This window comes from Oreochromis aureus, linkage group 11, assembly GCF_013358895.1.
Source record: "Oreochromis aureus strain Israel breed Guangdong linkage group 11, ZZ_aureus, whole genome shotgun sequence".
NCBI classification, from domain to species: domain Eukaryota; kingdom Metazoa; phylum Chordata; class Actinopteri; order Cichliformes; family Cichlidae; genus Oreochromis; species Oreochromis aureus.
This window is the reverse complement of record NC_052952.1, coordinates 1,653,605-1,725,255: the sequence shown is the minus strand read 5'-3', so window position 1 is coordinate 1,725,255 and position 71,651 is coordinate 1,653,605. Positions and strand designations below refer to the sequence as shown.

At 41.8% G+C, this 71,651-nt stretch overlaps 3 protein-coding genes across 5 annotated transcripts in view; 1 reads left to right on the top strand and 2 right to left on the bottom strand.

Moving 5' to 3' along the window:
* cnot10 (CCR4-NOT transcription complex, subunit 10) overlaps positions 1–17,928 on the top strand; it is a 19,421-nt gene extending 1,493 nt beyond the window's left edge. Inside the window, exons 2-19 of one of the 3 annotated variants that reach the window (XM_031737454.2) lie at positions 4,622–4,713; positions 5,316–5,477; positions 5,558–5,708; positions 8,060–8,199; positions 8,967–9,035; positions 9,134–9,217; positions 9,408–9,525; positions 9,688–9,837; positions 12,491–12,693; positions 13,466–13,587; positions 13,952–14,131; positions 15,947–16,027; positions 16,126–16,239; positions 16,418–16,548; positions 16,629–16,661; positions 16,795–16,922; positions 17,331–17,406; positions 17,603–17,928. In XM_031737454.2, coding sequence (XP_031593314.2) covers positions 4,622–4,713; positions 5,316–5,477; positions 5,558–5,708; positions 8,060–8,199; positions 8,967–9,035; positions 9,134–9,217; positions 9,408–9,525; positions 9,688–9,837; positions 12,491–12,693; positions 13,466–13,587; positions 13,952–14,131; positions 15,947–16,027; positions 16,126–16,239; positions 16,418–16,548; positions 16,629–16,661; positions 16,795–16,922; positions 17,331–17,406; positions 17,603–17,745 — 2,177 coding nt within the window. In that variant the 3' untranslated portion in view covers positions 17,746–17,928. The remainder of the gene's footprint in view (positions 1–4,621; positions 4,714–5,315; positions 5,478–5,557; positions 5,709–8,059; positions 8,200–8,966; positions 9,036–9,133; positions 9,218–9,407; positions 9,526–9,687; positions 9,838–12,490; positions 12,694–13,465; positions 13,588–13,951; positions 14,132–15,946; positions 16,028–16,125; positions 16,240–16,417; positions 16,549–16,628; positions 16,662–16,794; positions 16,923–17,330; positions 17,407–17,602) is intronic. The other 2 variants (XM_031737455.2, XM_039619278.1) reach the window with 2 other exon arrangements.
* A 9,443-nt stretch (positions 17,929–27,371) lies between these two features.
* On the bottom strand, positions 27,372–39,126 carry bves (blood vessel epicardial substance). The gene is made up of 8 exons (XM_031759786.2): positions 39,004–39,126; positions 35,065–35,316; positions 33,879–34,003; positions 32,613–32,800; positions 32,353–32,461; positions 31,115–31,282; positions 30,839–30,980; positions 27,372–28,786 (listed from the first exon to the last, which is right to left on the bottom strand). The coding sequence occupies exons 2-8, from the start codon at positions 35,291–35,293 to the stop codon at positions 28,662–28,664; spliced, it is 1,086 nt and encodes a 361-aa protein (XP_031615646.1). The 5' UTR covers positions 35,294–35,316; positions 39,004–39,126; the 3' UTR covers positions 27,372–28,661.
* Positions 39,127–39,321: 195 nt separating this feature from the next.
* popdc3 (popeye domain containing 3) lies at positions 39,322–49,139 on the bottom strand. Its single transcript, XM_031759785.2, has 3 exons — positions 48,424–49,139; positions 44,335–44,443; positions 39,322–40,828 (listed from the first exon to the last, which is right to left on the bottom strand). The coding sequence occupies exons 1-3, from the start codon at positions 48,927–48,929 to the stop codon at positions 40,550–40,552; spliced, it is 894 nt and encodes a 297-aa protein (XP_031615645.1). The 5' UTR covers positions 48,930–49,139; the 3' UTR covers positions 39,322–40,549.
* Positions 49,140–71,651: the final 22,512 nt, after the last annotated feature.

The following is a 71,651-nucleotide window of genomic DNA, read 5'->3' as shown; positions in this document are numbered from 1 at the left end:
GACACTCACCTTGTTTGGTGAATGCTCTGAACAGGTTGGTTTTATATAGGGCTGTTCGATATAACGATATATATCGGATGACGATAGAAAAACGTCTATCGTTTCATTTTACGCTATCGCTTGTTTCGTGGTGTCGCAAAATAAACTGTTTACGGCAATATTTTTTCATTATTTTGATGGTCACTGTAGTGGCTATATTAATTTCTAAAGTTCTCTCTTTCTCTTATATTTAATATAACCACACTACAGACGGACAAGCGCTTATTTTTAAGCATTGTCGCCAACGGTAAAACCACCTCGTGTCCGCTTGTTTATTTTCCACATAAACCTTTCACAATAAAGCTCAAGATCCTGTTGAGACTCTTCAAAATAAACTGAATCACGTGAAAGATGCAGAGTATTTACGGATGAGAAGCAAAAAGAGCCGTCAGGTGCTAAAAAATAAACCTTAGACTCAAACGTTAGAACAGGCTTTTCCCGCAGCACGCCGTGTAATAAATACTCGCAAAGAAAACGGCGGCCGTTACAACCTATGTCTAAAATGTATCGTTTCATGCATCAGTTAAAACACTCGACTCCAGGTACGCGACGCCCAGCTGGAAACACTTCACACAAGTCGAGCTGCCCGACAATCACAGAATTTACAGAAAATGTTACATTTTTGTGATTTATATCGTTATCGGACGATAGATGTCTTAATATCGGGATATGAGATTTTGGTCATATCGCACAGCCCTAGTTTTATATGGATAAATCACACCCACAATGAAAGAGGTGCACGGTGGTTAGCACTGTTGCCGCACAGCAAGAAGGTCCTGAGTTCAATTCCACCATCAGGCCGGGGTCTTTCTGTGTGGAGTTTGCATGTTCTCCCCGTGTTTGCGTGGGTTCCCTCCGGGCACTCCGGCTTCCTCCCACCGTCCAAAGACATGCAGTTTGAGGGGATAGGTTAATTGGATAAACCAAATTGTCACTAGGTGTGAATGTGTGAGTGAATGTGAGCGTGAATGGTTGTCTGTCCCTGTGTGTTGGCCCTGTGACAGACTGGCGACCTGTCCAGGGTGTACCCCGCCTCTCGCCCTATGACAGCTGGGATAGGCTCCAGCGCCCCCCCCGCGACCCTGGAAAGGATAAGCGGATGGATGGATGGATGGTTTGTTTGTATATTTTTATGCTTATTATACTCAGTGGCACTTTATTAGGTACACCCCCTTAATGGAAGTTCAGCAAATATTTTCTTCACATCAGCTGTGACATCTCTGTGAGTCCACTTTGCTTCATTTTAATTTTGGCTGCAAAGCAGTTTCTAAAAAAAAATACTCACAAATTTCAGGGCTCGCAAAATCGCTAGCCCGACGTCCCGGGGCTAGCGATATTTCCAGTCGGGCTACCAAAATCAGCCCTGCCCGTCGGGCTATCATAGGAAGGGAAAATATATGTCAATGCCTTTGCTTTCTTTCGCAAATGTAGCTGAGTAATTATGTCATTGGCATCGATGAGCCTCTGTCAATATGTGCTGTATTGAAATCGCGTTTGAATTTGCGCTTGTTTTTTACCTTCAGTTTCACTTTGCGATCGCGCAAACTGTGTATAGAGAGTGGCAGTATTGATTGGTGAGTGACGATTAATTGCGCACCAATTCCTCGGCAATCCTGTTATCATTTGTAGCAGCGACAGGTAATAAACCAGTCCTCATCAAAGAACAGTGCTCTTTAATGAATGCAGCACATAACTTTACATCGTAGAGGTAACGGAGACGCATCGAGTTATCAGTTAGAATATAGTTAAGACGGCTAACTCTACAGTCTCCCGACTGCACTTTCCTCTTATTTCACGACACCACCCTCTAGTGGTGCAATATGGTATAGTCAGACAGGACACAACATCACTTACTAGCTTACTCTTCAAACGTGGCAAGTGAAATCTCCCGCAGCAAGCTTAAACGTGCTAGAGGTTGATTGCGCAGAGAATAAAAAAAAAAAAAATTGCTGGCATGTGTAAAGACAGATGGATTTACGCAGGTATTTTAGTTCTGCTGAGCCAAAAAAGACAGGTCAGGATGAAGAAGGGACAGGCAAAGAAAGGCCGACCACAAAGCGGAAAAGTTACGACAAATCAGACTACGAGGCAAAAAGAAAGTGCAGTTTTTTGGTTTCATGGACAAAAGAATTTCTGTGGCTGGAATATGACGAGCTAAATAACATCATGTTCTGCCGGGTGTGTCGGGAGTTTCCCTCGATTTCTGAGTCGACAAGCGCCTTTGTTACTGGGACCAGTAATTTTAGGAAAGACCCCATCAGAACTCATGAGAAATCTCTGCATCACAAGAAATGCATTGGTGCTCAGTCTGCAGCATCTGTCCCAGAACAAACACCAATTGCAAAAACCATACTAAAAATAAACCAAGCACAACAAGAAGTCCTGAAAAAGCTGTTTAGAGCAACGTGACTATGTTGCAAAAGAGTGAACTACCACTGGCAAAATTTAGCAGTCTTTGCAAACTTCAGAAAGCAAATGGCCTCGATCTTGGTTCCACTTACCTCAATGACCATGCTTGCAGAGAGTTTATTGGAGCAATAGCACAAACTTCAAGAGACCAGATTGAAAAGGAAATTCAAGAAAGCAGGTTTTTATCCATTCTTGCAGATGGCAGTACAGACACTGGTATAATAGAACAGGAGTTGGTTCACGTCAGGTATGTGAGGGATAATGGTGACATATCCACATACATGATCAAATGTCAGCCAGTCAAGAGTGCAAATGCTGCAGGTATTTTAGAGGCTATTGATGAAGCAGTGAACACCATGGGTATCAGAGAAGACACATGGAAAAGAAAGTAGTGTGTGCAAATTTTGATGGTGCTGCAGTGATGATGGGTGAGAAAAAGGAGTAGCTGGGAGACTGAAACAGAGGATACCTCACATCATAACAATCCACTGTGTGGCACACAAACTAGAGCTAGCCGTGCTGGATAGCGTGAAAGGCTGTGAGTACCTGGTGAAATTTGAAGATACACTGAAAACCATCTTTAAGATGTACTACTATTCCCCAAAGAAGCGAAGAGAGCTGACAGAAATAAGTGAACTGCTAAATGAGAAGATGGCACATTTCAGTGGCCTGAAGAGCACACGGTGGCTTCCAAGCCGGCTGAGATGTCTAAAGGCTGTGGAAAAAATTACACTCCCACTGTTGTTCATATGGAGAACATGGCAGAAGGAAGTGATGTCAAAGCCGAGGATGCAGCCAAGGCTAAGGGGTGGTGCAGGAGATGAAGACTGAGAAATTTGTTCGCTTCCTGCATTTCATGTTGGACTACAGTACCATCTTATCCAAGTGCTGTACTGATTTTCAGCATGATAACCTAAACATCACACGAACAAATCAGTTAGTTGAGAGCACAACATCACGCTTTTACTCAGCCTAAAAACAAAACCAGGAGAATATCAGAAAACCTTGGACACAAAGTTCACAGCGAACCAGGATGGTAGCATTTGCTACTGTGGAACTCAGCTAACAAAAGTCAGCGACCTGCTAGAAGAGGTGAGGGAACAGACAAAGACACCTTTGGTGCAGAGATCCAGAAGATTATTGACAACACAGTCAAGTACAAGTACAACAGATTTAAAAATCTCCATGAAAAGCCTCTCTCTTGTTTCAAGGTTTTTGACCCTTGCACTCTTCCCTACCCCAGAGAAGAACTAGCAAATTATGGGGATGAAGAGGTGGATTATCTTGTCACACATTTTGCCTGTTTGCTAGATGCAGACGAGAAGAGAAAATTCCACAAGAATGGATGGATCTAAAAGTGTGGCTTGCAGAACGCCGGGGTTGCAAAGTAGATTGCTTGTACAGAGATCTCCTCTCTGAGAATCCAGAACACCTCTCTCATATCTTGTTGCTGGTGAAATTAATGCTGAGACAGTCCATCAACAGCCATCTGTGAGAGAGGATTTTCTTGCATGAACCGAGTGAAGACAACACATCGTACCTCTCTACACCCTGAAACACTGAATGACTGCATGCAACTCTCCATAAATGGGGAAACAGTTGAATCTTTTGCCCTGACAAGTCGATTCGTTTCTGGATGTTTTCTGGAAAAGGTTCAAGACACCTGGATCATAAAACCCCGACAAGAACAAAGAGCAGTGAAATGGAGGGCAATGCACAGGAAGAGAAAGCTGATAAAGGAGATGCTATGCCCTCAACGTCGAGTGGCATTTTCTCATCCGAGACTTCAGTGGAAATTTCAGATTCAGGATCTGACACAGACTAATTCATGTTCTACACAGTTCTAACAAGTTCACAGAAATTTCTGTTTAATTAGAACCAGATATTTGAGTTGATTGTAATGTTTATACAGTTGTTGTAATTTGTGTTTGAACAATTTTTTGATTGATGTTTTGTTTCCTTTATTTTTATTGTATAATATTGTAATCTTTTTTTATTCGGGCTACTTAAATTTATTTTGGGCTACCAAAAACTAAAGAGTGCCTGCCCGAAGGGCTACCAGGGATGTTGAAATTTTGTTTGTAACCAACAAATAAAAATATATATTATTTATGGGTATTCACAAATTTGTGTTTCAGCTTATACTTAATATTATTATTTATTTTTAAATCAGAGCAAAATGAGGCAAAGCATGACGGCTCACCGTCCCCGGCGATGACAGACCAGGAGAAGGAGATGGCAGCCAGCGCATATGAAGCATTTACGGTAAATAATCAAACATTTCAACTTAACCCACAATGTTTTCTGACAATGAATGTGTGTATATATAAAAAAAAAAAAAAAAATACCGCAAGTGGTTCTCATTTCTTCTTCCTTTGAGAAGTAAGAGAGGTGTGAATATGAACACGTTCAGTACAGAGTACTTGGAGCAGAGCAACTGTCACTTTTATGTTGTTTCGCTGTGTTTGGTGGTTGTAGAAATGGTTTATATGAGCTTTTAGCTGAGATCTAGAGGTTTCTGTGGATACCACACATGCTGGGACTTATGTTACAGCTGATCTGCCCCGTTTTGCCCCCAGTACAGGGGTGCTGGGGCTCAAGAGGTTAACTGGATCGAGTGGAGGCAGTGTCAGAGTATATTATGTTAACCGTTGCACTGCATGTGGAGGGGTCTTCTAGGTATTTTAGATTGTCTTTTTGAGTGCATCATTATGACGAGTGAGTTACACTAACCAAAGTCCAAACGAGCAAACTCCTCGTTCCAAAAAGCTGCCGTGATCAGCTGTTCTTTTTCTTGTTATTTGTTGTCAGTTTCACTAATTGTGAGAAGAAATCCAAACATTGTGAAACATTGTTTTTTCTTCTAGGCTGGGAGATGTGACGAGGCACTCAGACACCTTGAAGCCCTGCAAGAGCTCAACAAAGAGGACTACAAGATTGCAATGAATAAAGCTGTTGTTGAGTTCTACAAAAGCGGTCAGACCACCACAGGGCTGCTGAAGCAGACCCTGATGTCAATGAAGAACCAGGTAATTAAACTGAGTTCTTTTCATGGTTTTAATCCTCGTTTGCAGTAAACTCAGAGCCTCGCTTACTTTTTGTGTTTCAGGTTCACACGTCAGCAGAGGATGTTGATGGTTTGGATGATGTTGAAAATAGTTTGCTTTACTACAATCAAGCTATCATCCACTATTACATGCGGCAGTTCTCTGAGGCAATCTGCATCGGAGAAAAGCTCTACCAGTTTCTGGAACCGTTCGGTATGTTGTGCTAACTTCCATGGATTTAATTGGCAGGATTGTTGCAAAGCATCAGCTCCAGGATGTGATGTTGTCGGCTGCCATTTTTCTTCTTCGTAAGGCTAACCAGTTTCACACTGTTGACAGAGCAAAACGAACGGCTCAGTTGTGCGCTCTTTCTGAAATATCTTACCTACTTTGAATGGAGAGCCGGTCCCCTCTTATGTATGTTTAAGGTGATAAGTTCAAGTGCAGCACGCAACAGTTTTTATAATGACTTCTATTTATTTATTTTTGTCTGTATTGTGTATTACACTGATGGTGACGATACTTTGAATACATGAAATGACAAAAATAATCAGGTAGTGCAGAGTAGGGTTTGTCTGAGACCTTACCAGTAGTTGTATCAGCAGCAGCAGTAATACTGTCACAGTTTTGCTCACACAACAATTTGACCAATAAGCTGTACAAGAAGATGGAGCTTTAAATGGCTGCAGAGCGAGTGACTTTGAAACAAGTTGGGCTCTTTCCCCGTTTCAAAGAATACATTTTCTTTTCTTCCATCCTGTCAAACAAATACTTCACTATAGAAACTGTGGTTGAATCAACAATAAGGCATTTAAGCATCAGAGTAAAGATAACCTTAAGAAGTAAAGAATTCATGATTTTCTTCACTAATAAAATTTAAATAATTAGAGAAAAATTACTCACAACCATCTCATAGAGATTAATAGTTTAGTAGTACTGATATGTATATAGAGACTCTGATTGATCTGAGTTAACTTTGGTAATCAAAACCATCAACATGTCTGTGAGATCCCATTCCTTCAAGACTGCTCAGAGAAGTCCTTCATTAATTAATGCTTCATGATCGATATCTATCAATGAGCTGCGTACCACAGGCCTTTAAAGTGGCAGTAACATTACTTAAAAGTCATCACCTGAACCAGCTATCTGTGCTAATTATAGGACAATCTGCAACCTTCATGAAATCTCCGAGAAATTCTTGAATTAGTGGTTGTAGAACAGCTAACTGGTTGTCTGCAGAGGAATGCTTTATTTGAAGAGTTTTAGTCAGACTTCAGAATTCAACAAAGTACAGAAACTGTGTTAGTGAAGGTTACAAATGATCAAATCTAAACAACCTTTAACAGATATGTCTGTGAAGGTTCTCAGTCATCCATGTCATCGTAGTCTAAGTCCTAGAACTGAAGAAGCTTCTCGGATGAGAGGTGAAACGTCTTCAAGCAACTTAAAGAAGTGCAGACGCTTTTCTTTCCAAGCTCCTTGGACAACCTTTAACAGACAACCGACTGTTGTTATTTATTGTTATATTAAAAAAATAAATAATTGACAGTGGACTCATCTCTGTTTGCCCGGCCAAACCTCAGTGCAGTGTTTCATACTGTTGACCTGATTTTCTTATTTTATTACAGTGATTAGAGCATACTATTGGAATTAAAAGTACAACACTGCAGTGCTGCAGAGTCCTCTTAACACACAGGTTAATTATGGAGTTCCACAGGTTTCAGTCTAAGGGCCACTTCTGTTTCCATTATACATCCTTCCCTTAGGCAGCATCATTTGAAGGCTTACCACAGAGTTTCACTGCTATGCAGATGATTCCCTGCTGCATCGTCAGTGAAGCCAGATGACACACACGATAACCTCAGGTTTATCTAAATTTAAAAGCAGGAAATTTGAGGTAATCTTGTGTCTTTAACACATTCCTACAGTTTAACTAAGGTGAATGAGTGATCCTATCTGGCTTCATGGAATAATAATAATAATGATGATAATAATAATAATAAAGCAGTGAAAATGTATGCTGTGTCTTTTAATGTTACTGCCCAAGGGAAGCATGTGTAATGTTAATAGCACTGGTCCTATCATTGGAACCCTGTGGATTTACATGGAAAAATTGGAGTGCATTGAACAGATGAATCAGCAGTAAACGGTTTCATACCTACGTGCGCTCTAATCTGTAATTAATATTATGGACAACTGTAACGCTGCACTGATAGCAGGACAAGAGATGAGTCCAGTGTCAGAGGCCGTATAAAGGCTATTGGTAACCTTCCCAGTACTTTTTCTGTACTGTGGTGACGTGTGAAACCTGATTGAAACTCTTCAATCAAACCACTCTTCTGCAGATGACTAGTTGAGTCGATGATGTTCAAAGACTTTGAAAAGCTGGGAGAGCCAACTCAAGACCAGGTTAAAAACAAAGTCTGGCCCCTCTGGACCAAAGTACGAAGGAGTTTGGCTCAGGACTTTTGCACAGTTTTGTACTGCTAATAATAATAATAATAATAGTTATTGTTTTTGTGTTTGTTGTTGTTGTTGTTGATATTTTGTGTTATTTCCCCTAGAAGAAAAGTTTGCACAGTCTGTGTGCTTCCTGTTGGTGGATCTCTACCTGCTCACCTTCCAGCCAGAGAAGGCCCTCCACCTGCTGACTGTGCTGGACAAACTCTCTGTGCAAGGAAGCAACAAGAACGGCAAAGGAGAGGTAGACAAAGATATGATATGTGTTGCCATCATAAAAACGGGACTCTGCCCACAACAAAATCAAACCCATTAGTGTGCACATTCAAGATAGTCTCCTCGGGCAGCACTGCAAAACATCTGGTGCTGCTACTTATAGAATACTGACAGACTTCCACATCATCGTATGTTGTAGCCAGAGATTTTATTCCAGTTTTCTTTAAATCTCTGGCTGTGCCCACAAATCTTTTTCCAACATCCATGGTGTTATGCATCAACAATGTGTCTTCACAGCTCAGACTGTCCATCAGGAGTTTTTCATGTGAAATGGCCTGAATTGTTGGAAGCACAATGCAGTGAAAAAAGTCACTTTTTGAGCTACACAGTCATCGCTCACCACCTTCCCAATTTATTTAAGTTAAGGCATCTAAAAACATAATAGTACTGAGAGCTTTGCAGCTGCAGCTTAAAAGGTAACTTTGAAGAGTCACAGTTGTGATATTTCTTACTGCAGTGAGCTGAATTCAGTTTGCAGTGGTCAGTGTTTAAAGAAGAACAGTGTACTCTCTTACAGAAAGTGTTTCTATCGAAACAAATGTTGCAAATGAATCTTTCAACCACAAATAGAACTAACATCAAAGAGTCAATGAATAGCTGAGCTTTGCCTCTTTAAATGATTAAACTTCAAGGATTTTAGTCATGAAGCTGTTTCTTAGGTCACCGACTTCACAAGTTTAAGTCTGTGAAATGAAGCAGATTTGGAGGCTGACTAAGTTCTGTGCTTTATTTCAGAAAGATGGAGGAAACCAGAAGGCCGAGTTAGCAGCTATGATTGAAGCAGCCAAATCAAAAATTCACCAGGTGAGAGCTCAGTTCACCCATGTTTACGTTCACTCTTTAACTGCTTCTGTGCTTCAGCCTTGGTCTGCATGTTCTAACTGATGTTGTCCTTTCTGCAGTACAAAGTGAGAGCGTACATTCAGATGAAATCCTCCAAGGCCTGTAAAAGGGAGATCAAGTCAGTGATGAACACAGCAGGGAATGTAAGTCTGCTTGTTAGTGCTAATGTAAAGGGGAGAGGGTACAGTGTTCTGCTCAGGTCACGATGCCTTATGCGATTGGCTTATAATGTCATTTAAAATTTGTCTCATAAATATTTCTTTGCGTGCTGCAGTTCATTGGAAATTGACTTTGCTTCCACGCTCTCTCTTGTTCCCTGTCCTCCATCATCAGTCTGCACCTTCACTATTCCTCAAGAGTAATTTTGAGTATTTGAGAGGAAACTACCGGAAAGCAGTGAAGCTGTTGAACAGCTCCAATATTGCAGAACATGCTGGACCCATCAAGACGGGTAACGGCTGCTCGCACGATCATTTGGCTTTCTGTTATAATCCTGCTGTTTACTTTGTCTTCCTCAGATTTTGTTGGATAATTGCATTTCCAGATGTTGACGTCACTAGTGGGTAACTGGCTTTCATGATTTGCTAATTGCACGTGTGTTGTTTTCATTTAGGTGAATGTGTTCGATGTATGTTCTGGAACAACCTGGGCTGCATTCATTTTGCAATGGGGAAACACAACCTTGGCATTTTCTATTTCAAGAAGGCTCTGCAAGAGAATGACCACACCTGTGCACAGCTGGGAGATGGTAGCAATGGCCAGTGTAAGTTAAGTCAGTTTATGTATCTATTCCCTCCACTTGTCAGGATCCCAGGGGGCCTGGAGCCTATCACAGCTACAAATAGGGCAAGAGGCGGGGTGGACAAGTGGACAAGTCACCAATCTGACACATTCACACCACGAACAATTTAGAATAATCAGTTGACCTAACCCCATGAAATGCGAAGGCTGAGTACCCCGAGAGTAACCACACAAACAGAAAATGCAAACTTCATAAAGAAGCCAGAAGGTGGAGTCAAACTCAGGACCAACAGTGCTAACCACTCCACCAGTATGCTGCCCCAGTTTACTTATATTCTATTCAATTTTATTTATATAACACAAATTCAGAACCACAGGTGCCTCAAGGCACTTTATAATGTAAAGAACCGGCAAAAATGCAGAGAAAACCATAGCAATCAAACGACTTCCTCTGAGTGAGCACTTGGTGACAGTGGGGAGGGAAAAGCTGCCTCTTAGCAGGGACAAACCTCCGGCAGAGCCAGGCTCAGGAAGGGGCAGCTTGGGTAACCAAGTTAAAGATATACACATTACTGTTTCCCACAGTTGTGCCCATACTCAAAATAAAAAGTATTTGGGTTTGAAGAGAATTTGAAGATTTTCCCATTGTCTTCTCTTTCTCAGCATTCACATTTATAAGCAACAAAGCTTTGGATACCAGTAATAACACAGACTTTAGCTAGCATAACAGGGATTGTTTGCTTTGCTTTTCCCATCAGCTACCGAGTGCTAGTAGTTTGTATTTAGTATTACTGTGACTATCCTGTTAGTGCTGTTTGTATCCTTTCACGTATACATCAGTTCCTCTGCTGTTAAAAACTTTAAGATATGTGCACATAGTTGGTATTATGAAGTCAGTGAGACAGTTGTGAAAGCCAGCATTAAATGTGGCCCGTGGTTTTGATTTGGTTTTTTATTTTAGGAAGGGTGGAAAAAAAAAAAACTTTCCAGTAGCAAAACAAGTTTCACTGCTGCGTACTGTAAGCAAAAAGATGAACCTGGATCTGGCCAACCTTGTTTGTTGTTGGGTTATTTTTTATTTATTTAATTTTTTGGCTTTTGTTTTAACCTTGGTGAACAGTGTGTTAAATAAATAACATATTTAGTCTGTAATACTTTAAAGTCTGAGAATGTCACTTTTCACCTGGTAGGAAAAGAAACGATCACAAAGAACACAGCATACCTCGTTCACCAGTTATTATGGAAAAACTGGTTCAGATCTGAGAAAGCCAGTGAAGCTTGGAAAGAAAGCGACTGGACTTCCTTAAGTTTTTTTTCCCGTTCTCTATTTTTGTGAACCTCTGCAAATGACAACCTCACCAGAATACTGTACTGGGACATTTTAGACACCCTGATTGTCATTTACACACATTAATAACCACGTTAACTTCCCAACCAGAAAATACATTTCATAGTTTCTTCTTTCCACTTTTCTTTGTCTTTGATCTCTTCTGACATAAACCATGTAGCAGAATCAAATAAGACAAACAAATTATTATACCCTAAAAATTACTGTTAGCCAACAGTCTGTCGCACTAAACCGAGGGCTTCATAGAACCAGATACTATTACTCTACCAAATCTGATCTCAGTGCTGAAACAAAATCCACCCAGTTTTTCCAGAAAAACGTAAATTTGCCCAGCTCTAGTCTGCCAGTCAAGGTCAACATTTCCATCATAAACATATATTATGCATCACTTCAGTCCAGACTTCCTTCTTAGGGGCCTCTGTCTTCAGCCAATTCCTAGTAATGGATATTTTACTAGTCACTAACATGATCCTAAACATATTAACTTTGTACACGTTTGTTCCCATGTAAAGGAAGTCGAATGAAAATGGAACTACACTTTTAAAACCTTTTCTATACAATTCTTCAACTCCTGCCAGTATGGAACAATTTAGAGACATTCCTGAAAGATGTGATAATGATTGGCTCCACCTCCCAAACCTGAATCGATAACCTCCCTCCAGCCTCTTTTTCTCATTTGTGTGCTTCACTGCTCGCTTTCAAATTTTCCAGTGCTATGTACAATTTTAAATATTTTGGGGGGCTTTTTCAGCTTTATTTGATAGATTCAGTGAAGAAACGACAGGAAAGCGGGGGCAGAGAGACAAGTGGGGAAGACAATACGGGCCGTGGGTCGGACTCGAACCCGGGCCAGCCGCTCTCAGCCATATGGCATGTGGGCGCCCAACGTGCTGAGCTAAACTGGCACTGTGCTATATACTCCCAAGTATGTCAGTTTGAATCTGTGTATTTCCACCCTGAGCCTTGTGAGTGGTTTATATAGTTATCATTTTTTCACTTTAAAACATCCAGTGTCTGTCACCCTGCTGATCTTTGTTTTTACCCCTCAGCCGTAAAAGGCTGATGGGTTATTGCCTTCGCCCTAGAAGTTGAGTGGGGGGCGTGGACACCCGTGTTCGTGAGGGCGATAACTCAAGAACGAGATGATGTAGGATTTAAAATTCACAAAAGTAATTTGGTTTTTTTTGGGTTTTTTATCCCCTTTTGGTTGTTCTTGTCTTGTGTAGGACTTGATCAGCTGTGACACAGTATAAATGTTTTATATTGGTATATATTTTGTAAGTTATGTGTTCCTCAGTAACAAAAAGTCCTTTTCTTCTGTTTTCAGCTAAAAAATTCACAGGTATCCCGATGTGTGCTTTACTAGCCAACAAACGTTACGAGCTGTTGTATAACTGCGGTATTCAGCTTCTGCATATTGGCAGACCTCTGGCAGCATTTGAATGTCTGATGGAGGCGGTGCAGGTTTACCACTTCAACCCTCGGCTGTGGCTGCGGCTTGCAGAGTGCTGCATCTCTACTAACAAAGGGGTATGTATGTATGTATGATGTGCATGTTTTCGAGCATTTCGATTTTACCTGTTTGTTCTTTGTCATTTTTACCCCTCAGCCGTAAAAGGCTAATGGGATATTGTTGTCACCCTGCTAGGCCGGCAGTGATGGCACCCAAGTTTGTGAATGCAAAAAGTCTTGGACAAGGTTAAATCTCTGACCTTGACTTCAAGGTCAAAGGTCAAGTTTTCTCAAAATCTTATGAATATGATAACCCAAGAAGAAAGACTTTGAAATTCATGCCATAGGTGCATCCATTGAAAACCTTGGACGAGTTCATATCTTGAGAACAAAGTGACGTCAAATTTTCAAATCGATACCGTATGTGTAGCTAGTAGATAGCTGAGGGTACCACTGGCTACAACCAGTATTGTTTAATAATACTTCCTTACGTCTCAGTGGAGTTACTGGTCCGCAGCAAAGCCCCCCCACCCCACACCAACCCAACCAATGTTGTCATCAAGTATGCTGATGACACCGTGGTTGGGTTTAATCGTTGATGGAGATCAGATCAAATTGTTTTCACATATGTACATATTTTCTCGTTTATTATTTTTGATGCCCATTTGGTGGCTCACGGATGCGTAAGGACGTCCTCCTGTAATGCTTTTCCTTTCCTACTTGTATTCTACCATGGACAAAGCCACACTACTTCACTACTTCAGTCTAATTTCTTTGCATCTTTGAATGGATATATGAATGTATGGGGGTAAAATCTAAAATTATTTCATCTTTATTTTCTCATTTCAAGGGTTCAGAGCAGGAAAGCAAAGGTTTGCCTTGTAAAAAAGGTATCGTTCAGTCTGTTGTTGGCCAGGGCTACCATCGCAAGATCATCCTGGCGTCCCAGTCCATGCAGAACACCATGTACAGGTCAGTGCTCACTACTCCCCAGAAATCCACACGGGAGCCAATAAATTACACACAAAGCTCCTCGATAAAAGAGTTCTGCCAGTTTGGTTTAAACTATCGGGGTCCACAGTATTAAACAGGAAGTGGTTAGCAAAAGCTGTTTTATTAGCATCTCAGCCCACATGCAATGATTACATAAGTTAATATTTGTTGTGCTACATCACTGACATTCTGGTTATTATGTTTGCATTATCATGTCATGAAATTATCACATTTTACAGGTTGTCCATACATTTCATGTATACATTTTAACATCCAATTTATATTTAATCTTACTGCAGTTTAATGTGAGGTAGACTGACCTCATAGTGTTGTCTTTGCATAGTGAGGGCCAGTCAGCAGCTATTCCAGTGGCCAGCATGGAGTTTGCAGCTATCTGCCTGAGGAATGCGCTGCTGCTGCTGCCTGAACACCAGCAGCAAGAACTCAAGACAGAGAACAGCTCCAAGAACTCGAGTCAGTCAGGAAGCACTGAGAGTGGCAGCGAGAACAGTGACGCCTGCAGGTCAGACACATCTGTCCACTCCACTTACCTGTTACAGACAGACAGTAATGCCTTCTTAACTCGCTGGTTCCAAACTATATTTCTGTTTTTCCATAAAGTGTTCCTGTTTGTTCTGTATTCCCAACACATCTCTCCGGTAATTATGTTCAGAAACTGTACAAAGGAAAGCTCACATAATCACATAATATCTAAATTTGTATTTACTGCTGAATTTAAAATGCACGCTCTTCTGCTGCATACTGAATACGACTCTATCAGTCATAATGAAATATACACTCATTGGTACCCTGTAAGTCTGTAACTTTCAGTGCATTATATAACTAGAATGGAAAAACAAAGAATAGATCTTAGTAACATTGTACATAATCTTTAAAATGCATTTTCTGGATTTTTTTTGTATGCATAAAGTAATGTAGTATCCGATATTGAGGATCATCAGGCTAGATTCCCAATCCTACCCAATGCAAAATGATATATAGAGATGGGCGATGTTTACATAAACTGAGGCTCTAAAACTACTACATTCAGGCTACGTCCACACGAGCCCGGATAGATTTGAAAACGGCGTTTTGGTCTGAAAGCGCTCCGCGTCCACACTAGCGTTTTCAGTCGTTTTCTCAGAGTTGTGCGTCCACATTGAAACGGCCCAAAACGCTTACGTTCCAGTCCTGTCCATGCGCAAAAGCGAGTGAGAATTAAAGAGTTTGAAGAAAAGCCATCTGGAGCACGTACAAACTGATATTAATCGTTTTTAGGGCTGTCAAAAATGAGAAACTGCTGTATAATGCCCTCCGCTATCTTTGTTTAATTGGTCACATGCATCACATGACTGAAATGCGTCATCGTTTTAGAAAGTCTGTGTTTTCGAGCGTCCACACTGCGACGGGACAGCTCTGTTTTGAAATGTATGCGTTTTCGAGAGCGGTTCCAAATCGCTGCGTTTTTTCCTTGAGGAAAACGCCATCTCAGTGTGGACGGGAGGCCAAAACGGAGCGAAAACAATGCGTTTTCGATTGAAAACGCATTAGTGTGGACGTAGCCTAAGGTTCATATCTGGCTATATCTCTCTGGCAACAAGATACACAGAAAAAGATTGCCTATTCTCCCAAGATCCATTCAGGCTGTACTTGCAGCTTCAATGAAATGATGCCACAAAGACAAACCCAACCAGAGCCTCAGTTAACAGCACACTATGGATGCCTGGTTACACCAGTTAGTGGGCTGCTAAAAACAGGTCGTCACCCAGACTGGCCTAACAGCAACAACATGAAGCATCCTTACAGTGATGCCTTCAGCTGTTGGCAGATTACCTCTACATGACAAGTTGGATCCACTCAATCATCATAGAAGTCATGAATACAAACTGCAAACAAAGCTCGTCATTCTGAACGTCGAAATAGGGTCAAAATATAAGCTGCTGGTCAAGAAGCGTACACACCAGACAGAGCAGCCTGACCACTGCCTGGGTCCACTACAAGAAAGCCTGTAACTCAGTGCCACACTGATGGATACTGTGTATCCAGCCAGCTCACCACAAAGAGCAGACACAGCTGTAGATCCATGAGTGAAGCTAAACACCAGGAGTAAGCGAAACTAAACAACTGATCCAACTCACCAGGATCTACAGTGAAAAGATCTGGAATGTCATTCCAGATCCATTACAGGGGGAGATGATCTGGACTGAAGGGTGGAGTTGCAAGGAGAACTTTATCTCAGAATCTTTTCTGATGCAGGACTGAGAAACAGTGATGGCTGAATTGTAGTGGCCTCAGAGTTGATATGTGCTCTGATGGAGGGTCTGGTGTTTCTTTGCAGTGGAAAAGGTCAGGATGCTGATAAATTTTTGTCTGCTGCTCCCTCTTCTCCTCTTAGAAAACAGGAGGTAGAAAACCTCAGGTAATGATGCGTTTCGTATTCTCTGCTCATTCACACTTTCTGACGGTTCATGTCATTCGGACCAAAATGCCACTCGTTGATTCTCGCTGTGTGAGTAGGTGCTCCATCCTGGCCTGCAGCAGTTATGTAGCATTGGCGCTGGGAGACAACCTGATAGCCCTAAACCACGCTGAGAAGCTGCTCCATCAAACCAAGCTGTCCGGATCGCTCAAGTAAGTGGTTACACGAGGCGGGGAGAAGCTTACAGAATCCTTCTGAAATTATTTTAAAAATCAAAAAGTCTGTGAAAAGGATATAAAGTCTGAGAAAGAAGGACACAGAAAAGAATCCTTTTATTATACGATCTGCAGGGTCTTCCTGTACTTGAGTCAGTTACTGTTCTCTGTTCAGGTTCCTCGGTCACCTCTATGCTGCTGAAGCCCTCATCTCATTGGACAGGATTTCCGATGCTATCGCTCACCTTAATCCAGAGAATGTCAGTGATGTGTCAGTGGGCATGTTGATGAACGAACAAGACCAGGGTGTGTGGGCTGAAATCATTCCTCAGCTAAACATTTGCTGCAGTCTTGTTTTCACTGAATAATTTCCTCTCTGTCAGCAGGGTCGGACAAAGGAGATGAGCCTGTTGAATCTTGTGGGTTTGTTTTTAAGCAACGTGTATGCTTTTCATTCCAAAATCTTATATACAGCATAACAATGAAAATAACAATGCTACTGTGTGTGTGTGTGTGTGTGTGTGTGTGTGTGTGTGTGTGTGTGTGTTGCAGCAGGGAAGCAGACTCCACTGTGTTATCCCAGCAGTGTGACATCAGCTCGAGCTATGATGCTCTTTAACCTGGGCAGTGCCTATTGTTTAAGGAGTGAGTACGACAAGGCCCGCAAGTGCCTGACTCAGGTAACCATGGCTACTTCATGCAACTCATGTTCACAACCGGCCAATCAAAATCTAGTTACTCTCGAATAAGACATGTTACATTATTGTTGCAGTGGTTCGAAGAAATGTTTTTATGGGGAGAAAAGTGAAACTAATAAACGTTTAAGAATCTGGAACAATCACTTTTCAGTGAAGATGTTTAGTTGATTCAACTGGTTGCTGATTATTTTTGCTGCATTTTATGGTAGAAAAATGTATTAAAACCTCTTTAAAATTCATTTTAAACTGTTCAAAAGCATCTGACTAGCCCCGTTTCTTTCTTTAATGCTGTAATTATGTGTGTAACCCACTAACATTTTCATCAGGAGGCTTACAGCAGTAAGGATCCTGACAGTTCAGTAATAATTTAATTTGTGTTGTCACCATCAGGCTGCATCGATGATGAACAGCAAGGAGATCCCGCCTGAAGCCATCCTGCTGGGAGTGTACCTGGAGCTGCAGAATGGTCAGTGAGCTACTCTGTTGTAACATGTTTTTCAGATTTTTTGAGACGCCCTGGTTTGGTGTTATTGTCACACTCGTACTCCACATCTCAAAGCGTCTTATTGGCTTTGCAAACAGTGGAAACAGGCTGAGCTGTTGTGTTTGTGAGGGCATTTTAAACTTGAACCTGATCCTTGAATGTTATGTTTGGTCCTCAGGAAACACTCAGCTGGCTCTGCAGATCATCAAACGCAACCAGCTGCTGCCTACCACACAACAGAGGGTCTCCCCGGACTTCCGCAAGAAACCCATCCAGCCGCTCCAGTTGCCCTCCTCTTTTACACAGATCCAGAGGAAATGAGCCACCTCACCAGACCACGCATCCTGGCTGAACCTTGATATTTATGAAGCTGTATGAACTGAGGAGACTTTTGACACCATCTGCGTTGGTGTCAAATGACCGAGAAGAGCGGCCTTTTTTATTTTCACTGTATGAGGAATTTGTGTGTGAAGAATGAAAATAAATTTTATTTACTGAATCACACGTGGCTCGGTTTATGTTTGCCTGGAAGGATGTGGAAGAGGACAGCGAGAAGAATCATGGTGTCTATTCAGTGACTTCTGTCAGCTCTTTACTGCAGTCTGCAACAAAACATACTGTGTGTGTGTGTAAAACAACGTTTGTAAATGACTGTGGAGGTGTAGCTGGTCTTCAATGGTTAGCCCGTCCATCTGTAGTCTTTAAGGTGTAATTAATTATAATAATGATAATACATTTTGTTTATAGGTCACCTCACATTAGTACAACAAAATAAAAACATGAGGTAAATGAAAAATAAAAAACAATATTAAAGTATAAAAGCTAAACAAGGTAAAAATAGACTTAGAATCATAATGAAGTGTAAGCAATTCTGAATAGATGAGTTTTGAGACGTGATTTAAATGTGGAGAGACCGTTTGTAGTCCGGAGATCTGGTGGAAGTGCGTCCAAAGTCTCGGGCAGAACGACTAAAGGCCCCGAGTCTGAGTGAGGCGAGCAGGTGGAGAAGATCAGATCAATATGGAGGAGCGAGGTTATGAAGCGCTTTGAAATTGACACAGAGGTGAACTGGAAGCCAATGGAGCTGTTTAAGAACAAGTGTTATATGTTTGGTGGATCTAATTCTGGAAATAATACGAGCAGCTTGAACTAACTGCAGTTTATGGGGAGATTTATGAGGCAGACCATAGAGAAGAGAATTACAGCAATCTAAACGAGATGTGACAAGAGCATTGACAGGTATGGCGGTACTGTGTGGAGTGACGGATGAAATAAAATAAAGCAAAGTAAAAATAAATTATTGTTACTGTTACAGGTACTGACCTGCAATGATGATTAAAAAAATACGTTTCATCAACAACCCACTGTTATCATCTTCAATGCCCTGTACCAACACAGAGCAGAGCAGCTATCTGAACGCTACTCCAACAGAGGTCGATTATCTTGTTAATAATTTTACCTCCTCACTACGTGCGACTCTGGATACTGTAGCTCCTGTGAAAACTAAGGCCTCAAATCCAAAGTCCCTGACTCCGTGGTATAATTCTCAAACACGTAGCCTAAAGCAGATAACTCGTAAGCTGGAGAGGAAATGGCGTGTCACAAATTTAGAGGATCATCATTTAGCCTGGAGAAATAGTTTGCTGCTTTATAAGAAAGCCCTCCGCAAAGCCAGAACATCTTACTATTCATCACTGATTGAAGAAAATAAGAACAACCCCAGGTTTCTCTTCAGCACTGTAGCCAGGCTGACAAACAGTCAGAGCTCTACTGAGCCAACAATCCTTTAACGTTAACTAGTAATGACTTCATGAACTTCTTCACTAATAAAATTCTTATCATTAGAGAAAAAATTATCAATAATCATCCCACAGATGTAATATTATCTACAGCTACTTTTAGTACCATTGATGTTAAGTTAGACTCTTTTTCTCCAATTGATCTTTCTGAGTTAACTTCAATAATTACTTCCTCCAAACCATCAACGTGTCTTTTAGACCCCATTCCTACAAAACTGCTCAAAGAAGTCCTGCCATTAATTAATTCTTCAATCTTAAATATGATCAACCTATCTCTAATAATCGGCTATGTACCACAGGCCTTCAAGCTGGCTGTAGTTAAACCTTTACTTAAAAAGCCATCTCTAGACCCAGCTGTCTTAGCTAATTATAGGCCAATCTCCAACCTTCCTTTCATATCAAACATCCTTGAAAGAGTAGTTGTCAAACAGCTAACAGATCATCTGCAGAGGAATGGCTTATTTGAAGAGTTTCAGTCAGGTTTCAGAGCTCATCACAGCACAGAAACAGCTTTAGTGAAGGTTACAAATGATCTTCTTATGGCCTCTGACAGTGGACTCATCTCTGTGCTTGTCCTGCTAGACCTCAGTGCAGCGTTCGATACTGTTGACCATAATATCCTATTAGAGCGATTAGAACATGCTGTAGGTATTACAGGTACTGCACTGCAGTGGTTTGTATCATATCTATCTAATAGACTCCAATTTGTACATGTAAATGGAGAGTCCTCTTCACACTAAGGTCAATTATGGAGTTCCACAGGGTTCAGTGCTAGGACCAATTCTGTTTACATTATACATGCTTCCTTAGGCAGCATCATTAGAAGACATAGCATACATTTTCACTGCTATGCAGATGACACCCAGCTCTATCTATCCATGAAGCCAGGTAACACACACCAATTAGTTAAACTGCAGGAATGTCTTAAAGACATAAAGACCTGGATGGCCGCTAACTTTCTGCTTCTTAATTCAGATCAAACTGAGGTTATTGTACTCGGCCCTGAAAATCTTAGAAATATGGTATCTAAGCAGATTCTTACTCTGGATGGCATTACCTTGGCCTCCAGTAACACTGTGAGGAACCTTGAGTCATTTTTGACCAGGACATGTCCTTCAATGCACATATTAAACAAATATGTAAGACTGCTTTCTTCCATTTGTGCAACATCTCTAAAGTTAGAAATATCCTGTCTCAGAGTGACGCTGAAAAACTAGTTCATGCATTTATTACTTCCAGGCTGGACTACTGTAATTCTTTATTATCAGGATGTCCTAAAACTCCCTGAAAAGTCTTCAGCTAATCCAAAATGCTGCAGCAAGAGTCCTGACAGGGACTAGAAAGAGAGCAGATTTCTCCTGTTTTGGCTTCCTTCATTGGCTTCCTGTTAAATCCAGAATTGAATTCAAAATCCTGCTCCTCACATACAAGGTCTTAAATAATCAGGCCCCATCTTATCTTAATGACCTTGTAGTACCATATCACCCTATTAGAGCACTTAGCTCTCGCACTGCAGGCCTACTTGTTGTTCCTAGAGTATTTAAAAGTAGAATGGGAGGCAGAGCCTTCAGTTTTCAGGCCCCTCTTCTGTGGAACCAGCTTCCAGTTTGGATTCAGGAGACAGACACTATCTCTACTTTCAAGATTAGGCTTCAAACTTTCCTTTTTGCTAAAGCATATAGTTAGGACTGGACCAGGTGACCCTGAATCCTCCCTTAGTTATGCTGCAATAGACGTAGGCTGCCGGGGATTCCCATGATGCATTGAGTTTTTCCTTTCCAGTCACCTTTCTCACTCCCTATGTGTTAACAGACCTCTCTGCATCGAATCATATCTGTTATTAACCTCTGTCTCTCTTCCACAGCATGTCTTTATCCTGTTTTCCTTCTCTCACCCCAACCAATCACAGCAGATGGCCCCGCCCCTCCCTGAGCCTGGTTCTGCTGGAGGTTTCTTCCTGTTAAAAGGGAGTTTTTCCTTCTCACTGTCGCCAAAGTGCTTGCTCATAAGGGGTCATATGATTGTTGGGTTTTTCTCTGTATTTATTATTGTGCGATCTACTTTACAATATAAAGCGCCTTGAGGCGACTTTTGTTGTGATTTGGCGCTATATAAATAAAATTGAATTGAATTGAATTGAATTCATATGCTGAAAAAATGTGAACTTTATTGCTCTTTTCCCCCCAAAATTTAGTAATAATACGTAATCTGACTGTATTCAAAGCGTATAATTTCTGAATTTGAATTATATTTTGGTTTTCATGACTAGGACTGGTGCTAATTTAACGAGTCAAGTCAATGAAAGTAGAAAAATGTTTTAATATATATGAATTTTATAGCATTTTGTAAGCGTAAACAGGGGGTGGCCATTTTTGGCCACAATTAACAAGCTGAGAGGGAGTTTTTGGTTTTTCTGTCACTGCACAAAAACAAAGATGCATAAAACTCATTGATACTTTTAATTATTGCTATGCATCTAACCTCCATCATGGTTAGAAAATAAATCAGTTTGCATGTATTATTTAGAAAAAAAATAGAGATTTTATGCTTTTATCCCTTTGTAAATCATTAAAATTATGTGATCTAACTGGTATTTAAAGGGTTAAAATTCTGAATTTGAATGAAATTTTGAATTTTATGAACAGCACTGATGCCAATTTAAAAAATAAAGTCAATGAAAGTGGAAGTTTTTTTTAATGTATGTTAATTTTATAGCATTTTGTAAAAGTAAACAGGGGGTGGCCATTTTTGGCCACGAACAAGCTGAGAGGGAGTTTTTATGTTTTTGCTCTCCCTGCACAAAAATAACAATGCATTATAATCAATGTTATTGATGGGTAGATGAGGCCTCGTGAGGCGTTTCAGCACATTCCCCAAACTGTATCGATACTGTGTCAACACAGTGTTGCTGTTTTGCTCCATCCTGTCACCTGCTGGACCTTAAATATCATTGCAGGCAACTTACTTGAGACTCACAACAGACACTGATTCAATGACCTAGTCGTACTTGTATACACTGTAAGATATTGTACTTTCCATGGAATCATTTTACATTGTTTACATTGCCAAATATTGTAGACATCTTTAAAATATAGTGTGAATGACATTAAGTGAAAATTAAAATGAAGGTATTGTGAATGTAACATTACCCATTTAAATGTAATTGACTCAGAGTTTATTATACATTTCTATTCAGAAAAATAAGTTTATCCAATGTTTTTGCATTCAGTCCATTGCGTTGTTTTGACACCATTTCCTCAGCTTTGGAAAACACGCTCACAGGCACAGATGAAGCTGGGGTACACAAAAACTGTAAAGCCAGGTGGAAAAGGTTGGGATAAGATGTCTTCCTATTCCCCAGTACGTTAAAGGATCCTCTGATCTTGGAATGTTTCTCTCCGACACTCTCCACAATACTAAGGGGTTGTTAATCCTTTATAAAAAAAAAATCAGGACTGTCTGGTCCAGAACAGTTTTCCTAGATGCTTGATTTCAAAATAATAAAACACATATTAATGAAAAAAATGATGATAATGCTGCTCAGTGTCTATATAGGCTGACCTGTGTTCATTCTCGGTGTGTTTGTCTCCTCATTTTCATGTTTGGCTCTGTAATGCATAAACACTGAGGAGGTGCTTTTGTTTGTGTAAGAAAGCTCAGCAGAACAGATGCGACATTTAACCTGCATAAAATGAAATAAATAATTTACACTGCAGGTCACATTGCTGTTTTTCTATTCTGATAGATCACACTGAAACAAAGACAGACAAACAGTTACATTATTTGCAGTTAAAAGATCGAAATGATCCCACACAGCAGAAACTTTTCTTTTGGGCTCCATTTTGTTATGGAGAGATGTGTATTTTTTTTTTTTTTTTTATCTTTGCGAGAGTAATTTGTTTTTTTTGGTGGCGACTCATTCCGTTGACAGGTGCGGATGCGGTACCTTTTAAACACAGTTTGGCGCGTTGGCAATGAGCCATACAGCAGCTGGATCGATCACGTGACTTTTTCTTAAAGCGACACACGCACCGATACAGGCTTCGCTCTGTGAGCTTGATACATGCCTCGGTGCGTCAGTGTTGCAGGACCCATCACTAATCAGTGTTGATGTGAATCAATTACATGTCCCTGACTCTACTATTAATAATACAAGAAATTCCAGTAGCACTGCAAATATATAAAATTGTGTGATTTGAGGTTGTCTTCCAGCTAGTGCAGTGGACAAACAAACTGGTGTTTAAAGGGTTAAAAATTTAAAAAGTAATAACTATTTTATATTTATGAAAAGAACTGAAGTTAGTTAAAAGCTTTATGCAGAAAAAAACACAAAAAACATAAAAATAATAAAAATTACAGACCCAATCTGTTGGTGGCCACTTTTGGCCACCAACAAGCTGAAAGGGTGGTGATTTTGAACAAACCCAGAGGGTTAATTAACAATAATATGATTATTAGTTGTTTCAGACATATGGAACAGTAATTCATAATTCTGTGTTGTTGTCACTTTGAACAAAAAAGTCACTTTTTAGACAAAAAAATGTCAACTTTTTGTATTTGTTTAATCACTGAGCCAGAGACAGCTGGACACAACGCAGCCACTTTATATGTAATGACACGATGAGACCCATGACTGAGGGTTTCACCTGCAGTGGGCCTAACCTCGAACAAATGAGAAACAGCTGTTGCCCTCCCTCACCTGAAGCCAAAGGTAGGAGGATCATGGCATGTTCATTTTTTGTGTGAAGTCCAATTGTCCTGATGATCTAAAAAATGTGGTATCATTTAACAGGTCTGAAATGGTCTTTTTAACAGCACTGCAGGCCAGGAGAATGGTGAGTTACCGTCTCTTCGTAATTATTCTCTTTATCTTTGCAGACTGTGCAGATTTAACACTTAAACTTTGTGATTATTCCTTTTACAGGTGACTACACATTTAATCATAGTACTCAAAAACGGTGAAAGGAACAGAAGACAGCTTATTTCCTTGTTATTTATCAATGTTTGAATAAAAGCCAGTCTAAAAATATTAAAGACAAACATTTTTAACAGACTAACAAAAGAAATTGGGATTTTATTAGATTCAAACTTCTTTTTTCTTCAATTCTTGCATAAGTGACCAAATTTTCACAGCCCTGCTTTTATTTTGCTAATCTGAAACACGCTAAAAACCAGCAGCATATTGTGGAAATCTGATTAAATATCTGTAATTATGCAGTAAACGCAAGTACATCATTAATCAAAAGTCATCAGTTGATTGTTAATAAACTAGATTCATATTTCTGCATCCACATCAGTGTAAGGCCTTTTACAAAGTACTTGCACTGTGACATCACATGGTAAATGTGTACTCTCCCAGAGTACTCAAAGTGCTCTATACAACATGCATCATTCATACAAGCACAACTAATAAACACTCACACACAGTCACACTCCGATGAACGCATCGGAGGGCAATTTGGGGTTAATATCTTGCCCAAGGATATTTGGCATGCAGACTGGGGGAGCCAGGAATCAAACCACCAACCTTCCAATCAGTAGCTGATCTGCTCGACCACCTGAGCCACAGCCACCCCATGGCAGCAGTCAGTTGTCATTTACAGGATCGTTTGAACTTGAGTAGAAAAAAAAAGATTAAAGAGGAACAGATGGTAAAGATCACCCTGAATGGCTTTAACTTGGATCCTGTCATCAGTGTTGCTGGTCAGTATATCCTTGATTATCTTTGCAAATAAATATAATGCTGTACCGCAGCTTGAAAACCTCCATGCCCTGCATACAGAGCAGTGCTGCCTCTGGGGAAGAAGACCAAAAAGAGAAAAATCAGACAGGTTTTAGTTTCTCCCTGGTGACGAGGGATTGCTCCGCGTGCTTGATTTGGAAGAATTTTACACTGGATGCTCTTCCCGAGGACAGTCAGTCGTCTGGTTATGAAGCATAATCTAAATGCTGAACAATCAAATGTTGAGTATCTATTGATCTCAAAACTGGATTATAGATGGCAGACAGTTGGTGTGGTAAGCCCCGCCCTCTGTTCAAAGATGGTCGTTCACAGTGGACATAGATGGCCTCTTTCAATCCTCTTTCAAACCATCTGTCCTCTCTGTCCAACATGTGAACACTGGCATCCTTGAAAGAGTGACCTTTGACCTTTAGATGCAGATGGACTGCTGAGTCTTGTCCCGTGGAGGTGGCTCTTCTATGTTGTGCCATGCGCTTATGAAGTGGCTGTTTGGTCCAACGTAGAGGTCTGAGCCACACTGTTTGTCTTTGGGATGAACCAGTCTGAGTGTTTGGCTGGGTACACTGGGATGTTGTGCTTGGAGAAGACTTCTCTGATAAACCTGCTTCATGAGGAATGACAATATTGTCCCCTTTGTCTCCCGTGTTGGTGTCTGACTGTGTTTTCTGTGCATCTTATCTGACGTGATTTAAGCTGCTTGACACTCCCACAGGGCTTAAAATCTGGAATTCTCCACCAGTTGCTCTGAGCGCTGAAGAAGCTTCTTGGATGAAACGTCTTCAAGAAACTTAAAGAAGTCCAGACGCTTTTCATTCCAGGCTCCTTAGACTACATGCAACTTAGATAGTCATTGTATGAACTTCACCCCAGTTTTTTAAAATTCTTTTCAGTACTGTCAGTACAGCATCTGTATACACTTGGATTTGAAGGTTAATTGAGGTCTAACTGTACATCGTACACTGGCCTTGAAGAAAAGGGATGTAGTGCACAAGGTAAAATTGTATTCAAGCATATTATGTGTATTTTGAACTGCATTTATTTCACTGTATAGGGTTTCCACTTAAGCTGAATGTTTTGGTGGGGCCAGGGGTCTGTAGTATTTTGCACTTCCAATAGACTGACATTTTGTCATCATCATCATCAACTCACATCTCCTTCATCCTCCGCCTTTAACTCCACTTTCATCCATCATATATACTTAGTCTGCTACAAACAAGGAGGCGTAAAGCAGGATGAAGTTTGAACCACTGTATAAACTTCATGCTCTGTGTTAGATTCAGTAATTCTGTAACTTTTTAAATAACTTAAATGACAAAATCCATCCCTCCAGTAAGGAATCAATACTTCTGTTTTACACTGCAATGGCACAGAGATTAAAAATGTGGTTTTAGTTGAGGTGAACTTTTTAGGGAGTATCTGGCACTACACATACTAAAGAAAGAAAATGCATTAAAATCACTTTTGTTGCTGATCTTTGAAATGTCCAAGACTCTAATCACCCCATACTATTTATTATATGGAAAAAAGCAGTTTTCTGTTAGTTTTTTCAATAATTATTTAGTAACTCAAATGTTTAAACTGACATTTAAAGGGTTTAAATCCTGAAAATAGTTTAATCATTTCAAAAAGGGATCAAATCTTAATGAACTCTTAGTACTGTATTACCCCAAAAGAGCAGACTTAAAGCACACTTTCCTTTTTGATGACACAGTTAGGGCTGGATCAGGTGACCCTGAATCCTCAGTGTCGCTGCAATAGGCTGCTGCTTCCCATGATGCACTGAGTGTTTCTTCACTATCAGTGAATCAGAGAACGGATCTTTGCAGTATTATTACAGCCATTTCTACACCAGAGCTTGCGTGGATATCCTCAGAGTATTTAATTTAAAAATGCATGACTAAACAGAAAACAAGTGAATTTAAAATAAAAAAAAGGTCCGACATTTGTTCAATGGCACCTTCAATGCTACAGAAATGTACCCTTCGCCCGATCTGGGCCTCAATTACAATCCTGTCTTGGAAGTCTACAGGCAACTTCTTAGACTCCTGGACTGGTATGTGCTTTAATATAAACTGTCAACTAGGGGAGCTCATACAGACAGGTGCATACCTTTTCAAATCATGTCCAATAAACTGAATTTACGACAGTCAATAAAGTTGTAGAAACGTGACAGATACTCAGCGGAAACAGGATCCTCCTTAGCTCAGGTCTGACTGTGAAAACTATGAAAACCTATGCACATGTAGTATTTAGTTTTTGTTTTTTTAAATACATTTTCAAGCAAACATTTTCCCCTTTGTCACTGTGGGGTATTGTGTGTAGGGTTTTAGGGTGAAAAAGCACCGTAACATGACAGGATATGGAACTAGTGACATGCTCTGAATACCTTCTGGATGCATTGTTCATACATGTGATCACATACATTTAATACACGGTGAACTCCAAATCAAACATTTGTAGTAAGAACTAAGAACATTATAGTGTAATATGGCATAATGTATCAACTTTGTTGCTGTTTGTTCAGGTCTGAGACAATAGAAAATAGAAAAATGTGTACTGATGGTAAATGAACAGCACGTTTCTACTTGAGCACTCAAAGTCAATACAACATGCCTCATTCATGTATTCACACCCATTCATGCAAGACCTTCTTCTATGCCTAAGTGCTTTCTATCTAACATCTCACACATTCATATTCTGATGAGTGCATCAGAGAGCAACTCTGGGTTTTGTATCGTGCCTAAGGAAACTTCGGCGTGCAGACTGGAGATAAGCCAGGGATCAAACCAGCCAACTATAGACCATCTGCTCCGCCTCCTGAGCTGCAGCTAACCCAGTTAGTGTGCTAAACATATCTATAGAATATGGATCTGAGTGATGTACTATGAAGCAAGATTAAGGGTTGGTGAGCTATGTTGGGCTTAAAGACAGAGGTTTGCATCATGACAGTGGCTCTCTTTGTAAACTCTGTGGTTTAGAGTTTCAGATTAAAATTAGTACCATGTTTGACTGATTCTTAAAAGGATTCTTTCAAATGATTCTTTGCTGGGAGAGTAAATTTTATATGAGAAATTTGTTAAGTTGTACCTTACTAACATCACAAATGAATTGCCACAGCAGTGCATTGTCACAGCAAATTGCATGTATTCAGTTGGTGATGCAGAAAATATATAAATGTTTTTATACTTCAAAGGTTGATTCTGTCCATCTGGATATTTTCAGTGAGAACAGAATGAACCTTTTGGGATTTACTTACTTGTCTCCTTTACACTGCTTGAATTGCTCCCATAGCCTTTATTAGGCTTTTGAACCTTTAATGTTTAAACTCAGTGGTAAAATAAATATATTACCTCAATTAAAAATGTTTACTTTGTGCTAAATCACTGTATTAAAGATTTTTGCAGCATTAACTTTGGTCCTATTTGCAAGGATATTACATTTTAGTTTTATTTTTGAAGCTTTTTAAAGATTCTTCTCTGATAACATCTCCTAATTAGTATGTTGCGGTCACAGGGATGATTCTGTGCAAAAGACATATGACACATGAAATGCACATTTTTATGTGAGGAAACATAAGAAAGTTGACAACCACCGTCATAATACCCATCATGTCTGACTGGGTCCTTCAAGCTAACACAAGGAAAGTTGTGTCCGCTGTGTTGGACTTCATAGCATGCCCCTGTGACCACTGCTGGCTACACATTCTCAGTGGAAGTGTTGGGCATGTGGTCAGACGAAGCAGATTCTTCAAACACATCATCCTCCATGCCTTCTTCTATAGGCTTCATTTTTGAGGAGGCTTTGGTGCCGGGTGAAATCTCTAAAAAAACACAAAATGACAAAAATATGAAAACATTCTGGCTAAACAATCTGAAGTCTGAGCATATACACCACTCTGTATTTGATCATTAGTCATTATTAATCTCTCTTCCACAGGGTGTCTTTGTCCTGTATCATCCACTGCAGCTGGGCGCCCCTCCTTGGTCGTTACCTTACAATATAAAGTGCCTTGAGGCAAATGTTGTTGTGATTTGGTGCAGTTTACCTTTCAGATTGCATTTGCTGCATAAGATAGTCCACCTGTGTGTACCTTCGTTCACCGTTATGTTATTCCCTTGCGTTGCTTCCAGCCAACAGCATAATATTTGCTACTTAATGTCATCCTACAATCCTACAATGCGTCCTTTTCCCCCTTCTCATCTTTATGCATTCATGCTGCACAGATCAATTAAATTAAGGGTGTGTACAGCATTTAGCTAGCACTACAGAAGAACTGTTTATCATATACAGCGAGTAAAGTAAGTTTTGAACATGTCACCAATTTTTGAAGTAAATATATTTCTAAAGGTGTTATTGACATAAAATTCACCAGATGTCGGTAACAACCATCCCAAGTGGGACCCCAGATACTGTCCCTCCCTCCCTCCATCCAACCGCATACTTCTTCAGGTTGGCTGTGAGCCCCGCCTGCCTCAGGTGTGCTGATGCACAGGTGTGCTACAAGGAACATCAGGAACGTCAGAGTTTCACTCTTACCCGGGCTTGGACCTTCCTCCCGGTTTTCTTTAAGGTCCAACAGCCCCTACAGCTTCCTGCTAAACAGCAACTCATGGATGCCTAGGGCACCTCCTGAAGTGCCAACAACACAGGCTCCAGCCAGCTATCCCAATTCCATTCATCCTCATGAATGAACTTATGAAAGCGATATCCTGTGCACTGAAATGGCCATGCCATGATGCCATGATGGGGTCCATGCCAATGTGTTCAAACAGGACCCCCATTAATGGCTCAAACTAGCACACAATCTGCCCTACCAGTAGAATCAGCATAATGAGAGTCAGTGTTAGACGATTTTGCATCACCACTGAGCGCAGCACAAACATCACATGTCCCTACAGGTTGTGAGCGCACCTCTTCACAATGCCCCATTAACTTGTCGAACACGGGGCAGTCTGTTCCCAGAATTAGGGGCTGTGTCTGGTGCGAGCCACCCACAGCCTCGAGTCTATGTGTTTTACCCCATCTGTTATTTCCACTGGCACTGTGGGATATTTGTGACTATCCCCATGCACGCACTTAATTTCCATCCACTCTGCGTCCAACAACGTCTCGAGTCAAACCAGTGTTTCGTGGACCAGGGTCTGCATGCCGCCCAAGATGGCCATAGCCTCCCCTCAAATCCACTGCACCAGCCCTCCTCTGCAGCTAAGCCAGGATTTCAGATTTCAGCTGGTGGCATGACTATTTGCACCTCACTGTGTTCGTGTGTTCAACACATGTTCCCTGTGTCGTTTCTCACTGTTATACATATTTTAATTTTCACGTGTGGATTGAATGGATTGTTACCAACATCTGGTGAGAATTTCATCTCAGCAGCACCTTTAGAAATATAAATGTGTGCGTGTGAACAGCCTGCGAGGAGGCAACATGCAGAAGTTCAAAGATAATAATGGATTGCATTTCTATAGCTTTTCTAGGCACCCAAAGCGCTTTACAATTCCACTATTCATTCACACACTGGTGGAGGCAAGCTACAGTTGGAGCCACAGCTGCCCTGGGGCAGACTGACAGAAGCGAGGCTGCCATCGGCCCCTCTGATGGTAGGGTAAAGTGTCTTGCCCAAGGACACAACAACCAGGACAGAGAGAGCAGGGGGATCGAACCGGCGACCTTCCGGTTACAGATGAACTTCCCAATCCCCTGAGCCACGGTCGCCCCCAAAGCTAAACCTCAACATCACTGAATATTTATGGAGGAACTGAGAGACCCCCACATTTCTGACTCGTTTGAGCTGCTGGGAACACTGGCAGAGCTGTGGATCCCTGTGTAGTACATGCTGCAGTGACAAAGTAAATATCCCGTTAAGACTCACGGAGTGATGATCCAGCAGATCCACCTCGTAGGATCTGGTTGAGAACATCATCGGTGTCGCTGGTGCTCGCCATGCTGTTTCTCATCTGCGTCATAGACAACTGGGAGCACAGGCTAGGCTGTCGGTCCATTTTCTTCACAGCCTAAAACATATCCATGACCAACATCCTCATCAGGACAGTGAGCACTCTTACAGCTGTCATAAAGCACGATGTTAATGCCTGTTACAATAAACAAGATGCTCGTGCTCCAATAAACCGACACCAGCGGGACCCACCTTGTCACTGAGTGTGGGATCATTCAGAGAGTACAGTTTGTTGGTGATATCTTTGCCGATGAGGAACCTGAAAACCTCATTAAGGAAAGTGTCTGACTCCAGGAAATAGGTAAGTCTCTCTCGAGACCAACACAGGAACTTACAGTTCTCTTCTGCCATGATGGTCACCTGTCAATCAAACACATTAACAAGTGTTAAGGTGTCAAAAGGTAGGGATATATATTTTTATATGCTTTGTTTCATGGTTTTCTCGGGCCTGTTTGTTCTCGTCTTCTATCTACAGATTGACTGAGACACTGTGCCGGTCTCTGCGTGTCTATAGATGAACAGAAGTCTGTAAGGAGATGAATAAGGGAACGTTCAGAGACCTCAGAGGATTTAAAGTCGAGGGGCAAATATTAAAGCAAAAAGGTCCTGAGTTCAATTCCGCCATCAGGCATGCATGTTCTCCCCGGGTACTCTGGCTTCCTCCCACCGTCCAAAGACATGCAGTTAATTGGAAACTCTAAATTGCCCATAGGTGTGAATGCGGGAGTGAATGTGAGTGCGACTGGTTGTCTGTCTCTGTGTGTTGGCCCTGCGACAGACTGGCGGCCTGTCCAGGGTGTACCCCGCCTCTCGCCCTATGACAGCTGGGATAGGCTCCAGTGCCCCCCGCGACCCTGAAAAGGATAAGTGGAAGCGAATGGATGGATTTGTTGAGACTGCTTACATGTGACGTGTAGTTAGGAAAAAAGAAGAAGGGAAAGTCAAATTATATCTTTTCATAACTTTTTGAATTAAGCGCTTTATTTTAAGACAACTTTCTCAAAAACTCTTTGTTATTTCTGAATGCAAAAGAACATTTATTTTACTATTATTAGTAGTAGTAGTACCCTCCAATTCATTGTGAAAATTAATAACAAACATTGCTGAAATACTTTACTATATAGTATTATTCTGCCTGACATCCACTTGTTGCCTAGATACAGACATATAATACAATTATTATTATTATTTTTTATTGCTATTATTAGTACTTCAAAAATATACTACAGTGAATTACAATGCATGTGAAACTTTATGATATTCCAGAGCTGTGTTTAAAGAAATTTGACCTCCTTAAATCTTTATTTGAATCTGCATAGTCAGACCTCCCCTGCACCCACTGAAACACGTAGCATCGGCTGTATCTTTCAGACCTGCAAACTATGTCCATCTTTTATGTCAGATCTAAGCTTTCATGCAAGTGAATTTACCTGAAACTTCTCTCCTCGGTGCATCTCAGTGGACCTGAACTCTGGAGAGTCAATGAATGAGTTGGTGTAGATGTTGTGGAGAAAATGGCCTCGGTATGAAACTTTCATCCTATCACACACAAAAAAACTAAAATTCAAAATTCTGACCAACTAAATCAGAAAAGCACAGTGTTGAAGCCTGTGGTGTTAAAATAATTCCCTTAACCGTGTGTATTAGTCAGACCTATGTGACTTTCATTAGGGAAACAAACAGCACATACTTTCCTCTGAGCAGAATGCTGAGGCGTTCGTCTACAGACGTCTTGTCCTCAGCAGCGTAGGCCTGGCCTTTCTTCAGCGTCTGAATGGTGCAGAACTGTCCCGTGAGTCGCTGGAACAAAGCCTGCTGCACATGCAGAGGCTCAAACATCCTCTTGTAGACTGACCGCAACTCCCTGTCAATCTTAATCTGATAGCAACAGTTGGAGACGGTTATTCTGAAGTGAGCATTCATCCACAGTCAGTGTAGCCCAGTGTACCAAAGCACAGGCCTAGTTTGGACAATGACATGAGCCATTTTTAAATTATAGTATAGAAAATAACAAGTATATATGAATTATATGAATTCAAAATATAATAGTCATATACTCATCTGTACATAAATCGAATATCATCTGTAGCTGAAACGATGCAGCAATAACCGAGTTAATGAACCAATAATATGATGCATATTGTTCTTAAATGGGGCATTGTTTAGCTACTTTGTTTGGATACATTTTTAAACTTTTGTACTACAAATAAAGAGAATAAAGAGCAAATAGTCACAAAAAAAGTATGTTTAAAAAACCCTCACACACAGAGATTTTAATCATTTAAGAAAATGGAACCAGCGTCTGAATAAACAGGATGATTCTGTTCCTGCCACAGTCAGTACACTCCAGTCGTGTCTCTTTTGCACTGAAGACAAAAACACCTCTGGCAAGTTTCCAAAACAGCTGTAATTTGTCCTCCAGATATATTTCAGAAACACACTTCAGCGGCACAAATGAGGGAAGTGAGAAATGCCTCGTCTCTTCTGTCCAAAGGAAAAACTCTAATTCCTGACTTGATTCTGCTGACACTAGGAAAATAGCTTTATTCCTAATCGTACTTTCCTGGTTAATTAAAGGATGAAATAAATAAAAAATAGTTCTTTTATGTTAAGTCACTTATTAAGACAAGCAAACTAACTTGAGAGAAAATGGTTTTTATAAAAGTTATAAAAATGTTTTTTGAACTTTAATGAATGAATGGCTTTAATTCTCTGATGAAAAGTAGAGCAGGACTCAACTACAGCTGCACTTTATTGCTCCTCCTCCTGTTTCTCCAAAGTGTAGGTGTGTGCTGCTGCAGACATAGTCTGATTGTGTTACCATGAAACAGAACTGAACCCATATTTATTAGCTAGAAACTCCAAGATAAACACACTGCTCCTCTGATGAGCACACAGGGGCGGCCTACATAGAAATGATCTTGTATTTTGTGAGTGATGTTGATGCTGAACTCACCGGCCTGCGTTTATACAAAAGGTAGAAAAGGTGTACGAAGTTGATCACCAGGAAGACCACGTTCCAAACCATTAGATCCATGTTGCACCTGAACAGCGTGGCCCACGCGATGAATAAACCACATCCTGCAAGGACAACCTGACTTACACACTGCACGTAATTACACACCATGCTTACGCAACACTTCATCTTATTTTGGAGAAATTATCTGGTATGGTTGTAATATCAGGAATTACTTTAATGTACACTACTGTGCAAAAGTCTTCAGCCACCCCATCATTCATTTATAATTTCTCCCAATTAATTTCTTCTGTTCACTTATTTTTTGCACATTTGGAACTTCAGAATCTGAATTTACCAGCAATGCAACAATAAAGCTTTGGGCAGTAAGACAAACAAGTTTAATTGTTCCAAAAATGTAATAATGTAATAAATTTAAAATAAATCGCTCTATGGGAAACTTACAGGACAACGCTGAGCCCACACAGTGATCTGTTTTTAAGCTCATATATGGGAATATTGTCCAAAACTTTACTTTTGTATTGCTCACAAATTCATAATCATTGCATTCACATATTTTGATTTTAGACATCATGACAACTATTTAGAAATGTGCTTCTCTGATTTGTATAACACCTGGATAGATACATGAATGTCTTATTAATGCATTTACTCAGTTTTGTTTTACAGTGTTACATAATGATTACCATAATACCATAATGATCCAGTTTGATAATAAACTACCAAAACTGCTGCCTTACACATTTCAGCACTCTTATTTTACTCCCTCTCTGAGAGACTGAAACTTGACTTGCTCTAAAATAGCAGCATAAATAACTGAGCTGTCAACATTACAACCACAGTCTCAATAAGTCCTGCTGCTTCCTGTCTCCATTCTCTTGCCAAGCAAAAGATAAACATGTTGGAAGTGCTTTTTCCATCCTGCTTTTATCTTCCACTGTCACAGCCTTTTAGGGTCTCCCCTGTTTGTGCAGAACACTTTCCAATAAATCTTTCAAATGTCAGCGTTACAGTCAATAAGCCTGTGCTAGTAGAAGTTTACTAACGCACGGGCAGCTTTTACTCAGAATAGGCATCTGCATACGATGTGTTAGCTTTATGTTCCTTAAATCTTCCCCACTACATTACTTCTGGATCCCATCACGGGAACGAGCTGTGAACTGACCTGCTGTCAGGAGGAGACGCAGCATGATCATGTGCAGAGCCAAGGTAGTCGGGATGGCCAGGCCCAACAGCAAGGACAAGTTTCCCACATGGAATAGCAGGTGGTGGGTCCGCTCCCACTCCTGGCACGAGGTGGCATTTAAATCTGTAGACGTGACGGCCGGGATGGAAGAAGGGAAGGAGGACAGTGTGGTGAGCAGGAGGGTGGGCACATCTGGGGTGGAGGACATCCTTTGGCTAGGCACCTTGGACACTGGAGTAAAGCAAGTAAAGTGAATGTGGGAGGATGGTTGTTCAAAGCATACAGGTAACATGCTACACAGCTACGAAAAGTAACTATGTATACTTATTCAAGTACTTTGCTTCGAATATTTTAAGGTACTTATATGTTAATATACTTCTCAAAAAATGTAAGGAACACTTTTAAGCAGAGTACAGCATCGAGTCAATTAAACTTCTGCTAAACTTATCTGGGGAGTGAAGTGGGTTGTTAATGAACTTCAGCTGCTTTGGTGTTATTGGAATCAGTGGCGGTCCTAGCCTGTTTGGTGGCCTGGGCGAACCCCCCCCCCGGTACCCTCCACTCCACCCCCAACATAAAATATATGTATATTTTATGTGTATATATGTATATTAAGGATTGTACATACATATAAAACATATTTTACTGTAAGAACTGTTGTTGGAACCATACTGAATTTAACCAGAGAAACACACACACACACACACACACACACACACATATATATATATATGAAGAGAGAGAGAGTATGCATAGTATGCAAACGGCTTACAAGCAGCCATTATAATTCATCAGACAATGAGAACAGGACAAATCAACAATTGACAATGACTCATTAACATTGTGCTGAACACAGTCCAAAAGATTCAGTAAGCTACATCAGTGTCTACTGTTTACTATCAAAGCCAAGTGGCTAGCAAACGTAAACAGAAGTTTTCACTATCCCTACTAATTAATGTTATCTTGTTGTATCTCTGTTGTGGTCAGTGCGATCCTCTATGCTGCTGCATGCTGGGGCAGCAGGTTGAGGGTCACAGATGCCAACAGACTAAATAAACTGATCCACAAGGCCAGTAATGTTGTGGGGATGGAGCTGGACTCCGTTAGGGTGGTGTCTGAGGCGGATGTTGTCCAAGATAAGGACAATCATGGATAACACCCCCCCTCCACTCCATGACATGCTGGCTAGTCACAGGAGCATGCTCAGTGAGAGACTGAGATTACCCACAATGCACCATTGACCGACACAGGAAATCATTCCTGCCCGTGGCCATCTCCCTGTACAACTCCATCTAACACATTGTAAACACTGCTATAGTTACACTCTTTTCTAATCTGTAATATTCTTGTCAAATTTCTTGATATTTATTTATAATCACCTCTGTTAATCCTTGATATTTATCATTGAGTGATCTGTATATATTAGTGCTTTTTCTTAAATGTGTAAAATCTGTAACATAATGTATTGTTTGGAGTTTAGTCTGTTACTGTTACTAGTTTTACAGTTTCTTCTTGGACCAACTGTAACCCACATAATTTCCTTAGGGATTAATAAAGTATTCTGATTCTGATTCTGATTGGTTCAGGATGACCTGCCATTATCCAATGACACATCTGCTTACCTGTATCTTTTGCTCGTTTCTCCTCCTCTTCTTTTCTCTTTTTTCTAAACTGAGGACCTGATGGTTTTGAACTTTTCTTGTCCATCTTCCATTGGTTTTAATTTTGCACTTTTGAACACCCATCCCCCAACCCGAGGATCACCACGACATAACCTAACAGACCTACACCTTAGTTGACAGATTTACTTTGTCCAGGGTGTATTTCTGGGACAACCCAGGATTCAAGTCATGAATCCATAATGGGCTTGGATTTACAACATTATGAATTAAATGTGCTCTATTTGGAAGCAGCAGGCCCCTCCCCTTTCGACAGGTTGTGTGTGAGACTTTAAATCATCAAACTGTGAATTATAAAATTTTAATTGATATTGATCCCTTTACCCCGAGTCCTAAAGTGTATATTTATTTTCTTACTCTCCTTATATTCATTGTTTGTTTACTTGCACTGCTGTAACTGGAGCCTCGTCGTCTCGTCTCTCTATATACTGGACTGTATGTAGCGGAGATGACAGTTTACTTTGACTTCAGCAGCGCGCAGGCGCACCGAGGGCTCTCGCGCTCACTTTTATAGAATTTTGAAAAAACATCGGCGCAAATTATAAGTCTGTATCATAATGTCTGGTGTTTTCGTGTTTGTTGGTTTGTTTTTATTTTGTTTTATTTTGCGGGTTGGTTATTAGATGCTGCTCCAGCCAGCCAGAGAATCCCCCGCCGCCCCGCCCTCTCCTCCCTGTGCCGCAGGCAGCAGGCGCACCTCGCAAACGGAGGCGCCCTTACTCCCAGCAAATGGGCGATAGAAAACCGATCGGTGCCTATGCCATTCCCGATATGCACTGGCAGTCGGGGCAGCATGAGTACGAGCAACTTTTTTGGAGATGCCCGTGATGCCGCCTCCACCACGATGCCGCCCTGGGCAACCGCCCATGTCGCCCCTATAAACAACCGCTATTGATTGGAATTAACAGCAGGCAACAATGAGACAAGCTCCAAAATAGGAAGGGCTTTAAATATATTCCGACTATAGTTTTCACTAGTCCTGTTCCTCCAGGATGGCACGTCAATATGAGGTTTGCTGCGCTTCACAGGCAGACTAATGCTGGAACATTTTCCTCCATGTAGACAAAATACTTCTCATTTTGCTCCCATTCATCCACTAAACATTGTTCATGTAGCATTAAACCAAATGAGAATGTCAGTTACACTGGTGGACATTTGCCCTACAAAAATAATTTGAGGACAATATCTTGAGCTGAACCAAACCAGTGTTCTTACAGGTTAGTTTAAACGTTACTCATTGAAACTGTGGGAATGACCAGGAGGAAAGACAATGATAATAATAACAGCTTTTATTCTTATATTACTTCTATAAACTGAAAGGTCTTTTATATGTCAAGACCTGCCAAAATCTCCAGCTCGAAATTTCATCTGAGAGTAAAGTAGATGGTTTCAAATACTTGCATAATTAACTGTCGTCTATTTTCACTCCAGGACAACAAAGGTGAATAAGAGTGGAGTGGACCAGAGTCTGCTTTAAAGTGAAACTATTCTCTGCTAGTTATTCATATATGCTGTCCTATACTCATTTCTAATTTTATCCTTTCTGGTCCCTCCCAAAAAGTAAATCTTATCTTCCCTCTGCCACTTCAGCTTCCTGTGGTTTTAGTTGGTCCCACAGTATCCACACCATACGTCAGAGCAGGTTTCACTCTATTTTGGAGCCTTCCCTCTTCCTGCTATCCTTCTGTCACAACCCCCACCCCACACACACACACACACATTTATTTTATAATTTGGTTTGTTTGAAACCTAGTTGCCCAACATTAAGTCACTCTACTGATTCTAAGTTTAGATTAACTAACGCAAAAGTTCATGACAGAAACACTCCTCGTGCCTCCAAAACGGGTTAGTGAATGCAACAGTGACTTCTGTCGTCCACACTGCACGGTGGGTCTAGCTGAGCTCCGTCATGTTTGTCATCGGAGTAAGAAGACTCGCATACATACACAGCTATACATTTACAATCATGAATGACTTAATGTTTCTGTCTTTTTAACGCCACATACAGTCTATGCTGCAGTAGTCAGATTACACAACACGTTACAGCTCATGGTAACGAAACTCTTTTATCAACATCTGACTGTAAATGTGGACGCTTACGCTCTGAGTATTTCTGTACAACAGCTGTAGCACTCGCAGAGCTCACATGTAAAAATAGATATGGTCCAGTTGCGCAGCTGCACTGGATTTTCTTAGGTTCAACTTAAAAGCCCGTAAAAGTGAGGACTTCTTCACTTACCGATCTGAGGAGCAGCCGGAGGAGCTCTGGACAGCAGTGAGAGTGAGAGGGAAAAGCGGCCGTATCGGCTGGAGCCTCTGATGCTGTCTGCGTCTCACATTCCACACAGCTGACAGGAAAACGCTAAAATGGGAACAAGGCGAGAGCAGTACCCAAGCGCTCCGACAGGAGGCGACAGATCAAAGGTTATCTTTCAGCAGAAGTTCTTAAGAAAATTTGCTTCTTCTCTCCAAATTCGTCAGAATTGCTCGGATCATCCTTCTCTTCTCGCCAATGGATCAAATCACACAAAACGACCCTCTGTTATTCATACTTTATTAATACTCTTATATTTGAACTTTTTAAATTCTCATTACAAACATAAGCAGTGTGACTGCAACAGCATCTGAATGACTTTGCTGGGTGTGTGGATATTCGTTGAAGCGTTTGGTTGACAAACCCACAGTAATTTCACTTTCAGAGGCATTAAGGCTAAAAAATATATTTATACATTAGACTTCCTAACATACTGACCCTGCAAGTATTTTGACAAAGTGAACTCCAGACTGATGTACTTAGAAAAGTGATTCAGTTTGTGTTTGGCATCTACACAGTAAAATCATTTTCACAGAACAACATCAGTCCACACATTTGCTCACTGTACCACTGACAACACATATTGATCTAATCTGTCAATATCATATGAATTTAAGCCGTCTGCTGCCATGTGATAGAAGAACAATGGGTCTCCAACTGCTGCACCCGTAAGACAAAACAATAAAAAACAAGCAGCACCTAAAAGAAAAAAATGGACACACAAACCAGCAATCTTGTGTTTTGTGTGTTTTGTCTGAGTATGTGCGTCACAAATGTACTTAATGTAAATGAGAGTGAAAAGTCCCAATAACGCACCAAGAGTACTGAAGACTGAAGGCAGTGGGTAGCCCACCCCACAAGACGGTGGTCATCCTGGCTTGAGTGAGATCAGGACCCCAGCGCCCAACAACCCCCCAAAACCCAGAAAGAATTTATTCATTTTAGTTGTTATCCAGGCCTTTAGTTACTGCTGAGCTGGCCAGTGCATCCTTCTTAAAAATGTCCACGATTGTTGATTTGCCACTCTTAAAGTTGTTCCTCTCTGACAGGCTTCTGTTGGCTTTGCAGCCTGATGATGTCATCCTTCATTTGTGTCTCTCTGCATTGGAACACTTAGAATCAAATCCAGAGTTTAGATCTGCTACATTTTCTCTAAATTTACTGTCCATTCTCTTTGGCGCCGCTGTAACTGTATAAAAATGTCTATAAGTCAGATAATGCAATAATTTTGCTAAACCCCTTGAATTAAAGATAAATTCTGCACTTCCAACAGATCTTGATCGTTTGATTTAAAATCCGAGGCAAGTTTCAAAAGTTTCATTGCCCCCTAAATTATGGCCCTATGAGTAGCAACACTACAGATTGTTTTTGTGCTCAGGTATACGGTCTGCCTGTCTGCAAACATGTCTGCAGCCTGACTGACTTCCATGCACTGCGGTTCAGCGGATGAAGAATGTGCACGTGTGTATGTTTATGGCGACCCCCTGCTCTGCACCGGCACTTGCAGATGGTCATCAGCCCTTTCTATTTCTGTCCCCGGCATGTGAGGGTAACATGGTAAGCGGAGATCGTAGCGGTGTCCGTATCTGTCAAAAGTCTTGTCACTGAGTGAATACAGCTTTTCTGCTATGTCATTGCGTACAACCAGGGCAAAGATCTTGGCTATGTAGCGATGCTTAGCAAAGAGCAGGTAGAGCTTTTTCCTCCTCCATGCCACATACCGGCAGGGCTTATCAGCACGCAGCGTCACCTGAGGAGAATAAACCACAAAACAAGTTCAAACTTAGATAAACTTTGTTTAACCTCAGTACAAATTTTTTTGTTGTTTTTCTGCTTGATAAAGAAAAAGCTGTTGTGACAAAGAAAGAAATGTACCATCACAAGTCTTTGGAATTAAATTGTAACAAATAAATGTACAAATTTACAGAAAAGTCCAAAACGTATGCTTGTGCTTGTTAGTGGTGAGCAGCAGATCAAACAAGAACCATAAAAGGCGTTAAGAACACATTCAGGCCTGTGAGACTCATTTAGACACTGAGCCTGTGCTACATGCAGACATTTCTGCATCGCTGCCATTCAAAGACATTATGTATATAGTTTACGTGATATTCAATACTGAACTCTACATTTTGTTTTTCAAGGAAGCAATTTTTTATTCAGTGTAAAAGCCACATTTTTTTACATTTATTACTAGTAAGGAGAACACACATGAGGTTTACAGCCCTCCACAATGGAAAATGGCTAAAAATAAAAACAGCAGGGTTGAAGATTTGATTCCCACATATGAAATTATTTCGCTGGCTGGATATAATTGCATCGGTAAGCTGTAAGTTTGACACCCCCGGCCCGGCTTAGAGTGATCAAAATGCTAGATTTGTTACAACAATTCAAGTCCTGACTTACTGTGTTGTCAAGCTACTTCTATAAAAGTGAATAAACTGTTGAACAAGAATTTATCATGGCATTTAAATAGACATCACAACGGAACAAAAGCAATAGTTTGTGATCAATTTTATTTGACTTTCTCTGTGTGCTTGTGTGTATGAAGTTTCAAAGGCCACCAGCACAGAATTTTCAAGAAAGTTATTTCTCCACTGCACGCACGCACACACACACACACACACACACACACACACACACACACACACACACACACACACACACACACACACACACACACACACACACACACACACACACACACACACACACACACACACACACACACACACACACACACACACACAATGGGCTGCTATTGTTTTACACCACAGCAGGTAATGTTGGAGACTGTCAAGCTTCGAAGCAGCTACAGAATAAATGAATGAGTGGATGATATGTAGCTAAAGCAGGACAATGGTGATTATACTGTGCCGGTGAATAAGAACATAATAAATACTGTATGAAATAAATTTGCAAAACAGCCCTCTCTCTCTCTCCTAAAAAGTCCTCTTGTAGAATCACAATACTAGCCATGTTAGTGCAATCTAGAAACTTCAGTATAAACATCAGTATTTAATGATGTTTTGCTGGCTTTTTTGTTTGTTTACTCTAAGCTTGGCAAAAGTTAACCAACCATATCCGACAGTTGGCTAACTTTTCTCCGTGGAGGTGGGGGCTCCGGGAGTATGGGGTGTTTGGCCCATTGCTACAGGCTATTCAATCCTTATACAACCATTGCAAGAGCTTGGTCCCCATAGCTGGCAATAAGTCAGACTCGTTCCTGGTGGGTGATGGGCTCCACCAGGGCTGCCCTCTGTCACCGATTCTGTTCATAAATTTTACGGACAGAATTTGTAGGCGTAGCCAAGTGGCAGAAGGCTTTCACCTGAGTGTTCTCAGAATCTCATCTCTGCTATCTGTGGATGTTTTGGTTCTGTTGGCTTCATCAGGTGATGGCCTCCAGCTGGCACTGGAACAGTTAGCAGCCAAATGTGAAGCGGTGGGAATGAGAATCAGCACTTCTAAATCTGAGGCCATGGTCCTCTGCTGGAAAAGGGTGGAGTGCCCACTCCCAGTCAGGGACGAGTTCCTGCCCCAAGTGGAGGAGTTTAAGTATCTCAGGGTTGTGTTCACGAATGATGAGAGAAGGGAGCCGGAGATCGACAGATGGTGCAGCGGCTGCAGTGATGCAGACGCTGTACCGGTCCGTCGTGGTGAAGAGAGTTGAGCGTAAAAGCGAAGCTCTCAATTTAGCGGTCGATCTATGCCCCTACCCTCACCTATGGTCACGAGCTGTGGGTAGTGACCGGCAGAAATGAGCTTCCTCCGAAGAGTGGCTGGCCTCTCCCTTAGAGAGCTAGTGTGAGGAGTTCAGCCATCTGGGAGGGATGGCAGCCCGGAGAAGGCCCGGGGCAGACCCAGGACACGCTGGAGAGATTATATCTCTCAGGAGGTGGCTGGGGACAGGGAGGTCTGGGCTTCTCTGCTTAGGCTGCTGCCGGAGCCGGATAAGTGGAAGAAGATGGATGGATGAATTTGACTCCGATTCACAAGGTCCCAATTTGATTCGATTCAATTTTTACTCAGGCAGTCAGAAACATAATTCTTTTATCATTTATCAGTACATGTGCATATTTTTATATCTACGTATAAAAACAAAGCTGACACTTGTGAGACTTCATCAGAGGTGCCTTAGTGTCAAAGTAACTGAGAATAAAACACAGAAAAACATGAAGGAGAATTTCCCGGCCTGGCTTTTTATAGCAGATAACCTTAAAAATATTCTGCAGTAGATAAAAGAAGCTTTATTAGAGACACAGCCAAGCGTTATGCAATTTGGCATCATTTTAAAAAGTTAAAATTTCTTCTGTATTGAACAGCAGAAATGAGGCTTTCTTGTCAGAGGTCGTTTTAAAAAAAAAAAAAAAAAAAAAACAGTGGCTGACAGCACTGTACGTAGACTGCTGCATAATAAGCAAGCAAATAATGCAGAAAACAGATTTGAGATGGGACACAGAGAGAGAGAGAGCTGTGCATGAAGTGTGATTTTAATCGATGTGGAAGCAAAACAGCCAAAGTCAGAGTACATTAATGAAGATATTTGTTTGTTAAGCATAGTTTGGTTTTTCTTTTGCTGCTGGTTCAGTGAATTTTGGTCAGAGTGACGAAACCTGCAGCACCAGAATCTGTGAGCTGTCGGCTTTCAGCCCCGACGGTGTGTCTGTGTAGGTGGGGTGACCCACACACGCTTTGTGTTTACATCTTATTGCAGAATCCGTTTGCCTGCTCTCATTTGCTGTTTTAGCTGTTTGTTTGTTTGTTAAAATAGTTTTGTGAGATTCTACATGAGATTCTGGCATTTCTGGCAAAATGCATTTATATTTAAAAATTGATTCAGGATTTAATGAATCGATATCACTTTATTAAAGCTAAAATCCATTTTAATCAGAAAATCAATTTTTTAAACCCACCCCTAGCTATAACCAAGTGGCCAAGTATACAGAAACATCTGTGCCGAGTATGACCTGGAAGTCCCGAGGTCAAAATGGGAGACGCCCCCAAGGGTGGTGGAGAATGACCGAGCTAAGATCCTGTGGGACTTCCAGATGCAGACGGACAAAATGTTGGTGGCTAACCAACCGGACATAGTGGTGGTAGACAAACAGAAGAAGACGGCTGTAGTGATCGATGTAGCGATACGCCAGTTGGAGCCATCTTCCTTATGTATTCATGGACATGTGATTTGTGCATCACAGACACACACACACAGACACACACACAGTATTTAATGTGTTGGATTACAACAAAATGAACCTGGAATACGCCCTCCTCCGATGGTTGCAGAGAGTCCCATTCTGGTGAATCCAGAAACTGGAAAGGGTAGATGTAATGCAGAAACTCTCCATTAACTGTCACACGGATTCTGTTGGACAATGGAACAAGACTTGATTTTAACAGAAGTTCACAACAGTAGACACTAAAGATAAAGTTAAGAATTATTAACTAAAACAACCTAAAACATTCTGTAATGGTAGTGTTGTACTACTACACAAGTGTGCAACATGTTTTTTTCATGAGTGTAATTTTATCACACAGGGTGCTCAGGCAACCACATGCCCCTAGGAAATTTTAATATCAGAAATAGACTTTTTTTTTTTTTGGAATACTTGCAATGAAATTTCAATGAAAATGGTACAACTATGGACCAATCGTTTGCCACCTCCTCTACATGGATGACATCAAGCTGTATGCCAGGAGTAAACAAGATATCAATTCACTGATCCACACTACTGTTATTGAAGCCAAGAACATGGGAATGTCATTCAGACTAGAAAAGTGAAGTCAAATGGTAACAAAGAGGGAAGATAGTAAGAACTGAGTTAAATGCACAACCAGAGGACCACATTGGAGGACAGCTACAAATACCTCAGAATCCTACAGGCAAATGGGACCATGGACTACGAAAGCTGCAACCACCAAATACCTGCAGAGAGTAAGGCAAGTCCAGAGGAGTCATCTGGGCATGGGCGTTGATCCAAGCAATCAACACCTATGCCCTGCTGGGCATCAGATACCCTGCTGGGGTAATAGCCTGGCCACAATTGATGGTATGTTTAGTGAATACCTAAGACAACAGAAAGAAGAGGAACCATGATGGAAGGACAGGCCCTGCACGGCAAAGCTGGACTGAAAGACAGCACAGCGGCACTAATTATGGCAGCACAGAAACAAGCTCTGAGTACACCATAACCAAGTGGTTGGTATATTATATAAAAATATCTGTGCCAAGTATAGCATGGAAATTCCAAGGTCAAAATGGGATACGGCCCCTACGGTGGTTGAGAATGACCAAGCGAAGATCCTGTGGGACTTCCAGATACAGACAGATGAACAGGAAGTGATGTAGCTATATCAAGTGATAGTGGCATCAAGAAGAAAAAAGATGAGAAGCTGGAGAAATAGCAAGGCTGAGAGAGGAGCTAGAGAAGAGGTAGAAGGTGAAAGCAACAGTGGTTCCTTGTGGCAATCGGAGCACACAAACTGGGCTCCAACAGATGTGTGTTCAATTATTGTAACAACTAGCATTTATATTGTTCTTTCCTTTATTTTGACACTAAAGATTAAAATTCCTTAGACATTTTCCACCTTACACCCATTCCTATTTCCCCTTGGTCCGATGATTGTCCTGCTGTCTGTGCTGTTTTGCTCTTATGTCCTTATTGTGGAGATGTCTTGTTCACTTGTTATCCTGTTTTTCATAAATAAAAGAAAATGTAAAATTCTGATAATTCCCCAGCAAGTTCTGAATTGACCTTTTCCCTCTCCAATTTCTAAACTTAGCACAAAACGTAAGGAAATTTGTATTTGGTATTTCTTTGTTGTAATAATGCTTCTCAGTAATACATCTTATACTCTTTATTTCCCCTTAAATTGTGCCATATTTGTAATGAAAATGCATCTTTGGGTTGAGCAGCAGAAAAAAAAAGTGAAATCACAGTTTGACCTTCTGGTAAGGATGGGAAGTTCAAAACCGACATTTCGACACTGTGTCGAGCTTCCCGAGTGCAGATGTTTCGAAACACGGCTCTGAAACGTGGTTAAAAACACCCAGATCACGTGACCACGACTAAATGAGGCTTTGGTGCCCCAGTTTTGACAGGTGGTGTACCTGCTGCAGAGTGATGCACTGAGCTGTAAAATCATTAAAATATCCCAATAAACCGCGTCTGCTTTCAGCGAGAAAATAAAACCGGCAACAGACAATTTTTAGCTCTGTTCTCATATTCATATAGAAAGTGTCATTTGCATTGATCTATCCTCATATATATATATATATATATATATATATATATATATATATATATATATATACATATATATATATATATATATATATATATATATATATATATATATATATATACAGAGAGAGATAGATATATACATATCTCTTTATTCTATTTCTTAACAATTTTCACGACAGATTAGATTTTTCCTTTCCTTTTTCCCCCCACCGACACGTTTTGTGAATAACTCAAAATCAACATTTTGACTATTACACCGCGCTATAAACTCACAAATTCCCTGTGGCATATATAGATAAGAAGTCACTTGCATGCAGGCAGCTTAAAATAATAGTGACCTGGAGCATACAGCCCCCTTCCTGATTTCCTATTTTTTGTATGTTTGGCTGATCAAACAATTTGAAAATTAGACCAGGCTTAAAACACAAATCTAATAAGGTGGTTGAGGCAAATCAAATCTCCATGGCTCTGTGTGAAAAAGTACCCATAAATCTAAAAACTGGTTGGGCCACCCTTAGCAGCAACAACTGCTCTCAAGCGTTGGCGATAACTGGCAATGAATCTTTTACTGGAGGCTTTTCAAGCATAAAAGGCCTTTTAAATGTCACAGTATCTCAATCAGATTCAATTTCAGTTCTATTTATATAGCGCCAAATCACAACAACAGTCACCTCAAGGTGTTTTATACTGTAAGGTAGACCCTACAATAATAGATACAGAGAAAAACCCAACAATCATATGACCCCTATTGAGCAAGCACTTTGGCGACAGTGGGAAGGAAAACTCCCTTTAACAGGAAGAAACCTCCGGCAGAACCAGGCTCAGGGAGGGGCGGGGCCATCTGCTGTGATTGGTTGGGGTAAGAGAAGGAAGACAGGATAAAGACATGCTGTGGAAGAGAGACAGAGATTAATAACAGGTCAGGATTTTGACTAGTCCACTCCAAAGTCTTCATCTTCTTTTTCTTAAGCCAGAGGTGGACTTGCTGTTGTGTTTTGGATCATTTTCCTGCTGCAGAACCCAAGTGTGCTTCAGCTTGAGATCACAAACCGGACATTCTCCTTCGGGATATTTTGGCAGACAGAAAAATTCATGGTTCCAAGTCTTCCAGGTCCTGAGGCAGCAAAACAGCCCCAGATCATCACACTGCCACCACCATATTTTACTGTTGGTTAATTTCATAATGGTGTTTTTTTAGTTTAAGATCTGGTAACTACAAAGCCCACATTATATAATTTGCATCACTTCAAACCATTCAGTAACTGAGGACTGTTCCTCTTCTGAAAAGCTGTGTTAGTTTTACGGCAGATGTAACGGTACTCAAACACACCAAATAGTTGAATCAGTCCACAGAATACTTTCACAGATGTCTTGGGGGTCATCAAGATGTTTGTTTTGGCAAATGTGAGACAAGCCTTTGTGTTCTTTTCGGTCAGCAATGGTTTTCTTTTGGTGAACTCTCCCATGGATCCCATTTTTGCCCGGTCTCTAAATCATTAACTGAGAAATGTGAAGCCTGTGGTTCTTTAATGCTGTTCTGGGTTCTTCTGTGACCTCCTGGATGAGTCTTCAACATGCTCCTCGAGTAATTTTGGGAAAGCTGGTCCCTCCTGGGAAGGTTAATCACTGTTCCATGTTTTCTCCATTTGTGTATAATCTATTCAGCCTTTACTCCCCACGGACATGTGGCTATGAAAAGCATGTTTAAATCTAGGCTCTTGAAAGCTATACTAATTTACCATGTGCTCATTTTACTTGCACTAATTTAGACACATGGAGCTGTTGTGGTTAAAGCCTGGTCAAACAAACAAACAAACAAAACGTTGTGGTCAAAGCTGCAAAGATTCCTCAGGTAAAGAGTGAACTAGAAATACAGATTACAAAAATGAAGCCTTTTAGCTCATGAGCCAATCTTGATCCCAGTTAACCCTGACCCAGTTAAACATTTGGAGTCTGTCAGTAAGACTTTTACATGACAAAGAGTATCTAGAAAACACACCCTTTGTTTTAATATCAATAAGGACATGACTGTGCTAAACTCTATGTTGGGGTGTACCATGTTTGACACTGAGCTGTTCAAGCGTGTGTGCGCAATCACCTTCCGGAGAGCAGCACTGACAGCTTGTCAATAGCGGTTTTTCCTTCTACGGCGAAGCAGCGGTCCTTCTCTAAAGTTTGCACTTCCCCGTCACAGCAGGCCACTATCTTCCCAAAATGGGACAATGATACTCCGAGTCTTTTAAACATGCAGCTATACAGCTCCTGGAAGTCCTTGTCAAACGAAAAGCTCCTCAGCCTGTATGACATATGCAGGACTTGTACCAGACACACCGCGAAGATCACGAAACTCCACAGAAAAGAGTCCGTGGTGCAGGAGTCCGACCACGACCAGAGAGTGGAGCAGAAGAAGCCCAGAGTGAGAAAGGTGAACAGGTAGAAGAGTCCGTAAAAGCCACTGCCCCCCATGAACCCAAGGAACAGAAAGATGTTGGCGAGATGGAACACCGATCCTTCCGCACCCTCTTTCCAATCTTTGCACACCGGGTAGGCAGGCACCTCCGGCGCCACCGTGAAATTCATGGTTTCGAAGTCGGGCGGCTCCATAATGTATAAAGCGAATCAACCAGCAGCACATTCACCACAGCCAGCCTCGCTCCGTGTCACCAGAGCGGGCAGAAAAACGCTGACACCTCGGCCCATCACTTAGAGGTGGAACGCAGAAACAGCCAATCAAATCGCAGCGTTATATCCAATGAAAAAAGACGGAGTTTTTACGGAACCGTCAGAGCGCGGGTTCGAGTCCAGGTGCGGACAAAGCTCGTGTCACATTATTAAAGGATAAAGACCAGTTGGTACTTACTGTAGATAACAGTTACTTTGTGATTTTGTTTGATTATCCTGTTTATTTGTAAATTATTATTATACAGTGTCACAGCACATAATGCAGAATAAACTCTGCCATTACATTTTTGAGATGATACACACCACACACCTAATTATAGGTTATGTGTTTGCTGTTTTTATGTTAAAACAGGTTTCCAGGGCTGGTTCAGTCCTGTTTTAGCTATTTTTCAAAAGATAGTTTTAGTTTATTTTAGTTTTTGTGAGTCTGGAATGTCAACAATCACATACACATCCCAGTTTTAATGCAAAGTCACACACAAAAAGCTGTAATACAGATATATTCTGATGATATAGAAAATTAAGCTTATACATTAGTGCAATTAGGACAGTCTTTAGAAACCCATTTGAAGGCTTCCTCGCTCTTCCGCTGCGAGTTTGTGTCTTTCAGACACTGTGTCATGCAACCCACCTCCTCCTCAGTCTCCTAACTCCTTTCACTGCTGGGATTCTTTCTTCTATGATGGATCATTAAAGTTAATTGCCAGATGGCTTACTTTATTTTTGTCTTTAATAAATCATGTTCGGTGTTTCCACACAATCTCTCCTTATTGAATTATTTTGTAGATAATCTAATTAAGTGTAGAAAAAATATCACTGAACAGAGGGTAAAAAAAAGTAGGTGATAAGAATTCAATTTTAATTACAAACCTACATTCACTGACAAAAATCAAAGCATGAAAACAGTTATTAACAAGGAAAAACTAAGAAAAAACACCTTTAACCACTGCTTGACACCTGAGGCATCACTTTGAAATAACAAACAGAACACACACGCAGACACACACCAAGGCTGTGACGTGACACTGAGGAGATAAAACTGCTTAAAAACTGGGGTTTGTAAATTATTCAAACAGCTTCATGAATCTGTTAATCTGATCTGACTGACACCAACAAGACATTTAATACATTTTACAACTAAGAGATTTTACAGAAATACTAACAATAATAATTATTATAATATTAATAGTAATTAAAAACAAGCAGTTTTACTTATGATAACTGAATTAAATAAGAAAGGAAGACAGTGTTTTGCACCAGGAAGCTTCTCTGTATAGAGAGTGGACTTTAGAAGGGGCAAGATCCTGACCTCTGACCTCTGAGCTGTTTCTGATGTGTTCATCTGAGTGTGAATGTTAGATATAAAACATTACAAACACACACAGGCTGTATAGAGTGCTCAGAGTGCTGGAGTAGAGTACCAAGGCACTTTATAAGAACCAGTCCATTTACCACATCATTCTGCAGAAGACACAGGAAAGATTACTCTGCCTGCACCTCCTCCTTCTCTCAGGTGTCCCCTCCAGTCTGATGGCTCTGCTCACTCACAGGTGCAGACTTTAATCTCTGTATCTTCAACAGGAGGGATCAGAGCGGGCCATGGGTATGACAAACAATGAAAAACAAACTTTTTTGACACAAAAACAGAAAATTTAAGGGAACAGTGACGTCACCTCTGATAGCTTGATTAAGCTATTAAAAGAACTCTTTGAAAATGCTGTTGCACAGTGTAGTTGGGGTTAAACAGAGAGAGAAGCAGGAGAAAGGTTAGCAGGCAGAAGTGATTAATGAGATTAATGATCCAGTGTCCAGCTGACGCAGTGAAAGCTAACTCAGCATAAAGCCAGCTGTACCATCACACCACAGCCCTGCTGTTAATTATCAACACGTCACCATCGTCCATGACTCATGTCAGGACAGAGTGTCAGAGGCTCACTGCAGAGATATTTACGTTACTGTTATCATAAGATTTGTTCTCGAGGTCTGATTAATACAATAAATATTCAAGTACAGTTAGAATAATTTGTCTTATTTAGATTAATAAGTAATAAGCTAATTTGATTTTTTTAATTGAATGAGGTTAGATTTAATCAATCTGACATTTAATTATCGTTTTTATTTTCTTTTGCTTCAATTTTCTTCATTCATTCATTTTTATTTATTTATTTATTTTACAGTTTTACAGATTTACAGTTCTTCAGTCCATAGGATACATGTGAGGATAACGACTGCATTATGATTATTTCTTTAACCCAGGCACAATCAAGATGTTTTTAAAAAGCCAAATTCTACCAATGCTAAATAAAGATATTAAGTTTAGCATAATTTGATAGAACAGTGCATGTGGAGAGAGGAGAAAATCTAACTGTAAGCATTTTCTGTGTCTTTGCATCAACAAACTGTAACAGGACCTGGCACGACCCAGAAATGGCTGCTTGCAGAACTTTTGTTTTTATTGTGCACTTTTCTCCCTTTCAACTCTGCTTCTGTCAGCTGCTCTGATTGGCTGCTTCCCTCCCCCTGCCCCGGTGGCTGCTGAAATAGATGATGCTCGCCGGCTGGAACAACCAGCCTCTCCTGACGTCACACCCTGAACCTGCTGCTCCACCTCTTCCCTGAAGCCAAACAAGAATAATACCTATCAAAGGTCTGGGCTGTGATTCAGAACCAGACAAATCTAAATTATAACCTCTTCTACCCAGTTCTCATTAGAAATGCTTGCCCCCTGTAATGACTACAAGGTCATTAAGATAAGATGGGGCCTGATTATTTAAGACCTTGTATGTGAGGAGCAGGATTTTGAATTCAATTCTGGATTTATGCACTACGCTCTCTCCTCTGTCCCTTTGTTTCAGTGTTTGTTTTCCTGTCTGTGTTTGTAAGTCGTTTATGTCCTTTTCCTGGATGTATCTTTTTTTAAGATGCTGTCCTGTTTTTCTCAGAAATAAACTTTAAAAAGAGTCACTGCTGAAATCTCAATTGATAAACTACACAGAGTGAAGACCAACTTGAATTTCTTTTTTCGCAATTAAGTTTTTAAGGACAAATTGTCATCGTCCCTCCGTCCTTGCTGTCCTGATCTGTCAGTTTCTGCCTCTCTTGCCTACTCATACTCTTTTCCTCAGTCCTCTGTTTCATGTGTTAATATGTGTGTATGTTTGTTTCTGAGTGTGCTGGTTTTTGTGCAGCAGCAGGACTCAGTGGAATTTTCCCACCTTTCTGCTCCGCACACCTGCTGGAAATCACAAGCCTACCTGTGATGACCCTGTTAAGAGCCACTACTCAAGAGTGGCTGATCAGATCGTTGAATGACTACAGTCACAGTCTCTGGTGACTGAGATTCCTTTTGCTACGTGTTATGAAACTTGTTATCAAACGATTTCTTCTGTACAGAAGAAATAGCAGGTATCTGTGGATCAGAGGTGAATGTGTTGAGCAATTGTAAATACCAAGTGAGCTGAAGTGCAGCACAGCCTCTGGAAGGAGAATCTCTGGCATCTGGGATCAGGATTCATCATTACTGTAGATTTACATTTTTGGAGACTGCTGTTATCACTTATCAGTGTAAATTAAATTCACTGTTTTGAAGGAGTTCTGCACTCGAGTCCTACTTTGTCTTACAGCAAACTGACACAAATAATTGGGTTTAAAAAACTCAACAGGAAGAAACCTGTGACAGAACCAGGCTCAGGAAGGGGCGGCCATCTGCTGCGACCGGTTGGGGGGGGTTGATGTTAAGTTTCTTCAGTATTTGAAGAAAAGTGAAACAGCCTTAAAGAAAAAGTTTTTGATCCTTTTCCCTAATGAAATCCGACCTTTAGGAGGCTCTGTACTGACTGTTCCTTCTCCGCTGTCTCAATAGGTCTGCTCAGTCACTAACGTTGCCGTCACTGTCATTTTAGACTCCAAGAGCAACAGGATGGACTCTTCTTGAGCTCCTGTGCAGAGCTGATTATTAAAAATGACATGATTAAGAGTCATGCCATCTTGCTTATCCCAGCTACCACAGGGCAAGAGGTACTCCAGTTTCGAAGGGTAAAATTATAATGTTTTACTAGTTTGAATATGAATACTTCTTCCTAAACTTGCTGGCGAATACTCCACCCTCTAACCCTCCAAATATGGTCACTTCTGGTCTGACAATGTCAATTCAGTTCAATTCAATTCAATTCAGTTTTATTTATACAGCACCAAATCTCGCCTGAGGCGCTTTTATATTGTAAGTGACCCTACAATAATAGATACAGAAAAACCCCAACAATCATATGACCCCTATGAGCAAGCACTTTGGCGACAGTGGGAAGGAAAACTCCCTTTAACAGGAAGAAACCTCCGGCAGAACCAGGCTCAGGAGGGCGGGGCCATCTGCTGTGATTGGTTGGGGTGAGAGAAGGAAGACAGGATAAAGACATGCTGTGGAAGAGAGACAGATGCCGTTTCTCAATTCTCAGAGCACGATGAGTACGCATCGCCGCCGAGAACGCGAGCACGCGTATCGCGCATTTGAGAATTGAGAAATGGCATCTGTCTGAGTTTCGGACGAAATGCATTCTGGGATATTTAGCTGTACCAAGTCCACACAAGTCACCACCGATGCATGCTCGATAAAACGGGCGGAGCGAGAACACATCCGGGACTTTTTCGCGTTCTCGGTTTGATGTGTACTTCGAATTGGAACAGTACTTGGTCTCCGACTGATGACGTATCACGAGTACATGAGAACGCAAGTACGCACAAGTACGCATATTGAGAAACGCCCAGAGATTGGAAGAAGAAACACCCAGTGCATCATGGGAATCCCCCAGCAGCCTACACCTATTGCAGCATAACTAAGGGAGGATTCAGGGTCACCTGGTCCAGCCCTAACTATATGCTTTAGCAAAAAGGAAAGTTTGAAGCCTAATCTTGAAAGTAGAGATGATATTGTGGGAGAAAAGCCTACACCTCTAAGGCACAAAATAAGGAGAAAGTCTAAGTACAGAAAATGGAATAATAGTGTCTGAGTTCCAACAAAGAAGCCAGTAAAGGTGCACCTTTGCACAGGGGTGATATTTATTTATAATAGAAATAAAAAGCAACATTTAGGCTTTGAAGTGCTGAATATCATTTTCCCTGAGACACTCACTGTGGCTCAGGGAAAAAAAGGTTTAAAAAGCCCAACAGATTATAAGAAAAAGAAGACAACAGAAGGAAAAGGCCATATATCCTGGGACCACATGGCCGTTAGCTTACCCTTATGCTCAAACGTGGTAATGGTTATGGACAAACTGTGGTTTGTTATGACCCTGGCCATAGTCAGTGTGGCTTAATGATTTTTCTTTGCATACACATAAGTATTTGACCAGGCCATGAAGTCCAAGGAACTGTCTGACCTCCCTGACAGGACTGTATCAGAGTGTCAAGGGAGGAAAGGGTAAAGAAAGATTTCTTACAGCACTGAAGTTCACAGTGAGCAGAGTGGCCTCAGTCATCTGTAAATAGAAGTCTGCAACCACCAAATACTTATGTTCATGTAATATTTTTCTTTTTGCTATTTTTTAACACATTTCCAATAATTTGAAGCAAACTTTTTCACTTTGTCATTAAGATGTAGAAATTTGATGTGAAATTTTATTTAATCCATTTTGGAATAAGGCTGTAACTCTGCCATCATTAGTCTGCTTTTAGGCCAGATACAGATCCTACACTCCTATCCAGCTTGTTTTCACTGACCCCTAATAAAACTCAAACATCTCGAGTTTTTATGGAAAAATAAGCATCACGAACAAACTTTGAAAACTTAAAAAAGCCAAAACATAATGGCGGTCTAGAACTACTAATCTTTCATCACTACTTCTTATCCAAAAGATTATTCTATGTTTTAAAATCCAGCTCATTACACATTCCATGGGTGACTCTAGAACAAGCCCTGTGGAAAAGTAAAAATCCCATAATTGATTTAAAAGCCTTAAACACTTCTCTGACATCCTGCTGGAATTTAAAAAAATAACCAAATCTTGTTTTTCCTCGTGTAAAACCATTTGGAACAATCCATGTATGTGTAAGAAATATTTAAAAAATACTTAATTTTACAAACATGTCATTCATAAATGAAACTTTATTTCATTTCAGGAACTCGTATCACAATATGGAATTAGCAATAGTTATTTTTTTGAATATCAGCAACTGAAATCCATCATACAGGAATGATTTAATCCCAATCAGCTGAACTTAGAAATACCTACATGGTAACAGAATTACCATGGTAACAGAACTTCTGTAGCACCAAATTGTTATTAAAAAATGTATAAATTATTGTTAAAAGTGAATGATTCAATTCCCATCCAAACCACAAAGTGGGAGCTAGATCTTCCATCAATCCAGATGAAAACTATTCAACACAAATATGCTTAAACAGCCCCAACTTACACCTTATAATAGAACACAGTATACAGGACAAAGGATATTTGAAGTGGGCCTTAGAGAATCAAAAGGCCCACTGCACAGGTAACTCAGCTGAGAATTATATTCATGCAATGTAGTCTTGCATGCCTGCTCAGAGGTTCTAGCAGAGGATCTATGCGTGTGGTCTAGTTGCCATATACCAACCTCACTCAAGCTGAGCATCTTAGGTGACCTAAGTGAATTAAGTATAGAAGTAAATACATCACATATAATCCTTACAACCTTATGCATTGCTAAGAAAACTATCTTCATGAATTGGAAATCAATAAACAATTGATTAGTCAATATAGAAATTTACTTCTAGATCACATATGTTTGGTGAGAAAGTCTGCTTTCTCAAAAAAAAGTTAGATGAATTTGTTTCTCTCTGGTTTCTCTGGATCAATTCCATTACTTAGTAGGGGGCGGTCGGCTGTAGTTTCGTCTTCCTGTGTCCCTTGCAGGTGGCTGTAGGTGTCTGGCAGCTTCCTGGGGGCTGGAGGGCTGCAGCTGCTGTTATGGAGAATCTGTGTGTCTGCCACAGTTGTTGGTGGTAGTGGGCTGGGTAGGGTGCTGCCCTGCAGTCTTGGGATATGGGGCATGGGGGCTCCAGTGTTGTCCATTTTCTGGTTGAGTCCCTGCTTGTGTGGAAATGGTCTGTGCCCCCTTGGTCACTGCACGAGGTTGGCTTGGTAGGTCCATGTGTGCTCTGTGGCAGACCAGACATCAGTGTTGGCTGTGGGGCTCTTGAGTAGTCATAGGCCCTTTTGGCTTGGCTGTGCGTTTCCTAACTTTTTAATTACACTATAGTCATTAAAACGATCAATGCATCCATCCATCTGTAGCAGGGCGTGGTCGGCGGCACGGCTGCGGGGGATGCGGACACACCTGAGCTCATCACGCCTCTCCTGCATATCAGAGTGAGCCGGCCCTGCAGTGTTGTTGTTGATGTGCGCGGCTGGTGGCTGAAAAGCTGCAGCCAGGAGTGTAAAGTTGCAACAACTGGACAATAAAGAAAAGTGTTTAAAAGCGTAAAAATGTGGAAGGTCCGTCATTCATGCCACACCATCTTCTTCCGCTTCTCCGGGGCTGTGGTAGGACTATCTCAACATTTTTCACTTTGAACTGCACTGTTTCCCAGTAGGTTCAGTGTAATAAAGCTATTACATAAGCTAAGAAAATAATGACATATGTCATGTCCAGATTTCTATACAAATGAGGTCAATTCAGAATTTGTGTTTTGGAGCAAAGATTCATTCTTAGTTTGAGCTGAGTACCTGACTGTCTATGTCAATAATACGTTCCTCAGTTCTCCAGACTGGTGTAATGTTCTTATTCCTCTATGAATAAAACATCAAGAATTGCTCCTTGTGCTAGCTTCAGCTAGCTGTTTATTGTTTTCTTGCGATCACTTTCTTCTTCTATTCTATATATCTTATTGATTCTAGAGCGCCCCCTGTTTTCAGTTCAGTTCAGTTTCAGTTTTCAGTTTTATTTGTCATATGCAAGTTAGCACAGAGTCAACATTGCAATGAAACGTGTTTGACGAGCAGCAGTCACTCAGCAGCATGGTACAGTAGAAGAAAATATAATAAAATAAAAAAAATAAATAAAAAAATAAAAAGAGTAAATAGTAAATATATATGCAAAATAAATATAAGAGCGTGGTAGTAGTGATTAAATAAGAAAATCTTGAGAAGAAATATGACAGGGGGCAGATGGGATATTGCACAGGAATGAGCAGCAGAAAATTACAGTATTGCACTTTTAAATATAAGTAAATATCAATAACAATAAAGTGGAGTGACCAGTGCAGATTAAACAGAGTACTTGTGAAGCTGCAGGGTAGCTTCTGAGTCCTGTGTTGTGTGTTTAAGTGTTGTGGTTGAGGTGTCATATGGCTTGGTGGTAAAAACTGTTTTTAAGTCTTGTAGTGCGAGCAGACAGACTCCTGTAACGTCTGCCAGATGGTAACAAGGAGAAGAGCTGATGTGCTGGGTGGCTGTGGTCCTTGATGATGCTGTGTGCTTTACGGAGGCATCGCTGGAGATAAATGTCCTGAATGGCAGGAAGCCTCATGCCAGTGATGTGCTCTGCTGCCTTCACCACCCTCTGTAGTGATTTATGGCTGCTGGCAGAGCAGCTTCCGTACCAAACTGTAATGCAGCTCGTCAGCAAGCTCTCGATTGCACACCTGTAGAAATTTGAGGTGATGTTGGCGTTCATGCCAAACTTCCTCAGCCTCCTCAGGAAGTAAAGCCGCTGGCGAGCTTTCCTGATTGCAGTGTCTGTGTGAAGGGTCCAGGAGAAGTCCTCGGTGATGTTGACTCCAAGGAATTTGAAGCTGCTGACCCTTTCGACCTTGACACCGTTGATGTGGATGGGCTGGTGTTCCCTGGCTGGTCATTTCCGGTAGTCCACTATCATTTCTCTAGTTTTGCTGATGTTGAGAGTCAGGTTATTTTCCAGACACCACTCGTACAGTGCCATCACCTCCTCTCTGTAGGTCGTCTCGTCGTTGTCTGTGATGAGGCCTATGATGGTTGTGTCATCCGCAAACTTGATGATGATGTTGGACTTTAGCAACACAGTCGTGTGTGAACAGTGAATATAGGAGGGGGCTAAGCACACAACCCTGTGGCGTACCTGTGTTTAGGATGAGTGATGAGGAGGTGTGCTTACCAACTCTTACCACCTGGGGCCTGTTTGTGAGGAAGTTTAGAATCCATCTGCAGATCGGTGTTCCCAGCCCAAGGTCGACGAGCTTCGTGGCAAGTTTTGAGGGGATGATGGTGTTAAATGCCGAGCTGTAGTCGATGAAGAGCATCCTTGCATATGTATTCCTTTTTCCAGGTGAGTGAGGGTGGTGTGCGTTGCCAGGCGATGGCATCCTCTGTGGCTCTGTTTGTCCGATAGGCGAACTGAAGAGGGTCCAGTGTGTCAGGGAGGGAGGAGCAGATGTGACCTTTGACCAGCCGCTCCAGGCACTTCATGATGACGGATGTCAGTGCAACAGGACGGTAGTCATTCAGACAGGAGACCACAGATTTCTTAGGAACGGGAATGATGGTGGATGTTTTGAGGGACGTGGGGACCACTGACTGCCTCAGGGAGAGGTTGAAGATGTTGGTGAACACCTCTGCCAGCTCATCTGCACACACTCTGAGTAGCCGGCCTGGGATGCCGTCCGGTCCTGGAGCTTTGTGAGGATTGACCTTTTTAAAGGTCCATCTCACAGCTTCTGTTTTCAGAGTTAAAGTTGCAGCCTCACTGTCCTCCTGAGGGTAGAGGATCTGCTCTCTGTTGTCTGCATCAAACAAGCATAGAAGTTGTTAAGCTCGTCTGCGAGAGATGCAGTGGGCTGAACACTGACTGTGTTGACCTTCTTGTAGTCAGTGATGCAGCGCAGTCCATTCCACAGTCGCCTGGTGTCAAAGCTGTAGTAGCTGGACTCCATTTTGTCCCTGTAGTCCTTTCTGGCCTTTTTTATGGACTTTCGGAGGTCATACCTGGCTGCGTTATATGCATCAGCATCCCCGGAGTTGAAGGCAGAGGCCCGTACTTTTAGCTTGGCCCGAACGTCTTTATTTACCCAGGGTTTCTGATTTGGATATATGCGGACGGTGGTTTTAGTGATGGTATCATCCATGCATTTTCCAATATATCCAATGACAGAGTCTGTGAGTTCATTGATGTTGCCATCAGCTGCATCCACAAATATCTGCCAGTCAATTGTCTCAAAGCAGTCCTGCAGGACCTCCTCAGCCTCACTGTCCCATTTGTAGATGACCCTGGAAGCTGGTTTTACCTGTTTCAGTCTTTGTCTGTATGCAGGCAGCAGCAGTATGGAACAATGGTCTCCCTTACCAAAAGCTGGGCGGGGGAGGGGTTTGTAGCACTCTTTGAGTGGAGTGTAACAATGGTCCTATGTTTGATCACCTCTTGTGGGAAAGGAGATGTGCTGATAGTATTTGGGGAGAACCTTCTTCATGTTGGCTCTGTTGAAGTCTCCCAGCACAATAAAGGCAGCTTCTGGATTTTTGTTCTCAAGTCCAGTAATGATGTCATACAGTTCGTCCATAGCCGTAGCTTTATCAGCGTGTGGGGGAATGTAAACAGCTGAGAGGAGAACTGAGCTGAACTCCCTCGGGAGGTAAAAAGGCCTGACTTTAATGGTCAGTAGCTCAAGGCTCTGAGAGCAGTAAGTTTTTAAGATACACACATCTCTAGCCCACAAAGAGTTAACCATAAAGCACACCCCTCCTCCCCTTTTCTTGCCTGAGTCCTTCGTTCGGTCTGCCCGGTAAACAGTGAATCCATCCGGCGTGATGGCGCAGTCGGGGACGCTGGGCTCCAGCCATGTCTCTGTGAAGGCCAGAACGCAGCAGTTCCTGATGTCTTGTTGGTGTTTAATCCATGCACGCAGCTCGTCAAGTTTGTTGTCCAGAGACTGGAGATTCGCGAGCAGGATGCTGGGGAGAGGTGGCTTGCTGTTTCTCTGTCGCGTTCGGCACAAAACTCTGGCGCGTTTCCCCCTCTTTGTTTTCCCTCAACGTCGCGCAAGTAAACAAAGGATCCCAGGCAGCAGAGCGTCCACGGAGTCGAAACCCGCTGTAAAGTCCGAACTGGCTGACAAACGTAGCTCCAGAAGCGTTTGTCTGTCATACCGAGTGTATGATCGCGCTGTGCGCACAGAAATAGAAAGCAGTACAAAATAAATAATAACATTTTTGCTGAGATGACTGGGAGCTCTCGTCGGTGCAGCCATCTTACGGCGCAACCGGAAGTTAAGTTAATCTACCCTGTGGGTAGTTTCCTCAATAGCAACTATCATTACAACTGGCACATGGAGAAGTATGTGAGTTATGTCCACTCCAGCTTGATCTGGTTGTAGAAGAAAAATAAAGAGTCAACTTAAGGAGCCCGTGGGAACTACAAGAAAATATAAAGAAGGACTCAAACAAATCTGTTTGAGACAAATCAGAGAACAGCATTCTGGTTGGCATGGTGATATGAATGGAAAAAGTGTGGAAATGTTACTTTCAATAAATGTAATGCTTTAATTTTGTATAAATATTTTTGTTTTCAGAATTTTGCTTAGTAAATCTGTCACACAGTGGAAAATTGTGTTTTTATATTTTGTTTTGAATCAGACTGTGTATTGCTACATAGTGATTTTATTTGCATGTTTTATTGTTATAGTGCTATTGCATGATTGTTTATTGATGTTCTTATTGCATGATTTTATCCCCATATTTATACTGTGTTATGTGTCGCTGTATAGCATTCTTTTTTATTCCACTGTGGATTGGACAGATAATTGCGTGCACCTGTGAGGTGGGGCGTGCCCCGAGGTGACCTATTGGCTGCCAAACGGACTTAAGGGAGATGGTGAGCGCAAAGACGGAGAGAGACACATGAACAGCGAAGAACAGGAAACCAAACGTGGGGTGCAGACGAGCACATGTATAGAAGGACTGGCCTGCCTGTGAGGCGTCATGAGACTTCCATCCAGTTCCGACTTAATAGTAACAGCGGGAGGCGATGTGTGAAATTCACAGAAGGCAGAGGGGACGCCTCTGCCTGTATCAGGCCGGGCTATGAGGGAAGCCGTGGTGAGGACTGCACGAACATGCGCCAGGTGGGGGATGGGAGCCTCCTCCTGGCCTTCTGCTGGCGAGATTTCCCATCCCGGAAGAGGAGCTCCCCTTCTGTCTCTTTCAGCTAAGGAACATTTGCCCGAGTGTGTGGGTTGACACTGGGAATAGAGGACTCTGGGGGGCGTTTTATCCTATAAAAAGGACATCCATTTAGCTTTGATTTTTTAATTGTATTTTAATCTCTGCCGGCAGGACTTTTAGCGGGTTGTGAACATTTATTTTTATTGTATAGTGGGGATTTTAACTCCTACTTGTGATTCTGGCTGTTCTTCTTCTAAAAATAAATGGTGTGTTTAAAGCCGCCCAGTGTCCGCATCTCGAGCGCTGATTCACTCTCTCCCTTATGCTTGTATGTATATAGACGTGGTGGCGAAGATTTAGGTCACCAGTTTAGCGGCTACAAATCCATCCATCCATTTTCTCCCGCTTATCGGGGGCCAGGTCGCGGGGGCAGCAGCCTAAGCAGAGAAGCCCAGACCTCCCTCTTCCCAGCCACCTCCTCCAGCTTATCCGGGGGAACACCAAGGCGTTCCCAGGCCAGGCGAGAGAGAGAATCTCTCCAGCGTCTCCTGGGTCTGCCCCAGAGGAAAACCTCACCCAGGAGGTGCACAGGAGGCATCCTTGTCAGATGCCCGAACCACCTCAAATGACTCCTTTCAATGTGGAGGAGCAGCGGCTCTACTCTGAGCCTTTCATGGATGGCCGAACTTCTCATTCTATCTCTAAGGGAGAGGCCATCCGCCCTTTGGAGGAAGATGATTTCTGGCGCTTGTATCTGTGATCTCGTTCTTTCGGTCACTACCCACAGCTCGTGACCATAGGTGAGCGTAGGGATGTAGATTGACAACAGACCGGCACAGACCGGTGCACCAATCCATCTGTCGATCTCCCGCTCCCTTCTCCCGTCACTCGTGAACAACTCCCCGAGATACTTAAACTCCTCAACTTGGGGCAGGGTCTCGTCCCTGACCTGGAGTGGGCACTCCACCCTTTTTTGGCTGAGGACCATGGCCTCAGATTTGGAGGTGCTGATTCTCATTCCCACCGCTTCAGACTCGGCTGCGAACCATTCCAAGGCGAGCTGGAGGCCATCACCCGATGAAGCCAAAGGAACCACATCATCCGCAAAAAGCAGAGATGAGATCCTGACACCATCCAAGTGAAAGCCTTCTGCCACTTGGCTGCGCCTAGAAATCCTGTCCATAAAAATTATGAACAGAATCGGTGTCAAAGGGCAGACCTGGCGGACCCCATCACCCACCAGGAAATATACAGTATGTAAATATACATGTAATTCTTATCCTCAGGAACAAAGTGAGGTCACATTAGCTGACTAATTGTGTTTATGTGTTGGTGAACTGTACCAACAGCACAGCTTTAAATAGTGTCTTATTCCAAAGAAAATGTAAAAAAGGAAGAAAATAAAATCTTATTCTAAGTACACTAGAACTGAATATACTGATAGATTTGACCTATTTAATTGAACTCTATGATATCAGATCTCGTTTTGTTAATAAATATCAACCTTTTTATTTTGACAGTCAAATGAACATATTTCTAACATTTTGTCTGTGTGACCTGACAGAACAATAAAACACAAAGTGTGAAATAGTAAATGCCATGAAGTGCAGTGAAAACCCCCCCCATAAATAAACACAAATAAAATGAAACATACAGTGGCTGGGTGAACATAGTTGTCAAGTTGAATGCTGTTGTGAGAGAGAGACAGGATAATTACATTTTTGCAAATCATTTTGCTCACTTCAAGCAAATGATTTGCTCTATATTAGCTACATAGAGCTGTGAGAGATTTTTGTGGAGCAGCATAGATGTCCTCTCTGTCTGGTCAAGGTGAGTTGGACCATTTGCTGGATGGGAGAAAGTGATTGTGGCTGCTCTATCTGGGACAGCAGAGAAGGACACTGAGGAGTGAAGAGAAATGAGGTGCCAGTTTGTGACCTATTTATGGAGGATTAGAGAGTTTATGTCTTTGGGACGTACTGCGTGTGTCTGCGTACATATTTGGTAACACACATGAGGCTCATTTGCTGGTATTTATCTCCATACATATCACCAGACAGCTAACACCAGCTATTTTTAAGGCCTGGACAGTCTGTGTATGTGTGGGTGACTGTCCATGAATAGGAAAGCAGTTATCAGTCTGAGAGCTCAGATAGCCATACATGACAAAGGGACAGAATTATTGTTGGTGTGTATGCAGAAAGAAGTTTGTGTGATTGCTACTGTCGAGGAGCAGATGTGTCCAGTCGAACACCACCTTCCCCCCAAACACAATCCCCAGAGTGGCACAATTAATCTCTTTCTGAACATGAGCCTCCATGTTATGGCCAGTACTATTTTATTTTTAGCCATGCATAGTAGAACACATTGGGCAGGGTAGCACTTGCATTCCTCCATTCCAGAAGGTCTCAGGTTGTCACAGATGACAGTCACCATAGTATGTGGTCTAGGAGCTCTCCCCAGTGGTTTGCAGTTGTAAACTGTGATTTGCTCAGACTTCATTGTTGCATTTTGTTTAGAAAATAAAAATACATATTATATTATACTCTTGCACAAACGCCATCCACTGAACCAGGTCTAGGCACTTTTTTGGTCAGTCAAGGGGCTGGTCAGGTCGGCAAAACCAGGCATGAACCAGAAGAAGTAACCAGCCAATCCCAAGATCCACCTAATTAGTCAATTAGTCAATAAGACTCTGGAGACAATCTGAAGTAGTAGTAGTAGTAGTAGTCCTTGGTTAAATCCAGTTTGGAGAAAAGGTGAGCAGTGTCTAGCCAATCCAGGAGCTCGTCAAACCGAGGCATTGAATAAGCACCAAGGTGTGACACTTCATTCATTATATTTACAATTATAGTTGCAGTATTCACTTACTGTGTGTTTGCCTTCCAGGTGCCAGAGCAGCCAGCTGAGGACAATGTAAAACTGCTGGCTAAGGGTAAACATAAATTCATTAAAATTATAATTTTAATGACACAAGTTACATCAATTGGAGGTAACTAAAATTCAGTGTTGGGTAAGTTACTTTAAATTAGTAACTTAGTTACATTACTAGTTACTTCTCTAAAAAAGTAACTCAGTTACTTCAAGTTACTCGTTACTTTCAAAGTAACTAGTTACTAGGGAAAGTAACTTTGGTTTTACTCAGAATTCTCTTGTTAATGTGTTGCTTCCATAACTGGATACCCAGCAAGACTGCCAGTCTTCTAGTTTGCTTACTTGCCACAAGTGCACTGTGCCACCTACCAACAGAAAGGAAAAAATAATGTGCACATTTCCACGAGAGAAATCCGCCTGGACCGTCGTTGACCGCCGCCATGATTCTAGCCTGCTTTTACATCCAACACAAAAACTGCAGTCGTGGTGCTTTTGATTGTACTCAGAACTTGGAAATTCTGCCTTCTGAATAGGAAGATGTAGGTAACACCAGACTGCAGATGAGCTGCATACAGAGCTGGACTGGGACAAAAAAATCGTCCCAGGCATTTTGACTAGAGACCGCCCACCATTATAGGAAAAATCATAAAGCCTTTGAAAGAAAATAAACACTGTTGTGACAGTGATGTACACTGTTCTGATGGTATATATGTATCAATCTATCAATTGTTTGTTGTAAGACTCAGATAATTATTTTTTTTTAAAGCGAGACATTTTAAATGAGAATAATAAAGAAAAGTATTTCCTTGTCCCCCCTTTCCCTGTTAATGCCCTACCTGCCCCCTGGCATCACTTTGCTAGACCCGCCCCTGCACAGTTACCAGCTGTCAGCTACTTAGAAAAGGATCCTGGTGTTATTTGTCTCTCAGAAACAGTTCATAACTTCCTTCAACTCATTCATGTCACCTAAAAAAGGTAAACCTGTTTCTCCATCACCTGTTCAGCTCTGATGATTCAGTAAGGACATCTCCTGGTTTCATCTGCATGTTTCCCTCTCACCAGATATCCAAACCGATATCATGACCAGCAGCTTTACAGCTGTGGCTCCAGCAAACATCAGCTGATACTAGAAATTAATATTAAATAAATTCTAACAACAGCTGATCAAGCTTAAACTTGCTGCTGTTGTTTAACGCGACATCCGCTGGTTTCCTCTTTCTGGCGCAAAGTGGGCGATAAATAAACAAGAGAGAAAAGCCGATCAGCTGATCATTGATCAGTTTCGTGATTGAAGTAGAAACAGGAGAGGAGAGAATGAGAGAAGAAGAGGCAGCTGTGCAGCTCCAGCTTTGTGTCTTTTTCATTGTAGCTGAAGTCCGGGACAAACTGTTCCTTTTCACCTCAGTACGAAACGCGTAATATTTTCTCTGAATACCAGGCGATTCTGTTTTTTAGGGGACGGTTGGAAACTCTAATAATTAACCGTATGAACAAAATAAAGTTCAACATCAGTAACATAGCACCCACACAGCTGTATAGAAACTCCGTCATGCTAGCTAGCACGCAGTACGAAAAAAGTCAGCATACCGAAAATAAACTCCACCTAAACTTGGTTTATATCTGACTGATAGACTGCAGGTCATAACTTCTTACCTGAAGTTCAGTTCACCTGACACGCGGACCGGCGGCCGCTTCGAGTCTCTCCTCTTGCCTCCCTTTTCCTTCATCCACCTGCTGGCCTCCACCACTTGCTAATGTTACTGAATCTGTGGAAGCGCCCGCGATATCCACCACACGGTAACGAGTAACGAGCCTATCTAAATCCCAGTAACGAGTAACGCGTTCCTGGTTTTGGCATAATAACTAGTTACCGTGCTCGTTACCACAATAATAACGTAGTTACTGTAACGCGTTACTTAATAACGCGTTAGTCCCAACACTGCTAAAATTACTATTGAATCAGTGTGTAACTTTGCTAAAACAATGTCAGACTTGTGGTGTTCTTTTTTACCGAGAGAAGTTCAGGAGACAATCTAGCAGTTCACACTGTTTTATCATCAGGCAGTTAAAGATTCAGCTTGCACAGCTGTTGGTCTTCTCTATGTCAGGCCGTCTGCTCACAGAGAAGTGAAGTACAATTCATAATTCAAAGCATATATTAGACACATGAAAACAGGAAACATTTGTGATTGGCTGTTGATGTGGAGATTCCCTGTTTTAGACTCAATCCTCCCTGATTTTTTCTCCTCGTAGTCCTTCCACATGGCAACTGTCTTTGACCTCAAGTCAGGGATCTTCTCATGTGTGAGAAAACTCCTTCCTACGTTACAGCTGTTACCAGCTATATTATTTCCAGTTTAACTGAAAAATCACAAGTTTCAATTATTTTTGACTGGAACACCATGTTATACCCTCACACAAAGCCAAGGCAGCCTCTATCTATCTGAAGCAGTGTTCTGTAAGTGTGGAGCAATTTACCTTCAACACTCAACTCTATGCCTCTTAGTTTACCCTTCACACTGTGGGGTTAGTGCTCATATCCTTCTAACAAGGAGTGTATCAAATTCTGAGCATACATTGCAATTAATGTTAAAAATAAACTCGGACCAGGATGGACATGTCCAAAAAAACGATTTCCGATTTATACACTTCTTCCGCTCATTTCAAAAAACCTGGCAGCAGTTTTTCACACCAGCCTATTAATCAACAAAAGACCCAGACAGACTTTTAATTCATTTGAAAGCCTGATGCTTAGCCTCGTCCACCCCAGCTGTAAAACTCAGAAACCAGTCTTACTTGTTATCATCTATCGTCCACCTGGGCCTTACACAGAGTTTCTCTCTGATTTCTCAGACTTTTTATCTGATTTAGTGCTCAGCTCAGATAAAATAATTATTGTGGGTGATTTTAACATCCATGTAGATGCTAAAAATGACAGCCTCAACATGGCATTTAATCTGTTATTAGACTCAATTGGCTTCTCTCAAAATGTAAAGAACCCACCCACCACTTTAATCACACTCTAGATCTTGTTTTAACATATGGCATAGAAATTGAACATTTAACAGTGTTTCCTGAAAACCCTCTGCTGTCTGATCATTTCCTGATAACATTTACATTTACAATAATTGATTACACAGCAGTGGAGAGTAGACTTTATCACAGTAGATGTCTTTCTGAAAGCGCTGTAACTAAGTTTAAGAATATAATCCACCCACTGTTATCATCTTCAATGCCCTGTACCAACATAGAGCAGAGCAGCTACCTGAACGCTACTCCAACAGAGGTCGATTATCTTGTTGATAATTTTACCTCCTCACTACGTGCGACTCTGGATACTGTAGCTCCTGTGAAAACTAAGGCCTCAAATCAGAAGTACCTGACTCTGTGGTATAATTCTCAAACACGTAGCCTAAAAGCAGATAACTCGTAAGCTGGAGAGGAAATGGCGTGTCACAAATTTAGAGGATCATCATTTAGCCTGGAGAAATAGTTTGCTGCTTTATAAGAAAGCCCTCCATAAAGCCAGAACATCTTACTATTCGTCACTGATTGAAGAAAATAAGAACAACCCCAGGTTTCTCTTCAGCACTGTAGCCAGGCTGACAAACAGTCAGAGCTCTACTGAGCCAACCATCCCTTTAACGTTAACTAGTAATGACTTCATGAACTTCTTCACAAATAAAATTTTTATCATTAGAGAAAAATTACCAATAATCATCCCACAGATGTAATATTATCTACAGCTACTTTCAGTACCATCGATGTTAAGTTAGACTCTTTTTCTCCAATTGATCTTTCTGAGTTAACTTCAATAATTAATTAAACGTGTCTTTTAGACCCCATTCCTACAAAACTGCTCAAAGAAGTCCTGCCATTAATTAATGCTTCAATCTTAAATATGATCAACCTATCTCTAATAATCAGCTATGTACCACAGGCCTTCAAGCTGGCTGTAGTTAAACCTTTACTCAAAAAGCATCTCTAGACCCAGCAGTCTTAGCTAATTATAGGCCAATCTCCAACCTTCCTTTCATATCAAACATCCTTGAAAGAGTAGTTGTCAAACAGCTAACAGATCATCTGCAGAGGAATGGCTTATTTGAAGAGTTTCAGTCAGGTTTCAGAGCTCATCACAGCACAGAAACAGCTTTAGTGAAGGTTACAAATGATCTTCTTATGGCCTCTGACAGTGGACTCATCTCTGTGCTTGTCCTGCTAGACCTCAGTGCTGCGTTTGATACTGTTGATCATAATATCCTATTAGAGCGATTAGAACATGCTGTAGGTATTACAGGTACTGCACTGCAGTGGTTTGTATCATATCTATCTAATAGACTCCAGTTTGTACATGTAAATGGAGAGTCCTCTTCACACACTAAGGTCAATTATGGTGTTCCACAGGGTTCAGTGCTAGGACCAATTCTGTTTACATTATACATGCGTCCCTTAGGCAGCATCATTAGAAGACATAGCATACATTTTCACTGCTATGCAGATGACACGCAGCTCTATCTATCCATGAAGCCAGGTAACACTCACCAATTAGTTAAACTGCAGGAATGTCTTAAAGACATAAAGACCTGGATGGCCGCTAACTTTCTGCTTCTTAATTCAGATCAAACTGAGGTTATTGTATTTCTGAAAATCTTAGAAATATGGTATCTAAGCAGATTCTTACTCTGGATGGCATTACCTTGGCCTCCAGTAACACTGTGAGGAACCTTGGAGTCATTTTTGACTTGGACATGTCCTTCAATGCACATATTAAACAAATATGTAAGACTGCTTTCTTCCATTTGCGCAACATCTCTAAAATTAGAAACATCCTGTCTCAGAGTGACGCTGAAAAACTAGCTGCATTTTTTACTGGAGAGGAAGCTGATGCAGTCATCCCTGAGTATGAGCACTTCTTCAAAGGGACTCTTCTTGCTCTGGGGGGTCCTCGAAAGCGACTTGCTCCTTTACCGGCTGCTCCAACTGCGTGCAACCCTGCGCAGCGAAGAGTGGGCGTAGCTCGCCGATCTTCAGCTGCTCACTCTCTGGTCTTTCCGCTCCTGGCTTGTCCACCTGCTCTTCCGCCTCGACGCTGGCTCAGCAGCTCCACCTTCCATCTTGGCTCTTTGGAGGCTCAGTCATCCAGTGTGTCTGCTGTCTCCGCCAAGAGGAGTCAAGGGTCTCACCACCAGGCTTCTTCTCCACCGGAGCAATGCCCGGTGGTGAGTGAGACAGATTTTTTTCTTCCTTCTCATAACCTGAGGACTCCTGTTCAGCACAACAGCAAAAGCCCAGAAAAATCTAAGACTGTTTATTGTAAACCTATGTTGGGCTATCAGAAGATTGGTCCTTACCAACCTACATCCATAAGAACTGTTCTGCCATCTCAGGCTCCCATTAAGGACATTTACACTCCTACTCTGATCATTTGTCTCATCCTGTTTCCATGTCAGCACCTGTGTCTCAGCCTGTTCCTGCTCACAGGCCGGCATGGACCCTGCCTTCCCCTACACCCGTTCCAGTTTCCCTGGTGAGGGTGGCTAGAGCCCAGCTGGTCCCTGCTCCTGTTTCTGCTCCAAGGCCGCTCGGATCCTGCCTTTCCCTGGACCCGTTCCAGTTCTTTGGGTTGGTCCAGCTACTGTCAAGCTGTCACCTGCTCTTGTGCCTGCTCCCAGGGCGAGGGCAACTGAGACCTGTTCCTCGGGTGGTAGTGGCTGGTGTCTAGCTAGCTCCTGCACCTGTCACTGCTCCTCAGGTGAGGGCGGCCAGGACCGAACCTGTCCCTGCACCCATACGTGTTCCTCATTTAGGGACGGCTGGGGTTCGGCCAGTTCCACCACCTGTACCTGTTCCAGGGGATAGACGGCCCAGTCCTCAACCTGAGTTAAAGCTGCAGCATCCAGAGCCTGCAACAAGCTCCGCGCAGCTTCTGCCAGAGGTTTCCACACCTGCTGTGTCTAAATGAAGTTACGCTGTGGCTGGCTACATGCCAAGCTGGCTGAGGTGTCCCATCGACTCCGCTGGTCCACACTGAAGCATCGCTGGTGCCACTGGCCTCACAGCCGACCTCCAGATCAGTTCTGGTGCCGCCCCTGGCCACGTGGCTGCTCACCTGAACCTTTGCTTTGTTTCCTGTTTCCTGTCAAAAGGGAGATTTTCCTTCCCACTGTTGCCAAAGTGCTTGAGGCGACTGTTGTTGTGATTCAATTGTGATTTGAACTGAATTTAATCATGCGACTTCTCTAGTGGGAAATCTCCAATGACGTGAATAACTGGAGGGGGCAGGGCCTCACGAGAAGGCCCTGCTGTCTCCTCCTCCCCAGAGTCAGCGTTGGACAACCCCACATCACCACTGAGTGCGGCACAGACACTACACACTGAAACAGGTTTTGAACGCATCCTGACACACAGTGCCCCAACAGGTTATTGAAGGCTGGCCAAGCGGTCAGTAGTGGTTAAGGTGCTACAATAGTAGTTCTTGTCCATTATGCACTGAGAAGTCTCACAGCTTCCGGAATGAAGCTGTTTCTCAGCCTGGTCGTTTTGCATTTAATGCTCCTCAGCCTCCTGCCTGAGGGGAGCGGGACAAAGAGAAGGTGTGCTGGGTGAGTGGGGTCCTTCATGATACAGGTGGCCCTCTTCCTGCATCTGGAGGTGTATATGTCTGTGACTGGTGGGAGGCTGCCTCCGACAACTCTCAGCCTTCACCACCCTCTGTTTAGCTTTCCTCTCTGCCTCAGTGCAGTTTCCGTGCTACACGTTGATGCCAGAGCACAGAACACTCTTCACCGCACATCTGTAGAAGGAGATGAGGACTGAGCTCTCCATTTCCGCACGCTTCAACTTCCTCAGGAAGTAGAGCCTCTGGTGAGCCTTCCTGATCAGGCTGGAAGTGTTGTTTTTCCAGGTGAGGTTGCTATCCAGGTACGTACCCAGGTACCTGTAGCTGTGTACTACTTTGACTGCAGATCCTCCAACATGTAGGGGTGTGTGTGTGTCTTCCTCTCCTGAAGTCCACAATCATCTCCTTAGTCTTCTTCTCATTTAAGGAGAGATTGTTTTGCCTGCACCAGTCCTCCAAGTGTTCCACCTCCTTCCTGTAGCCGGTCTCATCGTTGTTTGTGATGCAACCAACCACAGCTGTGTCATCTGCAAACTTTACAATATGTCAGCCTGGATGGTTTGGTGAGCAGTCATATGTAAGCAGCGTGAACAGGAGGGGACTTAGCACACAGCCCTGAGGGGAGCTAGTGCTGAGGACTCTGGAAGATGAGAAGACATTGTGGATCTCACAGACTGCGGTCTGTTGGTCAGGAAGTCCAGGACCCAGTTACAAAGAGAGGAGCTCAGTCCCAGGGTCAGTAATTTGTCAACAAGTGTCTGCGGGATAATTGTATTGAAGTCCATGAAGAGCAAATGGACGTAGGAATTCTTCTGCTCCAGATGGGTGAGGGTGGTGTGAACCACAGAAGAGATGGCATCTTCTGTGGATCGATTCTTCCGGTAGGCGTACTGGTGTGGGTCTGAAGTGACACTGATGGTGGCTTTGATGTGGGCCATAATCAGCCTCTCAAAGCATTTCATGATGATCAGCATGAGGGCTACTGGCCAATAGTCATTTAGACCTGTCACAGTAGAACTCTTGGGGACTGGGATGATGGTGGCAGTC

What these genes read in the sequence shown, in the direction of transcription:
- bves (XM_031759786.2), bottom strand. Translation starts at nt 35,293, where the DNA reads ATGTCCTCCACCCCAGATGTGCCCACCCTCCTGCTCACCACACTGTCC. An exon ending in TTTTGTATAAACGCAGGCCG is followed by an intron (nt 32,801 to 33,878) that starts GTGAGTTCAGCA and finishes TGTTGCTATCAG; the next exon opens with ATTAAGATTGACAGGGAGTT. An exon ending in ACCGAGGAGAGAAGTTTCAG is followed by an intron (nt 31,283 to 32,352) that starts GTAAATTCACTT and finishes TTTGATTGACAG; the next exon opens with GTGACCATCATGGCAGAAGA.
- popdc3 (XM_031759785.2), bottom strand. Translation starts at nt 48,929, where the DNA reads ATGGAGCCGCCCGACTTCGAAACCATGAATTTCACGGTGGCGCCGGAG. An exon ending in TCAGTGCTGCTCTCCGGAAG is followed by an intron (nt 44,444 to 48,423) that starts GTGATTGCGCAC and finishes ATTGTCCAACAG; the next exon opens with AATCCGTGTGACAGTTAATG. An exon ending in CGGAGGAGGGCGTATTCCAG is followed by an intron (nt 40,829 to 44,334) that starts GTTCATTTTGTT and finishes TATTCTCCTCAG; the next exon opens with GTGACGCTGCGTGCTGATAA.